General features: G+C 41.8%; 2 protein-coding genes across 4 annotated transcripts; both read left to right on the top strand.

Annotated features, from left to right (window-relative positions):
• Positions 1-29,174: 29,174 nt before the first annotated feature.
• MDM1 (Mdm1 nuclear protein) lies at positions 29,175-56,077 on the top strand. The gene is made up of 15 exons (XM_080392210.1): positions 29,175-29,309; positions 29,644-29,749; positions 32,163-32,524; positions 32,994-33,125; positions 35,170-35,325; positions 37,363-37,496; positions 39,659-39,758; positions 44,753-44,791; positions 45,153-45,328; positions 47,687-47,965; positions 49,736-49,884; positions 50,008-50,138; positions 51,110-51,368; positions 52,446-52,514; positions 54,790-56,077. Exons 1-15 carry the CDS (start codon positions 29,292-29,294, stop codon positions 54,894-54,896), a joined length of 2,217 nt encoding a protein of 738 aa, XP_080248336.1. The 5' UTR covers positions 29,175-29,291; the 3' UTR covers positions 54,897-56,077.
• A 2,642-nt stretch (positions 56,078-58,719) lies between these two features.
• On the top strand, positions 58,720-69,983 carry IL22 (interleukin 22). 3 transcript variants are annotated; one of them, XM_080392218.1, is made up of 6 exons: positions 58,720-65,134; positions 66,967-67,397; positions 68,176-68,241; positions 68,340-68,483; positions 68,703-68,768; positions 69,174-69,983. In XM_080392218.1, the coding sequence occupies exons 2-6, from the start codon at positions 67,194-67,196 to the stop codon at positions 69,285-69,287; spliced, it is 594 nt and encodes a 197-aa protein (XP_080248344.1). In that variant the 5' UTR covers positions 58,720-65,134; positions 66,967-67,193; the 3' UTR covers positions 69,288-69,983. The 3 variants fall into 3 exon arrangements, with proteins under 3 accessions (XP_080248344.1, XP_080248342.1, XP_080248343.1); XM_080392216.1 differs by having other exon boundaries at positions 58,720-67,060; positions 67,140-67,397; XM_080392217.1 differs by having other exon boundaries at positions 58,720-67,397.
• The last annotated feature ends 1,541 nt before the right edge of the window (positions 69,984-71,524 follow it).

Raw genomic sequence — 71,524 nt, 5'->3', positions numbered from 1 at the left:
CTTCAGTTTATGTATTTATGTGCTGTACTGGCCAGCCAGTGTTACAGTATGATCCCACAGTCCATTTAAAATTGGATTTGAAGAAAATGGTTAGCAAAGCGTAGTGCTTCGGGGCAAAAGCTGATTATCTGCAGGTATCAGGAAAGGACTGTGTCCCAGCTGCAGTCCCCCTCCTAACTCCAGCTGTTACACACACACAGCTGGCTGAGCACACAGGAAGATGTGCAAATACCTAATCACACAGCCAGATGATCCTGTCTTAATTGATGCCTTCTTTCCTCACCCTTGACTCTCTGTATTGTAATCAGGTCTTCATCTGCGCTACATTTAAGAGCAGCTCTGAGGTGACTGTCCAGCATTTACCTGCTTGGTCTGTCTCCACCTACCCTACTACATGGCCATGGTTGATCTCCACATGATGCCTCTCTGCCTTGAGACAGGGTTGCCTGTTAGTCCTATGGACTTGGTCTCTAGCACACCCTGAACTTCAGGTTGCTGCTGAAGCAGAAGTTTTTGAGGGCAGGAGTCACAATTACATTGTTGGTATCTCTAATGAACATTACAGACATGTACAACTATATTACGGAACATTCAACATTTAATTTTTAGGTTTGTTCTTTTCCCTCTGAACAGCACGTTCTAGCCATTATGTACGCCTATTATATATAATGCCATTCCTATGACTTCTATTATTCCTGCAGGTATGGATTACCCAGAGCAGAGGTGGGGAGGGGTCAGCAGCCTAAAGCTATAATATCTTGCCCACCAGCAGTTTGGTCTTGAGAGAAGGAGTGGCAGAGCAGCTGCGCAGCTTCCCCCTCCCCACTACATGTGTCTGACCCTGAATTCCAGCAGAGCCTTATTTATTTCAATTAGCTCATTAGACCTTTCAAGCCTTCATGCTTATGTCAACAATAAATATTTGCTGTACAGCACGTCACACTGCCTGATATTATATTCTCTGCATAAAGGAAGTCCTTGCAAAACATACCACAAAGAGCTGCTTGTGAATTTATTGTGAGAATCTTCATTCTGGCTTTACCTGATTTTTGTAGGATTAAAGTCTCAGAGTTGATGCTGCATTAGTGTGACGTTTCTGTGGAAATTATTGCATTTCATAACAATGTACTCAAGTTCTAAAGTAGAGAGACAAGCGTGAACCGAACAGAACTCTCATCAAACTTGCAGCAGATAAGAACAAGCATTGCCTTGAAATATCAGGTTCTTGTCTTTTTTATGGCGTAAGGAGAAATATTTGAGAGTTAGCAGCCATGGCACTGAGGTGATGTCCCTTGCATCGACGTAGTTAATCTGTCAGCAATTCCATCAGCAAACCTGTTTTTCAGACCTGTTAACTGCAGTCTGAAAATCAATTCCAGACTTAATCATGGACAAAGGGGTGTATTGCACTGTTCTGCATGCCGGTGATACACATCTATCATTGGGAGAATAGATTCCAAGGTCTCAGACCATGAGAAATTTTATGCTTGCAATATTTATGACAGAATATCACTGTTGTGCTACAGAGTGCAGAAAACTAGACAGAATAGGTGATTCAGATGCAAAAGAGTTTGAACCTCTGATGAAAATTCTTGGCCTTTGGCCTTATCATACAATCCAAGGCATGTAAAAATTGTGCTGGAATTTGCCTCTTGTCATATCTCATTGCTTAATTATTAAACATGTTTGGTATGGTACAGTTGCTCGGTAATAAGGTGTCATTACTTGAGCAAACAGAATTCCTTGTACTATTGTCCTCCTAGAGAGTCAGTACCTGATAAGGGCCAGGGCTGCAGTTCCTGGCTGAAGCAGGGCCATGTGGCTCTGCAGTGTGAAACAGTACAATGTTGGGGCCATGCTGACGCTCAGAGAGCAACCGAGATGCTGCATGTTCAACTCTGGTTTTTTATTTGTGAAGGAACAAATCCTGCACCCTTCTCTCCAGCTGGATGGACCATGGGGGAGAGGACAGGACTATGACCCTTTGGCACTAGCAAATGCCAGAGCCTTTGGGGCAAGTGAGTGGAGGTAAAACTGCCAGCGGTATCAGGTCAGGGCACTGAAATTACAGATGTTGCTGCATTTTTCAGCACACAGATGAGAGGCAGATGGAAGAGCACAGTTTAGAGAACATACTGCAGCAGCAGAGGAAGGACACTCCTCTCTGCCCCTGCTAGCCCAAACCCAGTTTCTCAGGATGGGCCTTAGAAAGGAGATAGATCTGTCTGAAGCATCTATGCAAAGCACTTCTGCACCTGTTGATTTTTAGGCTTTCCACTTAAATATAACCAAGGACCCCCAAACCAGCATTAGTGAGACAGATGCTAACAAAATTTTTGTCTCTGTAACATTCAACACGCAGCGCTGAGCTTAGCACCAGTGCAGCCCTCAGCAGGCACTGTCTCCTTCAGTTTTACCATCACCACTGGCTTTGCGTGACCCCACTTTTTGCTCTTCAGTTTGAATTGTTTGCCTGTTTTTCCAGATGGGGCTCATGAGGTGCCATCTTTCCACTGGTGCTTGTTGGAACGGCACCAGCTCCCAGCCGTAAATATCAGGCACAGTTCAGCATCTCCGCTTAGGCACCCAAAACCTGAGATGTGATACATCCAGGTTAATGGCTTTTCACTCCATTGGTTTTACTACCATTTTCTGCGCAAGGGCAAAGCAGTCCCTTGAGTTAGAAAGGAAGCAGAAGTGTGAGGCTCAAATACTGATGAGATACACATTCTCTGTCCACCACCTCAGCCCCACTCCCAAGAGGTCTGACTCCCCTCACATGAACGTGCAGGCCAGCACAGGGCCAGGCAGCGATACTGGCAGCAGCTCTGAAGCAGCGCAAGGAAATGCCATGAATATGTAGCGACCTCAGGTCCTTGCAGCACCTTTGCTGAGGTGCCTTCAGCTGCGGGGATAAGAAACCTGTGTGAGCCCTGCTGTGATGCAGGGAAGGGCTTGACTCGGGGAGGTGCTGGGCTCCCAGCAGCGTGACTGAGCTATTTATGAAGTGCAGAGCCTGCCTAAACAGAGAATTGTAATTGGGGCTGCCTGGGAATAGCTGTAGGGTGCTTAGTTGTAGTTTTGCTCCTCTAGATCTGCGTGCGCCTAGGCTCAGCTCGAGCCAAGGTGAGCCTGCGGAGCCAGGAGGGACGGAGCCTGGGAGGGGCATCAAAGTGTGCCGGTGCTGCTGGTATTTCCGTGGACGTGATGCTGCTAATTTACCTTCATCCACAGTTTGCGCTACACGCCAGCCTGCAAATTGTGGCAGCTGAGGAGCACACAGACCCTCCACAGCTAGTGTTACCTCCACAGTGAGTGGTTACCTGCATGGCGGGGGCTTCTGTTCCCCGTGCCTGCCTCAGACCCCTCGGGGCGGCTCCCACTCCCCGATGCCCCTCGGGGCTGCCGTCAGCTGCAGTCAGCACAGAGCCAGTCTCCCTCCCCGCTGCTTCAGCCCCCAGCACCGCAGTGCGGGCAGGGGTCTGTTCCTGGCCACCTCTGCTGCAGAGGTGGCAAATTTTGGCAGAGGGCAAGGCAGAGAGCTGGAGGGGGCTTTTATGGTCGGGGCCTTTTTTCTTTTTTGATGGGGGTACAGTTATTCCAAGGCAGTCAAAAACCTTACTTCTATGGGTCCTCTATGGTTTATATCTTGTCTCCTAGTGCACGTCATGTGCAGCAATGCTACAGCTTTATAGCCATATAATCTAGCTATATTTTCTCAAAAAAAAAAAAAAAAAAAAAAAAAAGCTGAGGCTATTAAAAAAAAAATCCTAGAAGGTAATTTCTTTTGAAGCCAACTAACTCAGCACTTGCAAACATAACTTTATAACAAGAACTCTATGCTGAACTGTGGACCATCCCATCCCACAAAGCTTTTCAATGAATTGGAAATGGTTTCTCTTTAATGTCTTGACCTCATGGCTATAAGGGGGATCTGGCAGCAGCCCCATACAAAAACCTAGGTGGGAAATGTTTAATTTCCCAAGATGTTAATCCCACAGTATACCTAAAGAGGAATCCCTTCAGACAGTGCAAGGTGAGTTTTATGAATCGTGAAACTCTGCCAAAGTAGGGGTGAAATACAAATATGTCAGTAAATAAATGTGTCCTCTCCCTCTACCATGCACAAGCTGGAAGGCAGTATGGATAAAAATAAAGATCCTATAGGAAAACGCTGATGCAAAAGCTTTGTTGAGGAGGCCCTTTAATTTTGTTGCAGAATCTCTTGTCCAAATAGTAGAGGTCTGTATAAGGCCTGGCTGTGTTTGCTGTGTACAGGAGCCCTCTGTTTGCAGGGGGAGGACAGGCTCTAATCTGTGTCGCTTGGAGTGGGAGCACACACGCTGCTGCAGTCCGCAGCCTGATACACTCTCCTGCCTCCCCGTGCAAATACATTATCTCTTGGATTCATGTGTGACCGCTCAAGATAGTCTGTCTTTACCACTTAGGTTTTCCCTGTCCCTGTCTCAGGAGGGAACTAGGAGTTTTCCCCATTGTGAATTAAATTAATGAGAAAAGAATCTAGGGAAAATTGGCTATTCTTTGGCTGATTACCTTTAGTTATCCTACCAGCCGTGTTGGGGTTCAGCATTACTGAAAGAATGAATAATAATCTAATTAATGTGCTTACTGTACTAGAATAGAATCTAAGGTTGTATTCAGCTTGTCGCAGCATGCATTTTAAAATTTTTTACTCAGCAGTAACATTAAAACAGTCAGACTTTCAGCCCTGCAAACTGTGGATAATGAATTTCTTTCATCCCAAACAATTTACTCCCCTGTGTATTAAAACACTTAACCAGATCAGTTGTATTTGTACCAATGCGTGCTCTGACATGCAGAGCAATGGAAAAAATGAGCAATCAGTGTGTAGTAAATGATTATTTTCTTGGTAAACATTTTTCCTAAAAATGACAGAAATAAAATCACATATTTCTCAGTCACAAGCGAGTGCTGTTTACACAACCAACATGAATAATGAAAACAAGTATATTCCCTCCTGCCCTTGCTCTCTTTGGATGCTATCCAGCATTGACTGAAGTCAGGGAGAGCTCTGCTGTTGACTTCTCTGGAGCGAGATGGGATCTGCTGCCTGCAGCCGGCATTCCCCACAAACGAGCACAGCTCTGCAAACGCTGTGCACATGGAGAAGTCCCACGGAGAAGGTAGAGCTCATCGCACTCAGGGTTAGAAGGATCACCCTCCGGGCCTCAAAACAAGGTCAGAGTTGGGAGGGAGGGGAAAAAAAGGTTTGAAATAAAGGTTTGCATGCTTTTTTTCCTGCCACACTAGTTTCTGAGACGTTTAGCTATATTTAGTTGTATTTTTAGGCTCCATTCCAGGAGCAGATTGAAGATCTATAAAGTTTGCGAAGTGAAAGTTAGGATTTCCGCATCATCACTTCGCTTGAAAAACTAACATTCTGAAAGAAATATCCCACCCTGCAACACTTGTTAAAAAGCTTAAAAAAATACTCCAAAAAGGCAATTTTAAGCTAGCCACACGAATCAAGTCTTAAGAATATAATTCTCTACTTTTTAAATTTGATGTGACAGCACAGAAATGATGCTGTGAGGAGCCCATCCTTTCATCTTGCGTGTTTTGGGGTTGATTTCCATGTTCTTTTGCAAACTCACGTGGGATTAGACTTTTCAGTTACAATGCATATGAACATTTTTTGAAACAACTCCCAGCAATACAATTAATCATTCCAGTAAAATGGAGTTTAGAGAAAAGCTTTCTGTGCCTCAAAGAACTGAAAAGAAGCAGGGTTTGGCCTGTGGGGGTGGGATTCACCCCGAGCAAGGGGTGACATGGACTTGAAACAGGCCCAGGTCGTCAGCCATTGACTTTAAGGGCAGCTTTGCCTGAGCAAATAAGAGCTCACACGAACTTTTCATTTGTACATCCGTAAGGGAAAAGATCTGGCTTTGGCTGCCAGCCTCTTCAGTCTTTCTGGCTCTCTGTGGTGTTTCCTCCAGATTTCAAAGCATATCAGCTCAGGCTATTCACGCAGTTGTAAAAACAACATGGATTAATGAGAGTCACTCCCCACTAAGTGACCCCTGGAAAACTTGCTCCGCAGTCACTCAACGGCAAGAATTTTTATTCCATTTTGGTTGGAGAGAGATTAAATGGTTAGACTTTTTCCCATCACCAGCATCCTCGTTGAGGAAACACGGCGGTCAATTTTTATTGCGGTTCGGCAAGGCTGTCTTCTTCAGTGCTGCACATTTCCTGCTCGGCATCTACCTCCCTCGCTTTTAAAATTCATTATGGGTAACCTGCTGTGAAAGAGAATATCGAGCCTGCGTGTCTCGACCACCCAGATCTATGCACTCCTATTGTCAGATCCATACACTTCTGCTGTAATAAAAGCGCCAGAGAGCAAGTGCTCCAAAGGAGATCACTGAATCTTAATCTTTGCCTTACACCCTGTTTAACACCATTTCTTCCGAAGCTGTGCACATACCTGTGCAGCTATATATTTTCAGTATATGTCACTGCAGAATAAATTATTCAGGATTGTTAAATTACTTATAAATGACACCAATCAATTAACACAACAGCCACCAGTCTTTGGGGCTTTTGTCAGAGTCCAGGATGATAAAGCCCTCAACTCCATATTTCCCAGTATGAAGGATTACCATAATGACAGTTTATTTTCATTGAATTTTTAATTGATGAGTAATATCTCTGGACTCGCTGTGCTAACATTAGGTCTAGGGAGAACTAATCTCTTGAAGGAAAACACGATACAAGCAGAGCTGCCCTTCACTGAGCAAAAAACCTCTTTGAACGCGGCACCAAGCAATCACACGAGTTTGCTGCTGTCAGTTGTCAGAGTGTTTCACAAGCCTTTGCGCTGAAGATTTGTGCCTTTTCCTTACACAGGGCTGCACAAGCCTTTGAGCCCAACACGCATTAGCATGCACTTCACTGCTGTCCTGTAATAAGGTGAAAAAAGTAGGGTGGCTCCGGGTCATGTGAAACAAAGCAAGCAGCAGCCTGTATTGATCCCTGGGATGAAGATGCCATGTTTCTGTTTGCAGGCTGGAATAGCCTCAGGTCTCCCTCTTCTGCACCGCTGACATTTCCAGGGTTTCTGCTGGTGCTACCAGCAAGGCCACTGGGCAGCAGGTTCTGCAACCCTCTCACAAAGGTACAAAACTTACCACTGGCTACAAAGCCACAGAGCCACGAAACTAAATATTCATTTCCCTTTCTTGACTGAAGGACAAAAACGGGGATCCTCTCCTCCTTCCCAAATACCCAGCCACCAGGCAGCCTGGGCTGGTGCTCACGGAGTGCGTAGGGTGAGCCATGCAGACAGCTACGCTCAGTACTGGCAAAGAGAAACACAGCTGATCTGGTGCTTCCCATGTTGCTGTAAGGAGCAGTAAAGCTTCACGATGATGAATAAACACTATTATCATGCATTAAACATGTGGTTTAAGGACAAAAAATAGTCTAATACTAAATTTTTCAATACAGATTGAATATGTCATTGACCCGCTTGAATGTTTTATATTTAAATCTTCCTTGTAGCCCCATGAACTAAAATCAGGCTGTTCAGAGTCCAGCTGAATTTACTTTATGAAGGCACCAAGAATAGTTTAAAAACATATGCATTGTATGCTGACATGGATTGATTCATTAAGGGTGATGGTAGAGTCTGAATTGGAAGGTGCACCGAAGATGATGATGAATTTTAATGTGGCTGGTGGCTACTGTTCAGCAGATATGAAATTGGAAATCAATGCTAGCTATTAAATACAAATGGATGCTACCTTTACATCTGAAGCAGTTTTCTATTCCCAGTCTTTCAGCGTGCCAGGGAATGCTGGCATGAAGAAAGCCCAGCCACACAGTGGTGTGCCAGTGCTGTTGTCTATTCTTTCTGTTCATACTTGGGGTACCTCTCACCCTCTGTCCAACAGCTCCACAGCAAATGCTTCCAACTCCCCCCACGCTAGATGTGGTGCTAGCAGCTGTACTTTAAGTCTATGCCTTGGTCTCTGTGTCTGGGAGTCGCGTGACTGCATCTGAATGTAAGCACGTACATATTTCTAGATCTCACGGTCAGGAAAAAAATCTTTGAAGGGTGATGAACGTGTAATGGATGTAGCGATGCCTGATCCTGCTGGCACCTGGAAGACTAGCCCAAGGCAAATGAGAGTGCAAACCCTAAAAACCAAGAGCGACTGCACTCCATGTAGAAGGTGTTGCTGGAAGAGTGTGACATTGCAGGCCACTCCATCCAGGTGCAGGAAAATGCTGTCAGGTGTCCCTTGGCTTCTAGCATGGTGCCAGGAGTGGCTGGAAGGCAAGTCTCTGCTTGCCAGAGGAGCTAGTTTCCCTGTCAATGCTGCTCCGTGTAGCCGTGGAGACATGGCGTGTCCTTGGGGGAGCAGAGAAAGCCTCGGGGAGCTCTGTGTTGTGTTTTGCCTGGGGCATCAGTTGGCCATAATCCAGCTGTGTTCCTGTATAATGCACAGGCAAGGTGTTTTCGCCTCCTAAGTGGCATCTGTTGCCATGCTTTCTACCCCCCCTCTTTTCAATACACAGATGTGGATGATGGAAAAAACTTCACTTTGTTGTTTCATAATAAAATATTAAATGGAGAGACAGAGAGCAAAGTGCCTCCTCCCCTGATAGCAAAGCAATGAAGAATGAGTATCCCAATCTCATTTAAATATTTGCTGGCTCTGTTGACACTGGAACGTAGAGCTAAGTCCCTAATTAAATGAGAAAACAATAAACTTAGCTAGTACACTATTGGTTTTCATTAATCCCCATCTAGAATGTTTTCAAACAGTGTCTGACAAAATGAACACCATATTTTGAATGTTCACCCTCTAGATCTCTCAAGCATAATCAGTGATGTTTATCATGTCCTTTATGAAAATGCTGTTTCTCTCTCCCCTTCTCCACTGCAGGAACAGAAGAAGGGAGGGAAGCTATTCCTAGGATGCAGGCGAGATGCAATAGGGATTTGTAGCACATGTGCATTGGAAACAAACAGAAATTCTCCTGTGTGAGCATGACAGTGGTATTGGTGTAATGAGCTTTTCTTGGATAAGTAAACACAATAAACGGATCTAATTCCCAGTGAAGGGTCTGGGTGATGCGCCCACCCAATGCAGTAAAGTCAGGGTGGTGGAAACAGGGCTATGGGAACCTCCAGCCCAGAGCTTGCCTTTAGCACCTGCTAACACAGCCTTTTCCATGAAGTCCACAGACAAGCCCAGTCAACACAGCTGGTCCACAGAGCTTGCATGGGGCCGTGCACGAGAGACCGGGTCTAGTTAGGTGGGACAGAAATACACCATCTCCTCTATCTTATGTTTTTCTCCGTGTCAAAACTTGCCTGACTCCTGAGAAGCATCTCCCATTATGTATTTTAGTTTTACCTTGCAGTGGCTCCTATATGATTGCAATATTTTTCTCATTTCCTTGTTGTCCTTGACCTGCGTTGGCACCAAATGCCTTGGATAATATGTGTATCTCCTTGGATAATATGTATAAATTTAGCTGGTAAGGTTGAAGTATTAAGGATTTCCAGCCATTTTAGCCAACATTTTGACACTATCAGAGGAAGATTCCTGTCTGAAGTTTATTTGAGCTGGTGAATCAAAAAGTGGGGGAGGGGTAAAGTGTTACTAAAGCATCTCCAGGAAGCATCCATTTTGTGAATGTCTGAGTCCTCCAGGATTTAACTGCAGTAAAATCAATGGTACACCAGAAGTAATGAGGTGTGCCTGAATTATCCTGAAATAGATACAATTGCTGTATAACTCCCCCAGCAGGTCCCAGTTTCCCCTGCCACAGTCAGGGTCTCACTGTTTTCCAAGAGGAAAGATGTCAGGAGCCAGTGGAATAAAGCATAATTAGCCAGGGTGCTCTTGTTCCCTGTTTTGGTTTTGAATGACATGTAGAGAACAGCATCTGAGAAGAGGAAAGGCTGGAAGATGATGGCTTGCCAGCATCCTGAGGGCACTTCACACTTGAGCAGCAGGGAAAATGAGTGTGGAAGTGTGATGCTGGGGTGCAGCAAGCAGTGGTGCAGAGGGCTTTGTTCAGCTGGGAGGTCTTGGTAGATATTAATGGTGCTCTCATTAGAACTGAGTTTTGACTTTCACTGGAGTATGGAAAAATCCCTGCTACAGGCCAAGATGAAATGCTCTGTAAATTACTGGCTTTCACCTGCTAGAGCTACAGCTCTGAGCCACAGCACTTCATGGAGTTAGAGGACAACAAGATACCTGGCCAGGGGAGCTATAAAAGCCACTGTGACTAGCAGCCTGTCCCCCTAAGGGCCTCTGCTGCTGTTCAGGATTTCTTGCTGCCTGATCTCCGCTGTCTTTCTTTCTCCTGAAGACAAACAGACCTAAGATGTGGTGAATACAAGCTGGACACCTTCCACTGCCTGAGGATGCTTGACTCCACACCTCCTTTGCAGGAGACCAGCAAGCCACCAGTTTTCAACTTACTTTATTGCACTGCCTCCTCTACTGCAGAGGTTCCCTTATACACAGAGTAACTGTCCCTTAATTAAAGGCACTCAGCTGGGGAGGCAGGACATACAGGCTGAAGGTGGGGGTTTGATGTGGGTCTTCCTAGTGCTGCAACCACTGAGCTACAGAGGCAGCCTCTGTGGCCCCTCAGTCTTGTGCAAGATTGTGGATGAAACATGTTTCTGAAAGAAAAATAATGTGATGAATTTGTATTAAGGTGTTGTGTTTTTTTTTTTTTTTTTTTTTTTTAACAAATAGATCATTTACAAGCCCAGGGAGATGTAATGGGGATACACAGTCATCTGGACTTTTACTAAAAATAATACAAGATAAATTTAGCTAATGAGTTCAGCGTGTATATGTTTTAATAGCTTTCCCCTGCTACAGTCTTATACTGGCTCCTATCGTACATCAATGCTTCTTTCAACATGTGTAAATAATACACAGAACACAATTCAAATTCCCATAGAAAGCAACTAGCATTTAGTTACAAACAGAAATAAATGCAGCAACAATTGCACAGATCTATTCAGGCAGCCTATCAAAAGTTGGGCCAAATTCAGCACCTTTTGCTCACAAAAATAATCCTTACTGGCTTCCTAATGTCACTGTGATAAACAGGGCTAGATTTTCTGAAAGAACTTTATGTTGCAATATATTTCATAGTAGCTCCTAGTGTCAAAGGCACTTTTAAAACCTTCCATGTGTCTAGCTAAAGCATAGTGGATGAACTCCCTACATTAATAGAGAACATAACCTATCAATTAGTATAAAGAGTCTCTCTCTCCATAATTACCTGCCTTAGTCATACAACATCTAACTGCAGTGCTACTAATGCAAGACTTTTAAAATAGCCTATATTCATCAACAAGGCCAAGATTTTAATGCGAGTCCCCTGTATCTACCAGTGTAGCTTACAAGAGCAGCTTGTCTAAAGTTCTCAACATTGGATAAAAATTTGAGATGAAGTTCAAATATGCTATATACCTCTGTGTGGTGAGCTGGGCCTACTCTCTGGACTTTACTTAGAGTCTGGCCGTGCCATTGCTCAAAGAAGCAGAGCACAGTGTATTACACATGGCCATGTGCAATGTTTGCTCCCTGCAGGGACCACCTCAATTTACAAGCGTCACTGAGCACCACTATGTAATGACAGTCTCCAGTCCACAAGAGTTACTGCTGATTTAAACCTAAACTTATTCTGTGGTCATGTTTTTTTTGTTGCATTTGCAAAAATGTGTGAAGAAAATAATTTTCAGGCAGGGCTTCTTGAATATTGGTGGCCAAGGTGACAAGGGTACCAATAATGGCATAGCCCTTTGCTTCTGCCTTCAGATCTAAGTGGTTGGTCTGTGAAAAATCTCCTTTCTTCTCACAGGACCGTTATTTTGTTTCAGTGTGTTCTCTATTTCTATAATGATGCCCCACTTCCTAATCTGAGAATCAGTTAAGAATGAGCTGGTAGGGGTAATGGGTGAAGGACAGATGTTTGCTGTCTGATCCTTGGCAACAGCATGGCTTCCTCCAAAGTGTTTTTACCTGGACAAAGCACTATATACAGTTTACTAGCAGAAAAGGGGCTTTCAGTGTGAAACTGTGGAACTGAAGTAGTGTATGCCTTTCTCCTTCACCTTGGTCTTATTCTGCATCTTCAGGGTTTGATCTTGTCCACAAGAAGATGGCTGCTGTGACTTCAGTGGGATTAGGTACTAGAAACATGCAGAGGGGATGATACAAGAAAGTGCTTTACAGCCAGCCTGCATGGAAAGAATTGGAAATACCAGGTGCAAGTTCAGGGAGAAGAAAGATGCAGATGTTGCATTTTCTCCACTTAGAAACAGGTATCCAAAAATCAATGTTCTTTATACATGGCTCTGAAATATGCTGCCTAAGGTGACTTGGATTCTACAGTGATGTGTGTCCTAGAAATCTGATCAATACAACATCTGCTCCAAAGGTCTACTTTAGTCAAAACAGGTATAACTCCTGACTCCTCAGAACATGGGCAGCTCCTGCAGAAAGTACACAAAGTCTTCAATCAAGTGTGCTTATTTGGAATAACATTTCAGGTAGAGTTTGCCTGTTAACCCGCTTATTGTAGTAAGTTCTGTGAAGACCACAAGTGTCTGGGAGATTTTCTGTAAGAAGTAGAAAATACATGCTCCATGCAGCAAACTTTCATAAATGTATACTATATTGTTTCATTCAAATGTATATGTTTGTTCTTTTTCTCCTCAAAACCAAACAATTTTGTAGGTATATGTAATAAATATACCGATTTAATACATCATCTTTCCTAGTACCTCTTGTTTTCTAATATGACCTTATAAAGTTTTCAAGTTGAAATACGGTGGGAAGGAGTGAGGCAGAGTTTACAGATTAACTGTTATTGTGGGCAATGGAAAATTTCCCGGGCATTCCCCAAAATATTTCCATGTTCAAAGGAATGCCTTTTATCTTGAAGCTGATATTTTACCAGAACATTTGCCATTTTATGCCGGTTTTATTCATGTTCATCCAATCACCAGCTTTCCTAGGAAACCCATGCTTAACACTTGGGGCTAGATTTGCTAGACCTGCAGAAGTGATGGAGACTGAACCTATAGGAGGGCACTCAGCTATAAAGCCTTTCTGGCCCCTTGTGTTTTGGGTGAGGTGCACCAATACAGATATTTTTATCTTCCTATGCCAGAGAAAGAAAAATATGCTAGAAATTCACATACTTGACACAAGTAGAAAAGGAATTTCAAAATTCACCACCAATCCCAACTGGAAGTATGCAAACCCTAGTTATTTTTACAGTACTGCTTCCTTTTTAAAAACCATTTACATCTGAATTCAATTAAAACAACCTGATTGGAGCAATCAGTTCAAGGGCAGGATTCCTTTACTATCAGTTGCGTTTATGAACACTGATTAGAAATGTTCTGTGTGTGCTTGGGATCTCCTTTCTGTTAAATATCTGCTTCCTTTAATTCAGACCTTTATTTCAAGGTCTTGGCACTACCAGCATACTATGCAGTGACAGTCCCACACCAGCAAACCCCAGGCCTCGGTACTGGAGGGAATGTCTGGTAAAAAGGAGATGATACCTGTTCAAAAACATGGGTTTAGATGTATTCTTTTTTGAGGGGGTGGAGAAGCAGCCTGTCCAAAAGCACCATTCAAATGCAGCATGGTGCTACCTAATACTTATTATATAATACATTATATATATATATATATATATATACTTTTATATAATACTTAATATAATAAATACCATCAGCAAGATGGTGTCATTTGAAGGGAGTTTCTGTGACTTTGAAGAGTCATTCTGCTCTTAGAAACTAAAGCAAATGTTTTTTTATAAAGGTTGCCCTTAATAAGCCTGCAAGGAAGGTATTTCTGAGGAGGGCATATCTGGGTGCAGCGCTATTATTCCTAACAAATTAGTCATATTGTGTGACCAACGTGAAACTAGGAAACTAAAGAGCCAGGGCCCTAACCTGCTGTCATGCATACTGGTGTAACTCCACTGGGCCTGATTTTCCGGCACGCTTGAGCTGAGCTGAGCTGTCTCAGAAAAGCCAGTTATAGCCCAGAGGCTGCTCTGCTGTCCTGAGAAGCGGGTGTCCCTCCCACTGGTCTGGGCAGCAGCTGGGGACCGGACAGGAGCATGGCAGGCTCGGCCACCTCCCTCCCCGCCTCTCCTCTTCGCGTGCACTGATGGGTACCAGCAGCTCAGTGCCAGCCGGCAGCTCCCCGGGGAGACGTCAGCCAGCTCAGGAGACCCCCTATTTCCCACCTCCCTTTGTACTACCAGGCTGATGTAAAGTAGGGAAGCAAATACTGAATCAGGCAGAATCGTTCCTCTTTTCTGGCACAGAAGAGCTGCAGAAGTCCATAATTTCTTATGTCTGTTGAAAAGTAAAAAATAAATCAGTATATTTTGGTAGAATTTGGAGGAAGATGCCTTTCTACTCTGTTCAAATAACACAATGGTCCGTGTCCTGATTGACTTCTGCAGTACTAACGTTCCTAAAACATATCTTTTAATTAAAATGGGCTGGAACAAGTTTCCATTCTCAATCCTGGATTGAGCCAGAGTTCACAAGTGGGTTTCTTGCGCAACTCAAATCAAAATACCGAAGATTAGATACACACACTTTGATTCAAACTGTGCTCTCAGTGAGGTTTCCAAGAAAACACTACATTTGACAAAGTGTGGAGCTCCTTCAGATTTCTTTGCAGAGAATTAAGATAAAAATCTGCTCTTGACATTTGAACCTCCCTCCAGTTTAGACCTGGAGTTTTGACTCTGATCCATGTTTAAGACTAGAATTTCATTCTATTTCTGCCATCAAAAAAAACCTCTTCTCTGCTCTTTTTAGCATATTTGCAACTTTATGCTAGAGTAAAAATGTTACTCCTGCTAACTAAAATAGCAGGAAAGTGATGTACTAAGCATCATCATCTGAGCAGTTCTCTCCCCTTCCCCCACGTGCCAGCTTATTCTCAAGTATTAAATCACATTGTGAAGGCTGGCCTACAAAAAAGCAGCAGAGGAAAGCAGCTGTAGTACGCTAGGGCCAGTTTCATCTTTACGTGTATATTCATAGCCATGGTGGATGAGGGTGAGAAAGCCACGTGGGTAGGGAAGTAATTGGAAGTAATCACAAAACAGACTTGCATAAGTGAAACGATGCATACAAGTAGTCTTCAGAGATTAAAGATATTTGGGTTGGGAGAGGAGCTTTAATTGGAATTGACCTTGTAAAACATGCTCCCTTATGTTCAGGCTTATAATCATGGGTGGGCTGGCTGATCTATTTAAAAATGCCTGGTTCACATTAACCGCCCAATTTTTAGAGACAGTTTTTAGATGCTTGGTGGTATCACAGAGAACAAATGCCTGCGTTTGAATATTGATCCAGAGCGCTAGCAGTTAATGGAAATGAGTACAGATGTTCTGTGTAGCACCTCAGACAGCACTATCATGCCATGTTTTGACATAAGAAAACACTTTCCTTCAGGAAAATAAAATACTAATAATTCAACTGCTGCTACTAGTACAACAGATTTCCAGTTGCTGATCTTTAGATATATTTTTAGAAGGAACAGATGTTAGAGAAAAAGATCTAATAAGCTGGGAGATTGTCCCAGGAAGATTTGGTCAAAATTACTTCCTTTGATTGTAACACAGATCCAAATGTAACAGGCCCATCACTAACAAACATGCCATTCTGCTCAGGAAAGTGGTGCAGAAATGTTTTTCAGCCTGGGTGGGGGCCTGTGAAGGGCTGGGCAGGAAAGGGGCAAAGCAGATTTTTATGAGGAAGTGCAAGGCTGTGCTTTTTGGTATCTAGCTGCAACGAGTGCCTCTCCCTGACTTTCTTTTGGCCTCTGAAATAGCACACAGTGACTGACTGCGAAACATCCCCGGTTCCAGTCTCTCTTTAGAAAGGCTAGAGCGTGAATACTGGATGTTTTGAATTTGCAGAGTTTTGATCGTATGTCCCTGATATGAGCTGGTAGGCTCATTTTTTTTTTATTTATTTGGCAAATACAGAGTCCCAGTAATTCACTCTCTGCCTTTGCAGGTACTGTTTCGAAAACCGGTTACAATTTTGCAGGTAAGTTTTGCTTCCTGGGCTCTTCCCCGGCATCAGCTGTGCCCCTGTAATGGCCACGTGGCCACAGCAGCCCAGTGCCTCGCAAGGGATGGTCACTGCCAAGGGGAAATACGGTGGGACCAAGCTCTGGCTCCACAGACAGGAGAAAAGGATGGTGAAACATTTTTGCCTAAGGAGAAAGCCCGCTCCAAGCAAAGACCCTCAAACAAAACTCCTGCCCCTGTGCAAGCTTCAAGCTTCAGGGCTTCTGTGGCTACCAGCATCTGTTTCTAAGTGCTGTCCGCAATAAATCTGTGTCTAAATTGCATGTAATTGACAAGCACAAGTAAACTGCAGTCCTCCTCAGGGAAGGGACATACAGTGCGAGAATTCACATACATGCTTTAGAAATGTTTGAGAATTGTCACCTGGAACTTGTGCTGATGAAAAATCAGGCTTTGGCAAAATGAAGATTTTCTCAGAAATAGTTTGCTTTCCTCCGTGTTATATAAAAAAGAACACTTCCCCCCTTTTTTAACTCATTGGCCAAAATTGAGAACTTTCTTTGTTTTATGCCAAAAATCAAGCTTCCTGTAAGGAAACTCTTTCTTACCACTGCACGCAGTTTTTGACTGGCTTCATGTGTACAGCCTCCGTCACTGTAGTGTCTGGGTGTAGCATCAGACTTCCAGGAAACCAAACCAAATTCACATTTGACACGAATGACTCAGGAACTTATATAAGAGTGATGTATTAAAACATGCTGTCTGTATAAGAAATGGGAATTTTTAAAAGTATTTTTAAAGAAATAGTCTCTGTTCTTTTGCTTCCTGAAACCTCAGGCTCCCTTAAAATCCTTTGACATGTCTCAGTTTTTTTCCAGACAATCTTCTATTGCTAACCTCCACACAAGCTTTCAAAGTGGATGCTGTCCAGAAATCCTATTACAATAAATTTACTGTATTAAAAAAATCTGAGGAGGAAATAAGATATGGTCATATTACTAAGTCTGACTGTTCACCATTGCCAGCCTTCCATCCAGGCCTTTGTTTATTGTCATCTTATCCTGCACTTAATCTCATTTAAAGCATAGGTGTTTTAGTACCAGGACCTTCCATTTTCTTGGTTTTGAGTGCCTTCTGCATATATGATAACACATCTAAAGCACATATTCTCACTCTTTAAAGTGCATTCCACATCTATAATGATGTAGAAATAAAAAATTGTTACAAAAGCTTAACCAAGAGTTGTAAGCCTAACCAGAACATACTTCTGTAGCTCTCAGTCAACTTTGTTGTAAACAGTGAGGCCAGTTTTCCTGTATTTTGAGATCAATTATCACATTTACCTAAAAATGCTGCTTAAAGCAATGGATTAGATATTAGCAAGTTTGAATAAAAAGTCAGCAGTACATCAGAGTGCATACCCCTACAAAAATCTTGAGGATCACTTGCTTTAACTGGAAGTATCTTGGGTTCTCTAATACCTGCTGGCAGAACCATCCAAAGCTTCCAGATTGACATCTCACTCAGAGGACACCATGACAGCAGCTCTCCCCGGACCTGCAGCGCAGTGTCAGCGCTGGCCTGGAGGTGAAGCAGAGCTGAGACACTTCAGTTTACAACCTTGAGGCCTAAAAGCAAGGTTGCACCGAGTGAACTGTGTGGCCATGGCCAAAGGGAATGGGACAGCAATAGCAGCCTGCTAGCCTCATTTTTATGATGTGGTCCTAGCTGTCCAAATCACTGCAGCTCCAGGTGGGGGGAGAAAAAAAAGTGTGTCCTTTAAATACTTGGCTGCAGAAATGCAGAAAAAGCTCATTAGTAGTAATGGACTTTCATTTTGCCCCAGGGGGAGAAGGCAACGCAGAGGTTCTGTTCCAAACACATCCTCCTTCCCCCGTTATCTAGAAGACTGTTGTGCAAACCAGAAAGATGTGCACTTTCAGGTCCAGTCCTGTGCTGATGGCTAGCGTGGTGGTGGTACCGTCCGTTCACTGACTGGATGGCAGCTGCTCGGCAAAGCATTAAACGTTTCAGCATTTTTTCAGACATGTTTCCTGCTGCATCAGGTTCGTGCCACCTAGTGGTGACAGTCCCATCGTGCCGGGTCCCAGTGGCAACGCGGGCTGTGGTTTTCACATCTCTCTCTTAATGAAAAACAATGAGAATATACTTTCAAATGATGAAGCACAATGCCCTACGTTATTAATCGGTACCCTGGATGCTCCGGCACGTTTTGCCTTTCACCTCCAAACAGAACATCAGCCCTTAGAAGACTGCAGATGATATCCCGGACCTTGGTGAAAAAAAATGCCAAAGGCAAGCACTAACATCTGTAAATTTGCCTGCCCACTCCAGCTGGCCTCTGCCTAGGTTTTGAAGCCAGAGGCAATGCAGTAATAAAACAGAAGAATAGAAAAGTGCTTTACTCAGGCAGTTCTCACTCATTGCCACTTCATCTGCCCAAGTCATCACACAGTTGTCAACAGTCCGTGCATTGCCTGGAAGCCCTGAAAGGTACATCTGAAAAAATAAATGTTTCTAAATAGCTTTATTTAACTCATCTTGTATTTCACTTTGATTTATGATTATTGTCTAAACTTAACCTGGAATAGATCAGCCTAACAACCAGTTGTCAGCAAACCTGCAGTAAATTTTGAATTAAAATTCCTCCATTTGTCTTTGTTCAATGATATTTTCAGCCTTGCTTTAGCAAAGTACTTTTGAAGATTTGTCATATTTTTGGTTGGACAATTTAATTCAGGGAGGGAGAAAAAAAGACTACATCTATCCACATTGCAGCACTGGAATTGTACCAGGAATGAATCTGGACCAGCAGATTTATTGACCAAAACACAACAGAAGAAATTGTTGACTTCAGTCTTTCTGCACTGAGCAAGCCACAGAACAGACCGCAGTTTTAATGACTAGATTGCAGTAGAAGATTTCTAGTATTGTGCATTAATATACGGTTTAACGGATTCAGGCCAATACTGAAAAGAAAATCAGCACTCAAGTCTTCAGAGAAACCATCATGCCATAAAATCTGCATTGTCCCCATTCAGAGACTGAAGATTCAACTTGCCCCGGTGAGGAGACAGGAAGCAATCTGAAACCCTGAGCTGCTTGACAAGTCACTCCCCATGAGCACAGAAGAATGTGGTACTTCTGCCAGTCTCTTCTGGAAACTGTTAGGAGCTGAGCTTTAAATTAATACCGGGATCCCCTATGAGTTCTTCTGACAGAAACTGTTGATAAAAGCTCCTGTCAATGTGTAACCTTTACTCCAGCACCTCAGTAGTTGGTCCTGCTCTCTGTGTGATGTGTGGCCCCTGGTCTTGTGTTCTGCCACACATCCCTCTTCCAGCAAGCCTTTCTGCCATTTGGATTAGCCAAAGTGCCCAGGAAGCAAACAAAACTTCTGAGTCTAATGGAAGTGACGCTATGCCAACAAAGGCATTTTATCAGTGCTTCTTAAATAATCCAATTCAAAACACAACGAGAAGTATGTCTGAGAGATGAGCCATGGTTCTCAATGAATGTAAAAAATGGATTAGAAAAGCATCATTTGTTGAGGATTAAGTATTTTGTAGACAGAAGAAATGCGAGAAATATGGCATCTTTAAGCGGTCTTAATACCATGCTTTCAGTGTTCAGTGAGTGTCAGGGGTGGAGCAAGTACAGATGTACAAAGATTAGGAGGAAAATCACTTGGAAGAGCTGCTGCATTAGAGTTACATTTTAAAGTTAGAAGTCTGAACAGATGCAGCACGTTGTGACAGAAACCAACTAACATCTTCTATAACAGCAAATTGTTTATTTGAGGATGGCTATGTCTGGGAGGGAGCAGAAAAAAAAATCAAACATTAACTGTCAAATAGTTTTTCTAAGCTTGAAAAGTCAACAGCTTCACAGAGACTGCCAGCATGACCCAGGCTTAATGGAGAGAAAACCAAACCCACCTATTTTCTTAAGTAAGACCAATACACCAGCTGTGCTGATGCAATCAAGCTGGATTGCCTTCTTGGATCTTGTTGCTACTGTTCAATTAACATATCTAATGATTTTCAAACTTCTTTCTGATATTATTTCTACAAAGTCTAATTTCTGCTAAGACCAGAGCGGACTGTGACTCTCCTATTTCTTTTTGATTTTCTCCCCAACAAAGAAGTAAAGTTTTTAGAAAATATGAAGACTTTCAATTGGAAAATTTAGGATTTTTTTCCTCAGGTGATTGCAAAAGAAATATTTAACTTCAAATTATTTCCATGTCTCCACCAGAGAAAATACTTTGTGGGAGATTAATGTCACACTGGAGGATACACATGGATACATAGCTAAGTATTCACTACAGTTCTGCAGTGCTTTGCCCTGGACACTTTTCTCCAAATATAAGGTGGTAGTTTTCTGCTTGCCTTGGTGGCCCCAACAGTTTTGCAAATGGGTGTTAAGCAGTCACAAATAGCCTGACTTTACCACGCTGCTGCACTGGAGACTGTGCAGTCAGGGGGGTATTTACACATTAAAAAAAAAGGAAAAAAAAAAAAAAAAAGGACCAATGGGATATTCTGAAAATGTTAACCCTACTTTTTTGTATGCACAAATCCAAACCCAAATGGAAACTTCCAGAATAAGTCAGCCAAGAGAATAAGCTTTTTCCTATGCGCTTCTATTTTTAAATTAGTATTTTAAAATCTACCTACTACTCACATGGCTTCTTTCCTGCAACTTTTACACCCTGGTGGGGATGAAGAACTGCTTTGTTCTGTTGACAGCATTTAAATTTGGTTATGCTACTAGAAGTGGTAGAAGACCTACCTGAAGTAATGTTTAAAAACATTTAAGTACCACCACTGTTGGTTTTCAATCGCTATGATACTGCTCTTTGCATTAATGCTTTCACCATCCCCATCTTCAGAACAGGATGGCTCTTCCTCCTCTTGAGGTCACCAGGAATGTTGTTCCTTATGTCAGTGGACTTTCTGGACATCACAGCTACAACTTTATCTTTTTACTGTATATTGTAACCAAGGGCTGGATTTTGACAGCTAGTTCCAGCTGATGATGGTGACACCCAACACATCTGCAGGTGGGGAGGTACCTGTTTTGATTACAAAACCCTTTGCTACCATTCCAGATTTCAGATTAAAAAACTACAAAATTTATTCAGATTTTACCTGAGACAGTCTACTTACTTGAGAAAAAGCTTTGCCAGAATTCACAACTACACACTGCTCCCATGAATGACATCAAGGCATGGCTCACATGAGCCAAGTTCAGGCTACTGAATAGAACATAAAAGGTTATAATATATAATCCTTTTTAGATCTCTTAGCAGAGATGATCAACCAATGACCCTATGTCTAGATCTGGCCTGTAAAGCAGTTAATCTGGTCTGTGGAAAGAGAAGAGATACCTTCGGCAGACCATACCTCTGAGGTTGCTCCACTGATTTCAGTGGGAGCTACTTATGAGAAGGTAATTGCAGGATTTTGTTCCAGGTACTGTCACGGAAAGAAAAACCTAATTAAATTATATCTGGAAGTCTACCACTGCAAGTCAAGTATTTTGAAATGAATCAAATATATCATATTTAATTGCATATATTTTCTAAAAGCTGTTAAGTACTGAAGGCTCTGGTTTATCTGAAATTGAAAAAGGCATCCAAGACTAAATCGATTGAAACTGGACTTTTGGGCACTAGGACTGAGCAGCTGCGATAAGGACCAGATTTCTGGCTGGGTGGCATTTTCCTTTCCAACAATATTGGGAACTTCAGATTTTGCTCCAGACTGAAAAATAATATGAGAAAGCATCGTCTGTGTGCAAAGCAGCTGTAAACGTGGGATGGTCCCACTGTGCCCATTTTGTAAAGGCCCTGAGAGCATCGCCCCACCGGGAGGCCTGGCTGCCAGGGCTTGGGGACAATGCAGGTCAGTGCAGCCAAGGAAGAGGTCCTCAGGCTGTCCCACAGGGAGGCTGCAGCTGGGAACCACCCCTGTCCTCAGGGAGCTGCTTCCAGCCAAGGCCACGGTGCTTGGTCCCTGCCTGAGCGACAGTTCCCGCTGTGATGCTGCCTGGCCTCAGCCCATCCCCATGCAGTGGCTTTCCTTCAGCTGGGAAAGTGCAGAGTCAGGATCAATCATGCAAGTCGTGCACTTGGCAAAGCCCACTTAGCAAGTCCACAAAGAGCAACATGGACCACCACCAGGCCTCTCCCCAGGACCACCAGAGTAGGACCAGGCTCTGCCTGTGGCCCCACACCTGCCTCCCCTGCAGCCCACCCAAAGACTGACACTAGCTCCAGTTGGAGATGGATGAGGCCCTCCAGGAACACCCTCAGCTTGCTCAGTTTCTCAGGTGGGCATTATCTGGATTATAATATTATTTGGATATAATTTTCTACAGAAACTCAAGATGCATGTGTCACAGTGATGTCTATCTGCCTTAGGAGGGACTTCAGTATTTTTGCCAACTGCTATTTACACAAAACTCTATTAGAATGGTGTCCCAGGGGGCTGCAGATGGGGAAGGAGGTAGGAAACAGCTGCACTGGTAAATATTAGATTTCTTTGTGCTCATATGTATGTCAGACAGAAGAAAGGCTGAGACAATTAAGAAACTTCAGTTTTAGTAAGGACATGCTGACAAGATCATTAAAATCTGGTTTGTGTGCCACTGGATCACCTACCAGTCCAAATGGATGGGGCAGGAACACATGATGGCACTTCTGGTGAATTATCCAGAGTATGCAATCTGGTGTTTGTACTGGCTTTATATTGTCTGGGGGGAACTGGTAATATCTAGTCCGGCATAAAACTGGCATGGTATGGACAGAATATACTCAAACCAATATAAACTGGAACATTTCTTTAGCACATTCAGATACATGCCTGCAGCACTTTGCACCATAAGGCTCCAGTGTTCAGTATCAGTGCCCTAAAATATTATTGTGTATTTCCTAATATAATTCCAACTGAAAAGCTGAGCTGCAGTAACCAAAGGCTTATTTATACAGATTGTTCAGAAGCTCTTGTCTTTGTGAACAGACAGAACCATGTGTCAGAACGAGGTACACAAACAGATTCCTTGCAATACCTGAATACAGCTAAGAGACGTGTATCAGCTGCTGTGTGTACCTAGTGCAGAAAAATGCCGGAAGACCAAGGTATTCAGGCTGGTGGTTAGTCCAGGGCTACAAGATCCTGTTTACTTGCAGATTTGTGTTGGCCTGTCTACTGAGGGCAGCTAGAGCAGGGCACATTCAGATGTCCTGCTTGCTGTATTTACTGGCACTCTTTGAGAGGAGACAAGTTTCTCAATTTGGCTTTCACAGGCTTTTAAAGCCAGGTACCATCACTGGCAGGGACACCAGTGGCAGCAGTGGTGGTGGCCACTGCTAGTGACAGCAGGTCCTATACCTGGCTGCAAAACATACTTACTCGAGGAGAATGCATGAATACAATTTGGGTACCCCTGCTACGCTGCTCTCATCGATGCCTTCAAATCACCTCATTAGAAGGCACTGGAGCTAGTCAAATAATTGTGTGCATCGAATCTAGTTTTCCTAGATGTGATGTAGCTGGCACAGTAATATCTAACAATTTTTGTAGTTTGTGGATAAATGTGGATAAATCTAACTGCTGGAGCATTATTGTTAATCCTGTGTGCTTGTAGGAGTCAGGATGGAAGAGGCACCGATTGAAAAAGGCTGAAGCGTCAAAGTCTGGTCTGTGTTTGGTATAGGTATATGATCAAGCTGTGAAGGCTTGCTATTTGCTGATATTTTGTTTAACAAAAGGTGGAAACAAGAAGAACAAGAACATTTGCACTGCAGTTACTGGAGGGCTAATGGACACAATGGCAGATAAAAAATTTGATATGATTCAGGATCTTGAGAACTGCTGCCACTTCATAAAAATAATTCTCTGCCTCTGTGACAGAAAACCATCACCATAAGCTGCTGTGGTGACCCAAGAAGTGCATACTACAAAGTAATATGCTACTTCTCCCATTGCCACCAGTAAGGGAGAAGGGGGGTAACAAGCTATCTGTCTGGAGCCAACTACCCCTGGTATCCACCGTGGATGAGTTCCTGATAAGGAGAGGGAATATGCAAATGCCACTAATGGCTTTTCCTGCAGCTTGTCCCCTTCCCAGCCTGTCCTCGACACTGTTCCGGCTAACTGGTACAGGGTATTTCAAGCTATTAATAATATCTCTTTCAATATTTGTACTATAAAACACAGTAGTTTTACATATTTTTTTTCAAAACATGACTCTATTGCATTATCAACTTTTTTATAGTTGATAGTTTTATAGAAAAGATACAGATACCAGCACAGATGACAGACACTGTGGCAAACTGCGCTGATAAATCATTATTACCAGAGCAAGAACAATTTTTAGATGTTCTTTTGCCACAGTATTGCCAGAGGAACTGTGTTGACCTAAATACACAAAACCTGAACTTGTTTGAACATTTTCACTCTGTCCTACAGGGCTGTTGAGACAGACTTCTGTCTGTCCACCTCCTGAAGGACATCACCAGGTGTGCCAGGGAAGCAGAGCTGCTCACATTTGTATTCCAAAAAGTAAAGGACAATCTCCTTTGGACAGTGTGGCTAATTTCCTTAATGAGCCTTCCCTTCTAAATGGCTATGAGTCAGCACCACAGAAGTGTTATTTCTTACTGATGGGTGTATATAGCACCAACAGTGTGATAACAGATTATTGTTACAGATGGCATGCAGAGAAGAGTAAGAAATGAAAAATTACAGGTTTCATTTAACAGAAAGTTCAGCATGTCTCTTACAAAACGTTTTCTTAATACATCATAGACAGTTTTGTCTGTCTAGCAGATGGCCCTCTATAGTGACTATTAGCCTCTTCGCCTCCCCTTTTGAAGTTGAACCGCATTACCTTGCCAACACAGCTGAGCCTGCCTACCCGAGCCGTGAGATACCCGAGGCCAAGATCCTGTTTCCACTGTTACGGTGTAGCTACCAACGCACAGACCATCCCGGAATTACACACATCCTGCCAACAGGAGTTACTCCCTGAGGGGTTGTCATAACAGATTATTTATGCCAGCATTGCACAATTTTGCTACTGCAGTGTGTAAATCTTATGCACCTTTAAAAACTGAAAGGACATTATTTCTACATTATGAACAGCCATGTAGACTGGTAATGAGTGAGTGTGTAGAGCTGCACCAATATCACAAAGTAACATCCTGTGCATCCTACAGAAACAGAGATCGCTATTGTTTATTGCTACAAGTTTGGTGCACGCTTCCTTGCTAAAGGATGAGCAGCTGTGGTTTTGCTGTGCTCTCCAGGCAAACATTAGATCAAAATTAGATCAAAATGACATACGCTTTCCTACTTTGCTTTTTCTTCAAATCTAAGAAACAAAGTTAGCCACTGCTGCCCTTGCATCAGCTACACACATTTGAGATACCTTGTTCTGTTTCTGAACCTGAATTCTACACTTTTTTAAAAATATCTTGTGCTTTTATAAACCAAAATAAACTCATGATTAGCAGATACTAAACCATGGTTAGAAATCTCATATTATTCTCACTTTAGAGAGGGAGCAATGCCAAGAAAGGCTAAGGGTGCTGATTTCAAAAGTGGTCCTATCTGAGACGTTTTGGAGTTTCAAGATCACCCTGAGTTGCCATGGCGGCCGGCAGCCATCAGTTATGGAAAACTGCTGTATGTGTCTGGCCTTGGGTGGATAAAAGATGAAGTTGTCAAAGGCAACAGTCACTTTTGACAGTGTTTTGCCCTAAGAGATAGTGCACAATACACAAAAAAGTGGATGGTGGGCTGAGACCTGTCTATCCACATTTCACATTCATTTTATGAACCTCTTTTATGATTAGAAAGATGAACTACATAGGCTTCTCTGCAATTCAGGATGAAATTATATCAGAGGGACAGACTAGTTGGAGATGGTAACAGTTAATGCTTTTGCCAAGATCAAGAACCACTACTGAGACGTGAAGCCAGGATACCTTTGAACCTAGACCTCTATAAGCAACAAAACACTGCCTTTCAACAACTGCTGGATCAGCTCTGTCACTTGAAAAGGGGATTGAAATGACTACTAAACCTAAAGTAGTTTTAACACTGCAGTTTCTAAATGAGTTGTAAAATAATCTGGGACAAGTTTGCACGAGAAACATTAAGAGTAAAACCATGGGACCTGAGCCAGGCCAGCTGTGCTACTGCTCCTCCTTTGCTCCCGTACTAGTAAGTGCCAGAGGCTACAGACTGGAGGTAGAAAATATGTTTCATTGCTCTCATTTGATTCCTTCAGGCTGACACATGGGGTGGAGTTGACAGGCTCCACTGCAAGCTGTATCTAGCCTTCTTTGGCTGGAGGGAAGATTGCTGATACATCATGCTTTGAATTTTGGCAGGAGGGACCATCAATGTTGAAGCAAAAGGAAAGAAGGAGACTCTAGGTTACCGACTCTTTAAAGCAGGGTTGCCTGTGATAGTTTACAAGCAGCATGAGAAACAGGTCATAAAAAGGTCCCCATTTAGTTAGATGTAATAGCTATTCACAGGCTGAATGAAATTCAAGTGCAAGGTGCTCAGGGAAAATTTAACTTAATTAAGCACTTGAAGTCAGGACTCAGGGGGGCTGAGGTCAAGAGACAGGGAAGGTCAAAGATAAGGGTCTGAATATGCAGCAAGATGTACTGAAGATAAAGGGCAAACAAACGATATGAAAAGAAAAATATATGGGTCACAAATTATCCATTTCAAATTATATACATAAAAAATTGAAAGCATTTTCATATGTGGTTTAGCAAGATAAACCACATCTGTCGATTCATTTGAAGAACAGCAACAAGAAGATCTAAATCTGGAGTAAGTATCAGCAAGGCAAAATAAAATACTTATATTTGCTGTATAGAAAATAAAGGAGGAAGATGGCCAACCTCTGAAGTGTTACAGAAATGTGAAGTGACTTGAACTCAGAACTATTTAAATGTGTTATGTAGCAACACAAGCTTTAAATGCTTTTCTTTTTAAACAATGGGATCCAATTAATAATACTGACCAGTTACTGAGGGATGCACATTCATGTCAGTCCCAACTAGTTTATTTTCCACAAAACTGGAAACAATCTTTTCCTTCTTTTCAAGACCATGATTTTGTGAATGCACTGTAACTTTTTCTACACATGGATGCATTTTTATGATTTCATTATTTATTCAGCACTCATATTAAAATATTGTTACCAGCATAAGCATTTTAGAATTCTTACATCATATTACCTGGAATAACTGTGTGTTCAGTAATCTGTATACATCGAACTTGAAGTAGCTAGTATTCATCAGCAGTGATAAAGTGCATGAGGTAAAGATCCCAGTAGCTCAGTGGTTGACATATTTAAAGCGCTTCCTCCACATATCTCTTAGCTATAAAGAGAAGAAGATTTAAAATGCAACTTAAATCAATCAGTGCATACAGAAGAATGTGAATTCCATTGCTTCAGGATAATTTATTTTGCTTTATCTTTAAAAAAAAGAGGAAAATACATTGTTAAGAAATACAATACCCTGCATTTCAGGATGGTGTTGGTGTCATGTTATGTTTCTGCTTTAAAGAATCAGACCTGTCTGAATCCAGACAGCCCCAAACCACCTTTAAACGCATTATTATAGTTTGGTTAACTGGAAGACACCCTAAAAACATACTAAAATTATGTTTGGCCTGGTTTCCATACATATCAAAGAGGAGAGATTCTTGGCAAACCTGCAATCTGTATTTTCAACAAGGAGTATGCCAGCTGGCTTTTCACATTCTGTAACAAGTTCGCACATTACTTTAGAAAATGTACTGAACAAGACCTGATTGAACATTGCGAAATAAACAATTGTAATAACAAACCAAACTATTTGGTGGACTTTGCAGTTTCAAGGGTAATCAGCAATAACAAAATTCTTGTCTTTATCTTGAAATTCATTGGTAAAGATGTGTGAAACTTGGAAACACTACCAATGCAGCACATTTCTTCCTTTCCCCCTCCACTGTTTATGCTGCAGAATAATGTTTTACTCTGCTCGCCAGCCTTTTGTTAGAGATTGGTATTCTCTCCTCCCTTGCACTGATGTAAAAAACTGTTGCTCACCTTTTATACAGGGTCTGACCAGACCTAAACTCCACTTCAGGCAGTGTGACTGGCACTGAATCATTCCTCCCATGCCTGGCAGGGTGCAGACGCAGATTTGACAAAGCCCTTGCTCACAAAGTTTACACTGCACTGGAGGCATCAGCAACCAGAGTCAGGCCCTACTGAGAAGGAAGACGAGGGTCTGCAGCCACAAGCAGAGGGATTGTAGACAGATCGCCTATACCATTTTGTTTAGTACTTCTATCTCAACCGCTTTTACCACCTTCTCAGTTCATCTTAATTTGATGCAGTCCAAGAGTCAGGATGGAATAGCAGTGGGAAGGCAGCCACAAAAGTGAGCCCGAGGGACGAGCTGCACAAGGTGGATTAGGATCTGCTGACCGCAGCGAGGTCAGGCCAGGTGATGGAGGAGGATCTGCAGCTGGCATGCCACCGCACAGGCTCCAGAAAGGCAAGGGGTCTTATTTTTCCTCTCTCTAAACGCTATTTTTGTGCCAACGTAACGCTGCCAGCGCGGGCATGTTGGTTTTTGGTGGTTTTTTTTAACCGGGCAGCCAGTATTCCCCTGGCCTTGCGCTGCATTAGCTCCGAGCACCCTGCCCGGCTGGCTGACAGGCTGCTGGGCGAACACGCCTGCCCGTCAGCCTCCTCCAGACGGGCAGCACGGGCGGCACAGCGTCCTTACCCTGCCACAGGTCGGGGAAAAGGCTTTTAACGTGGATAACGCGGCGGCCGCGCCCGGCCAACATGGCCCCCGAGGGCAGCGCTGTGAGGGCGGGCAGCGGCCGGCCCCGACCCGCAGGGCCCCGGAGGGCTTCGCTGTGAGGGCGGGCGGCGGCCGCGCCCGGCCAACATGGCCCCCGAGGGCAGCGCCGCGGGGGGATGTGGGCGGGCCGCGGCGCTCCCCGCCCCCGCTGGGCGGTCCCCGCGCAGGCGCCCGGGGAGACGGGGCGGGCCAGCCCGGCGGCTTTGCCAGGGAACGGCGGTGTTGACGGCCGCGGCACGGCAGCCCGCGCCCCGCCATGCCCGTGCGCTTCAGGGTGAGGCGGTGTGGGGCTGCCGGGCCGCGGCGGGGGCGGGCCCTGCGGTGCCCGGGCGGGCCGTGCGCTGCCCGGGCGGCCGTGTTCCGGGCCTGGGGGGCGGCGGGCCCGGCGGCGCCCCGCAGCCGGCAGGAGGAGGGGGTGCAGCCGTTCCGGGGGTGCCACCGGCGAGGCGGGAAGGGGGAGATCCTTGCCCCGAGGCGCGCTGCCCAGTACAGACGGAACGAGTTCAGTCGCGGGGGTTCGGGAGGGATCGGGCTGTGTTTGTTCCCGAAACTTTACTCAGAGATACAGACAGGCCTTTTGCGTACTTCTCGGTACTTCTCTGCTGCAGGGGCTCAGTGAATATAAGAGAAACTTCAAATGGAAAAGCCCAGACTTTTGTAGCCCTTCCCAGCAGCAGAAGTCCCTGTGGGCCGGACTGCGGTCGGATCAGTTCGGTAAGCGCAGCCCGAGCCGGCTGGGGTCGGGGTGAGCCTGGGCCCGGCGGGGGTCGGTGACCAAGGTGGCTCCTTGGTGCCTGCAGTTCGTGCGCTTCACGCAGTTAAAAGTACATTCCTGGTCATCATTTACAGGGGTCCTCAAACTACGGCCCGCGGGCCAGATGCGGCCCCCCAGGGTCCTCAGTCCGGCCCCCGGTATTTACAGACCCCCCTGCGGGGGGTTGGGGGGGGAACCAAGCAGCCGCAGATGGCTGCCTGCCACTGCATCCGCGCGCCGGCCCCCTGGTTAAACAGTTTGAGGACCCCTGATATAGGATATGTTTTTGAGTGCCGTATTCTTTCTGGCTACGCTGAAGCTTTCTTTGCATATTAGTGCTTTTAGTGTTAGTAAAACCTGAAAAAATACGTGGTTGCTGCCCAGGTGCGGCCTAAGTTGAGTCCCAAAGGTGAAGCGCAGATGCCGTGTTAACCCCATACATTACCTGTAGTGCATGGAAACAGTGAGTGAAATTCCATATTTAAGAGACTAACTTTGGGCAAAGTCTTATACAAAGTAAAATTCTTGTGAAGACTTAACAGGAACAACTAACTGAAAAAGATGAGCACTAAAGGAAAAAAACTTGTGCTGTAGTCTAGGAGTTAGGGCTTGTAGGCATTATGGCAGGAGAATGTGGGGACTGGAAGCAAAAGACAAAGGAGGTAGCATCTGGATTGAACGACCCGTAGGGAGTTGAGGCACAGGAGTAGGGTGGAGAGTGACAACAGCAGTGCTCTGAAAAGGAGCAGTAAAAAGTAGGAATTATTGTAGTGGAACAAGACAGATTAACAAGAGAGTGCAGTTCAGTGCAGCAGCACTACGCAGTCGGAGTCCAGTATATTCATTCCTACAATGTGATAACTCTTCTAAATTACAGCCTAGTAATTAAGAACTGACTACTGGGAGTAGGGCTTGTTTTTAGTTGAGTTGCTAGACATTTTAATAAATAATTTTTTCTTGCTAAACACTATGCTTTATATATATTACTGCTTTCTTCCATTACTGCAAAATACATATTTCTTTAACCTTGCTTACCCTAGCACATTGGTCTGTGTATGGGTGCCTGTATTTAAGAGTATAATGTCCTCGAATTCTGAAACACCCAAGCATCCAACCACTAACTTCTTTGTAAAATTGTAATCCATGCTTCTTTTTTAGTCAAACAAAACTGCAAATTTTACAAAACTTGCAATAAAGTCATGAGTTAGCAGTACGGCAATTTTTCCTCCTCACATTGTAGTGATGTTTTTGTCATGCTTGTTGCATCTTTGCATTCATTTTCACTCCCACCTCTTCTGGCCATTTAACGAGCTATGTCTTCAAGTGTCACTCTTGTCACCTCACAGGACTTGCAGGCTTTTATTGATGGTTCACTTAAGGTGCTTCCTGTTGAAACACATAGTTGGCAGTTTTGAGAATGACTTGGAACATCACTACAAAAAGTTAACAGCAGCAGGTGCTCTGAGTTCCTTCCTGCTGCTTTTCCAGTGTTTTTCTGCTGGAATTATTTCCTACCACCTGTATGTGTGGTTGGGCATCCAGACATTCTGTATACCTTTCACTGTAGGTGGTTCTCTCTTTCTACATTGCATTTTCATGAGGCGGAGGTTTTTCTCTCTCCTAAGAAACTGTTTCTTTCAGCCAGTTAGGGGTCTTCACTTATTTTTCTGTTGCAGTTGAGCGGTTTGCAGTTGGATTATGATTTCCTGCTCTAAATGTGCTCAGTTACTCAATGCTTTTCTTAAAATGGTGAGGTAATGTTATTTTCATGTGCATGTGCGAAGGCCAGCAGTTCTTTAAAATAACCTGATACCTAGTTTTGTTACACAGTCTTTTTACAATTTTTGAATTGTTTTTTTGTTTGTACTGTAAAAAGTCACCAGCTGAGATGTTTTTAAATCACAGTTGTATTAGATGGATAGGGATCTGGCAGTGTCCTATTGCAATCGGTGAGAACCTGTTCAACAAGTTGTGTTGTCCATGTGTAATGAGAAGTATTTGTGGCATACTCTTACTGCTGCAGATTGGTTATTCTGTTAACTGCATTCTTTTCACTGTCTGTTAATGTTGTTGTTCAGCTCCCAGAATCAAGCTGCAAAAGATTGTCCTGGGGCCATATTTGCTTTCTAAGGTTTTATCCAACATGGGCCTGGAGCGCCATGTTCCCATCCCTCTTTAGTGGAAAGAAAAGGCATTTGCAGGTAGGAAGGAAGGCAGAATTTCATAGACATGCCCATAATTCATAGGCTGTCATTGTTCAGATCCTAAAATAGTTTTTTCTAGTAATCAGTTGTATGATAAACTTCCAGTTTATTCTTGCAGTACTATGTGTTCAATAGAATGTTTTTGTTAAACCAAATGTGTCTTTTTCAGGAATTGCAAGGGAACCAAAATTCATTTCCAAGAGAAGGGTACCTTACCACAATCCACAGATTTCGAAGTTCTTTGAATGGACAGCAGATTGTGATTTGAATGACCCACTTGAAGCTGAAGCTGTTACGACTGCAGAGGGTCACACAGATGACAATAACAGTGCTGTGAATCAGGAAAAAATTGAAACACCAGAAGGACCCAGACTCCCCCCAAAAGTTCAGTCACATTCAGTAGATTGTAGAGGTGAAACAGCTTTTGCCCTTGCAGAAAACAACATGAAGAGATCACCTTCTGCAGCTCCACTAAATCAAAATGAAGCATTTTCATCTCCAAAAAAGGAATTAGAAAAAATGGGTAATGGGGTAAGGGAAGATTTGGGTTTTTTTCTGGTTGTTGTTGTTTGGTTTTTTTTTGATTGACCAGTATAAAAATTACTAATCTGATGATTCACAGTAATTTAATGCACATACACCAGCCTGTGTTGTGTAACTCTGTCTTAGTTCTGTATTTTGGTATTCTACATTGCAGCTTCGCTGTTGGGAGAACAGTACTTTTGAGACCAGATTTTAGTTCCACTTAGGTCAATAGGAATTTGCCCTTCATGTGCCATCACTACTGATTTCAGTTAAACAAGGATTTAGCCAATAGTGACAGACTTTTTGGGGTTGTTGGCTGTAATGAGAAAATGTGCTTTACATTCATGTAATTCATACAACCAAAAACTAAACCAATGGTTTAAAAGCATGCATCGAAAGATACCTGACTTGCAAAACATTCTAGGAAAGGGAACAATTGGTGTTGTTTTTTGTTTTTTATTTTTTATGTTGTCAGCTTCACAGAGTCCTTCAGAGGAAAGCAGGCATGAATATTTATTTAAATACTTTCCCCAGAAATTCTGAATATCAAAGCCAGTTTGTTTGGAAGAGCCCTCATGAAAAGTCACCAATACTTGCGGCTGAAGAGGTAACTTTAAAGAATCCAAAAAGTAAATATTTTCTTTTATATATCAGCAAAGTTGCTTGTCTTCCAGGATTTCCTTGCTTGCTCTTTTAATGGGGGAATGACAAACCTGAATGTTGTTACATGATTATTATTTTTGGTTTTCCTCCCAATACACGGAAGTATTAGACTTGTTTCCCTGTGATTCTTTGTTGTAGTCAGGTCTAATTACTTGTTCTGCTTACGCCTGGTTGTATTCTGTCCTTTCTAACAGGACTGTTTTCTTCTGTTTGCGTTAATTTACCTTAGGGACTGAGATCCTACTCAACATTACCCTCCATTTTTATCATTTTTATGTTACCTAGTATATAGCTAATCAGCAGAGGAATGTTCAGGTGTTCTGTATTGTAATAACATATCTTGGCACTGAAATCATTCAGGTTTCGCTATTTATTCTCATGGTCTTTTATGGGTTACCACAGTTTCTTACTCTCAGTCTTCATCTCTGTGCATGTACGCTTCTAAGCCCTAAAGTGCCTCTCTGTAGTGTTTTTTCTGTCATGAGGACTGCTTGTGTTTATAGGTAGAGGCTTCTGATTTTAAGATCCTCCTGTGGCATTTTAATACGTCTTACGAGTGTTAGGATTTTCTAGGATTGGAAATGCTGTTATTTCTAATTAGACCACAAGGATGTGTTTTCAGTTCATTGTTACTGGGGTCAGGACTTAGGAGAGACAGTCCATCTTTTGGTCATTCTTCAGTATAAAATGGGCACTTTGCTCTTATTTTGCCTTCTATTTCTTCACTAGGAGCATATACATTAATGGGATTGCTACAGATGGTGCACTTTCTGTTTTTACCCACAGGTAGCAGATTTGTTCTGTAATGGTTTGCAGAGGCAATAAATGTTGTTAAGTAGGATCAATCACTATCCTGTCTTTTTCTGTTGGACTTACTGTGAGATACCTGTTTCCCAGCAGTCCCTTATCCAAGAAAAACTCAGTGAAATGCATGACAATAGTATAGAAGCCAAAGGACCATCTGAGGAAGAGGGAGGTGCCAGAAAGTCACCTTATGGAAAATTTCGTAGAGAATTCCATTTGATTCTATTAGAAATCAGTTTGATAATTTCATTATTGATGCTTGTGAACATTTGTGCTATTTCAGAAGAAAGACTGTGGAATCTAAAATAGCAAACTTCTTTTCACAGCTTATACAGAATAAGAAGCCGTAAGAATAAGTCTGTAGGGACTACAAATCCTTAGATAAATAGAACTTTGCAAAAATTTAAATATATAGGAATGTTTGCAGGTTCTAAACTTAAGATGAGAATTTAGTGATAAAAATTATACATCTTAAACAACTGATACTCTTTTCATTGCTCTTGATGTGATGGAGAATATACCTGAATACTGAATAATGATAATACCTTTCCCTTGAAGAGATTCTGTGAAAGTATCCAAGGTAGGTTATAAGTCAGACCTAAACTGTCACAGCAAAGCTGGGGAAAATGTATGCTTGTGACATATGGCATGATGTTTTAATTGGGCACCCCCATGAGGAGATGATACCTGACCATGTATTGGGCAAATTCTCTACCTTGATTTGTGATACAATATTGATTCGAAAATAGTGGATGGCTCAAATTACCCAAGCCCTAAGCATCCAGTTCTAAAACACAGAACAGTTGTCTGTTACTTATGGACTGGACATGTACTGAGGACTCATGGCATATGTTTTAAAAAATATGATCCTACATACAACTCTGAAGGTGAACTGTCTTACCAAATAAACAGAACCTCTGTTAGTGAACTATAGTAAAAACAGCATTTGACCACAGGTTTAATGGTGTCTGACACGGTCACTTTTAAATGTATTTTTATCAGATTAAGTTTCTCTTCAGTTTGTCCTAGAACTTAAATTAGTCTGCATGTGCTGTATTTGTACGCATGGCCATCTCTCTGCTCATATGTGAGTGTGTTTGCATGAATTGTTTAACTGGTTTTGAAAATTTAGCCTTAAGTTAAGCAAATCACACTCTTACTTTTTTGTTTTCTTTCCCCCTAAGGTTATTTGCAACACAAGTAAATCCATGCCTCCGTCTAAATCTCCTGCAATTGCTTCTGAAACTGCATATGAGAGGAATTTCAAAGAGTCTTCTCCTGTTAAAGGTCCACAAGACAGAGATGGTTCAGAAGAGAAAGAATTTCCAGTTTGTGAACAAGTAAATATTTCCCTAAAAAAAAAAAAAAAGACATTAGTATACTTCTATAATTCTGATGGTTCTTTTCTGTAATGTGGGGGTGGGTTTATTCTGAAATTTTTTAGTTACATTTTAGAGCTGTTGCTAATGGACTGGACTCAGTAGTGGTTTAGTATAAAAGACAAAACAACACTGTACAGCTCTGTTTGCTCTTAGGGGTTTCTTTAGCGGGTTCTGTAGTTTCTGTAGTGCATTTGTTCGGTGTACAATGACATTTTAAGTGTGTTTTTCCTGTCACCTTAATTTATGAGTTTTCAAGTGGTTTGTTTTATCTTTTTTCTTTTTTCTTTTTTTTTTTTTTAAATTGAAAATCGAAATACTGGTTTTAGTCATTAGGATAGTTTCTAAAATATAAATCTTGGATTTATGCTCTCTTTGGTACCAGTGTAGTCTCTTGGTATGCAGGAGGGCTGAGTGGGAGGTCTCAAACTTTTTGGATCTCATAAATCAGACATAGTGTGAATTAAAAAAAAAATACTTTGGTGAATGGAAGATGCCACAATTGGAACTGATTTTCAGTCAGTAGTAATTTGAAGAAACATGGAGGCAGGGTTACAATTAATTTCCCTTTGCCTTGATAAGTTGCAAGGTAAGTAACTATTTAGCACAGGGCTGTAACAGGGCATTGTGTAGCCTACATGGGCTGTTACTCAGTTCAGAACATTAAAATGTCTTTTGTGAAAGTAATTTGGCTGAGGCCTTGCTGTTGGCTTGGACAAACTTAAGTGGACTTTTAGGAAACATTGCTACGGCCGCTTTACCAGATACATTTAATGAAAATGGAATTGTTTCAGACTGAGACCTTCTAAAACCAGGTGAGAGCAATTTAGACTGCATGACAGCTAACCTGTTTTGCAAGGTGGACATATGAATGTCTATGTTTGTAGCAAGTTGCCAAGTGTAGTGTTGTCTAAATTTCTGCAGGTTAGTTAACCATCCTTCAGGTAGAAGGACCACATACAAGTCTCTTCAGTACCCATTTCTGTTCCCTGATAAAACAGAAAGAGCCATTGTCATTGCCCATTGCTGAGCAAAATGCATACTTAATGTGGACTGCCTGTAGCTCAGTTTAAACCGTTGGTACTTCTGAGGCTCTTAAAGACAATTGTTGGCTTAGAGACTTGATCATTTACAACTCATAAATCTCATCTGGGAATGAGGAATTTTATGTCCCTTTTGTCTCTTTTAGCAGATGTGAAGAAAGCTTGAAAGGCATGAAGCTTTCAGGAAGCATTTCTTTGTAATACTGGAAATTCAGGTTATGTTATCCCAAGAGAGCTAACAAAATGAAGGAAGAGAAGGCATGAGAAGGGAATTTTGGTGAAAGTGTCAAAACCTTTTTGTTTCTACTGGTGTCTCTTCTGTGATTAATAATTTGAAAATGTTTTGGGGGATTTTGGTGGGCTTTTTTTTTCTTTTTATTTTTTTCTTCTTCTTGAATTTGAACATTATGTGTGAAGATCTGTACGTGAATCAGAAATTATGCTTGAGATTTCCAAGAGGATAAAATAAGCAGGAAAAAAAATATCTTTGATGTGAAAACTGAAGGAGTCAGTCTGACCCTTTATTAACCAGAATGGCAGCAAATGAAAAAGTTGCCTTTTGGTTTATTATAAATGGGTTTATATTTCTTGAGTATAAAGCTAAGAGGTTGTGGGTTTTTTTTATTACAAATTCCAGAAATATACATGTTAAATCTTACACCAGGTTAGAATGCACAGCTATCATTTTATTTCTGTGTTTTGTGTTAAATTCATTTTATAAAGCATACAAAATGGATTGTCAAACTGGCTGAATGTTGTACTCGGAACCTTAGCTTTGGCATTTCGCAAATTTATTTTCGTATTAACAAAGCAACGTAATATTCTTGTTTGTATTAAATATGCAAAACAGCTAACACTAAAAATAATCTTTTTGTGAAAACTTGATGTCAAAAGGAATATGAGGGTTTTCAGATTGTTAATTAATGTGTTATTTTTAAAATTATCTTTGCCTTAGAATAAGAGGGAAGAACCATTTCAAAAGCCAGCAGAAGATGCAGCAAAACAAGGGAAATCAGAACAGAAACATCCTAAACAAAAAAATAAGCAACATACCAATCCAAAGCCCTTCTCTGTACATGCAAGTCGTGGGTATGTATAAAACAGGAAAAATTAGCTTAGTGAATAGGTATATGGCAGCCTGATGTTTAGAATTATGGATGATGGATTTTAACAACACCATACTACAGCTAGCTGCAGGAGCAAATGCCCCCTTGCAGCACTGGGATTGAGCTTCCTGTGGGTACATCTAAAGATGGTGTTAATTTCCATCCCCTTTTTGGGGCAGTGGGAGTGGAAGCTTTATAACCACACTCGTTCAGTTGAGTCTTCTGATGCAATAATAATATTACTAATAAATTTAACGTGCATGAAATTACACTGGTGTAGTGCTGCTACTTCAGTGAGTGCTTTGGACGTTGTAGTCAGCTTTGAAACTGCTCTTCTGTGCTTGTTTGTCACACCTTAAAACTGTGGTGATTGTACTTCATGTATGTTTTTTCTAGTCTGTACCACCACCTGTCCCAGAGTAACAAAAGCAAACACATGAGGTAAAGGGGAGGAAAGAAATCTGTCCCATTTAGGGTAATCTGACAAGCACAGAAATAAAATGAAATTGTATGTTACTGAGCACTACCAAAGTATCTTTTTTCTTCTGCCACACACCTACGTTGCAGGAACTGAACTCGTTTCCATTTTCTACATATCTGAGATATACCAAGAGAAATAAAAGCCCAGAGTGGATGTAGGTTTTAAAATGCACAAATTAATCCATCTCTGCTGTCTTTGTGCTTACTGTATGTCCCAGTGATTGCTTTCATTTGCATGACTTTCTGGCAGTGTTAAGGCATTAGATTAAAGATGGGAGAGGAGACTTACCTAGGTCTGAATGCTGTTGGATATCAGGAGATAATTACAAAATGATCACCTGGAATTCTATGAAATAAAACTGCTTTTTTGGAAAAGTGAGTGGCTATAATGTAGGCAAAACCTTTAACTCTGGTTTTCATTGCTCTTTGATATAGTAGATTGTAGTCAGTTTTGCAGTGAGCAGTGTGTAAAATTCTTGATCATTTGCTATGACTTTTTTCATTTAAGGGCAAATTTCTGCCTTTACGCCTTCAGTGTGGTAGCACAAGGCAAAGTTTTCTAAAACAGTCACTGGGCAGGTAACTGGCAAAATGTGCAGGTTCTCAATATGCAGACAGGACTGTCACTTTGTATGCAAGCTGTATTACGTGACCTGCTTTTGCAGCAGAATGACTGGGATCAAGGCATGGCAGTGATGTGTTTTTTGAGCTAATCCATTAATTTTGCAATCAAAACTGAAGGAAATTGTCAGTTTCAAAGAACAGCACATATGGAAATAAATCTTGAATATAAAGGGTTTTTTTTGCCTTGGTATTTTTCTTTTTACAAGGTGCATTTTATTCTTTGACTTCAGGCTTTTATGATCTGTTTCGGAAGAAGAACTGAAAAAGAGAGATTTTTCACCCAATGCTGAATATATTAAAATAAAGTTAGTAGTGTTCTGAAGCAGGATTAAAAACAAAAACCTGTTCAGATTTAAGCTGATAAATCCACAGTTCAGTGATTAAGGACTTGAAGTATTGCTTATTGCCTGCTATAGGTTAGATGATGTTAATTTTTCTGCGTGTGGCAGTAGGGAAAAAGAATCCATCTTTTCAAGTGCTGAGGCCTTTTGAAGATCAAAGCCAGTAGGACCTACATGAATTATACTGATCATTGTTCTGGTAGTCAGGTGTTTCTAGCCCCAAGAGTTTACACACATACCCCCTCTACTCTGATATGCAGAGTGCCTCTAGAGTGAAGTTCATAGAAAGAAAGGGCTTGGATATGTTAGTGCCAAACCAGGCATTTTAACTTAAATGCACCTTCATCAGTGACTTAAACCAAGGTGCTGTGCTTTGCCTGAAGTAATTGAGACTGATGCGTGTGTTATGATCTGCTGATACGGCTGTCAGGGCAAAAGCTTCTGGCAGAAGGGTTTTGAGGAAAAACCAACAGGAGTAACTACGGGAAGAGCCACTAGCTCTGAGCCTTTTCACAGCTTTCCTAGTTGTGTTGGTATGGATGAATTGTGTTTCAAAGCATGTCTTTCACATCTCAGCCCTGGCATTTAAATGCAAATCTACTTAAGATTGTTGATATAACTCTTTTAAAGAGTATTCTGGATAGCAAGCTTTACTTTTTCAGTCTTTTTTTTTTTCCCTCCCTCATTCTTGATTTCTTAGGAAGATGAACACTGAATATAGGTCAAAATTTTTGTCTCCAGCCCAGTATTTCTACAAAGATGGAGCTTGGTATCGTATTAGGAGTAAAGTTCCCAACCAGGTGAGTATTCTTAAAAAATCTGAAACCTGAGTATGATTTGTATTTTGATTTATAGATGCAAAATCTTTGAATTGTGGTGTTTATAAGATACAGTTTTGAGACTGTAATGCTCATGACTAAGCTCCCAAACATGAGTATACAAAGACAATTAGGTCCTGACAAGTCAGTATACTATATAGCAAAAAAAAATTAGAGATGATGTGACTTAAAGAATATATTAATGCGACATCCAAAGTGAGGGAGGAGTTTTGTTTCCCTTACACAGTATGTACAAGCTTTGATTGGGCAGGGCCAGCTCGGTTGGCAGATCCTCTAGCTGTGACTAACCAGGTGGCTTTTGCTGAATGTGTGTTCTGATGTTTGAAGGTCCCACCACCCATTGCTTTCAGTGTAGTCTTTAGCGGTCTGTTGTATTGTTGGATTTTCCTGGAGACTGGTGCATGATTGAGGGTGAGATACACCCACTTGTTGCCATGCTCTTTGGCCCAGGTGTCTATGAGGTTGTTTTGGAAATGAGCCTGGTTGTCTGACTCAATTCTTTCTGGGGTACCATGTCACCTTAAGACTCACTTTTCAAGGCCCAGGATCGTGTTCCAGGCAGTGATATGGGGCACAGGGTATGTTTCTATCTATCTGATGGTTGCTTCTACCATTAGCACATGGCACGTGCCTTGATGGGTTTGTGGGAGTGTGATAATAGTTATCTGCCAGGTCTCCCCACGTTTATATTTTCGCCATTGTTCTCCATACCAGAGAGGCTTTAAACGCTTGGCTTGCTTAATTGCAGTGCATGTTTCGAATTCATGGATAACCTGTGCAGTAGTTTCCATGGTCAAGTCCACCCATCTGTGTTGCATCTTCTCTTTGATGGCCTGAGATCTGCTTGAACCACATCAATCTCGGCAGCCTGATCTATCTGCTGATTGCTTTGATGTTCTTCAGTGGCCCAGCTCTTGGGTGCATGAGCATGTGCGTGACATACCTTCACAAGGTTCTCCACCAGGGCAGTGATATCTTGCCACAATGCAACAGTCCAGATGGGTTTATCTCTGCACTGCCACTGTGTGCTGCTGAAATGTGAGTTTCCTCATCACTTGGGACCAAGCTGATGTGGAAGGTGGAACTGGAGCAAATGGCTCTAGGGTGTTGCTCTTTGAGATTTTAAAATAAAGTTCTCTGAGAACTGCAGTAGTAGTGTGGTAGCGTTCAGTTCTGTGTTTTCTCACTGGACTTAACCTAGCAAGTAATTTTATTTTTAGGCAAAAAGAGGTATGTATTGAATACATACAAAATAATGAGAAATAGGTCTTGGAGTTTAAAGTATATCGTAGCATTCACTGATTTGTAATCAAATTTTGTATATGCGTGCATGAGGTAATCAGTTCTGTGCAAACAGCCTCAAGAGGATATTAGAGGACTAAAACCAAGCAATATTTTTATTTTTGATATGTATTGATACATGCATTAGATTTACCGTAACTAAGGCTGTAGAATATTCTGAATTATTGCATTCAGCCTAAGTGGTATACAGAATGCTTCTGTAGAATATTATGTCATTTTAATGGTATGTAAGACTTTCATGTAAGATTGAATGTTGCATCAGTTACATTCAAAACAGGAGCAGTGCTCAGCTTCAAGAGCAGCTAACTGGTAGGCAAGTGAAGGGAAAGGAATGTGTTGCCTTGGAGTATGTTGTGTTTGCGGCACAGCTGCCGGGAGGAGTCACTGCAGTACAGTCGAGGGAAGGAATGAGGAGACTGCAAGTGGAGGATGGATGTTCTGTTTTACCAGGCAGGATCCTTTAGAGGTTGTGTTTCAGAGATGTTGGAAGTACGTATGTGCACCATTTAATTAGAATGTATGAGAACCAACAGATCCCACACTGCAGACTTTTCCATGGAGATTGTCTAGCTGACGGGAATTGCAGGAGACTAGAAAGAAGTCACTTGGCAGTAGACATGAAGAATTAGAAAAAGAATTATCAGGATTTTTATGGCCTTCTAAATGAAGGAGTAGCTGGAAGAACCAAACTAATTTTTATAATAACAAATATTTATTGATGACAAATGTGCTTAGATTACACATTTGTGATTACGTACATGTTTTTATGTATGCATGCTTACATTAGATCCTAGTATGAGTTCATGTAGAAGAGCCTTTTATAATTGGAATTACGTGAATTTCTCCCGTCTCTGTTAGACTTCAAACCCCATGCCTGTGAGCATGCGTGGTGGTTTAACCCCAGCACGCAGCTGAGCCCCACACAGCCAGTTGTTCACTCCCCTGCAGTGGGATAGAGGATAGAACTGGGAAGGTAAAAGTGAGAAAACTTGTGGGTTGGGATAAAGACAGTTTAATAGGTAAAGCAAAAGCCGTGTGCACGAGCAAAGCAAAACACAGAATTCACTCGCTACTTCCCATGGGCAGGCAGGCGTTCAGCCACCTCCCAGAAAGTGGGGTACCATCGTGTGTAATGGTTACTTGGGAAGACAAACACTGCAACTCCAAATGTCTCCTCCTTCTTCCTTCCCTCAGCTTTTCTTGCAGGGTGTGATGTCATATGGTATGGAATATTCCTTTGGTCAGTTGGGGTCAGTTGTCCCAGCTGTCCCCTTCCAGTGTCTTGTGCACCCCCAGCCTGCTCACTGGCAGGGCAGTTTGAGAAGCAGAAAAGGCCTTGATGCTGTGTAAGCATTGCTCAGCAGTAACTAAAATATCCCTTTGTTATGAACTCTTGTTTTCAGCACAAATCCAAAACATAGCAACATAGGAGTTACTATGAAGAAATTTAACTCTATCCCAGCCAAGACCAGTACAGCATATCAAACTAGTTTTGCTAGTAGGCAAAGAATTAACATTTAGCTTGTGTAAATGTGTTCCTGTGTAGGATTTTTTTCTATATGGCATTTTAAAATTCGCTGTTGTCTTGTTAGTATTTCCATATGTATCACTGAGGGTTATAATTCTTAAGAAGCTTCTTGTGGGTGTCGTAAAAGCAGAGAACAGGGTTAAAGCTTGGAATTTTCCAGTCTTCAAGACAGGTTGGAAGAAAAACAAGGTTAATTCTTAAAACCTCTGATAATACAAGAATAAAAATTGTGATAGACCTGATTCTTGGCCAAACTTGTTTTTCTTGTAGCATCCATCAACTTTTTTGTTTTAAGAACCACACGATAGGATCCAGCATGGCTAAAATAGCAGGACTGAATAAAGTATTTCATTCACAGTTGAGATATAAGAAAGAATCTAGCCATTTGAGAGATGTGTTAACAGCAGGATAAGTGCATTGGTTTTATTGTAAAGCAACAAAGGTACTTTGGCCATAAGTATAGGCTGCCCAACAGTCCTTTTGGTTTCTACATGACTTGATGCTGGTTCCTGTACTAATGCACAGACATGAAATGTTCTTCAAACCTGTATCTAACCTCTACATCTGGGGGGTTGTGGAGACTCACCCCTGCCAAAGGTGCCTGCAGAGCATCTCTCACTTAGTCTAAGTGATTAGATGATAAGCTCTGACTGATTCAGTCTGGTTTCCCCCTTCAGTTGCGACCACACATGGGTAACTTTGGGTCTGTAGTTCTGAGCCCAAACAGGTGAACACCGTAATAGAATCCTGGTATGACCTTAGCTGTAGCAATTATTCCTGGACTGCTACTCTACAATATATTATTTTTTTTTCAGCAGTTGAATGAAAAAATCTCTTTGAATTATGCTTTTGAAAAATTAATGCAGAAAATACATAATCACAGTAGGACTCTCCGGGGCCTGTGTCCTGCTGAGATAATACTGCCCGCTGAGTCACTGAAGGAGACAGTTGTCCTTTGTACTTCTTCACAATTTACTGGAAACATGGTATTCTTCCTCCCCCTGCAGTGTCCTGTTGCTCTGGATTTTTATTCCCTCTGTTGTGTCTATCATAATTAATTTTTCATTCTTCTTGAAGTGAATAACCCAGTAAATCACTTGCACCTCAAACTTTAAACTGTCCTCTTAAAATGAGAAGCATCTATTTTTAATGGGCTTTTCTTTGGAAGTTTTGTGGGTCAAATCGTGGGATGTTAGCTGGTGTGGGCTTAGTGGGTTTCCATCTGCTGCATCCAGTTAGTTTTAGTGGGTTTAGCAGAATTTGGCCCGCTAACTCTGTTCATTACAGGAAGAATGATGCAAAGTCTGTAATGAAAGAAGGCCAAATAAGAAAAGCTATGTAAATGTGCTAGGGGAAATGGGGAAATGTCAGTATTTGTTTCCTGCTCTTTGACAAAATACTTTTATCCTATGAACCATTTTTTAGTAAGCCAGAATTCAGACAATATCACAAAGTTATTTTGAATAACTTAAACCATAAAATTTTGTTGTTGCTTTTTCTTCCTGCACTTTAGTTGTGTTTGGGTGGAGGACACAAATGGTGTGAGTGTTTAAATAGTTTTAACCATAAAAACGATAGTGTATAATCAGCAGTATAAACTCTAAAGAGAGGGCTCATCACTTTTATTATTTTAAGACTAAACCTGACATCTGAACAGTTTTGTATCTCATTATTACAGTTACTGGTAGCCTAGAAAGAATGATTTTTTTATTATGTCTTACAGTCGCATCAAGAGTTTTCATGTTATCATTAGCTCCTTGCTAAGTTTAATATAGCTAGAGACAATTGCAGTGTTCACAGTTTTCAAACTCAGTATTACACATGCACATAGACCTGTTGACTTGAAATAATCATAAATTAGTGGTGAATGTACTTTTGAGTGCTAATGCATAGAAATCTACATCAGTTTCCTCAAGCTTGGCAAGAACTGGTGAAATACCAATGCTGATACTTGTTCTACAGCTATTAAACTGAATCTTAGGGAGGCAGCATAGAGCTATGTTGACAGATTTTTAGTATTTAATTTCTCTCTTAGGCTGTAATAAAGTTACAAGGGTGATAATAACAATACAGTGTTGAAAGACAAATAAGAAATTTAAAAATAATTCTGTATTCCTCTTTTTAGGCATCTCAAAACACCCTAAATTCCATGTGGTATATGGAGGTTGGTTGCATTTAAGTTCCTGTTTCAGTGTTCGGAGCACTTGTCTGCTGATGGAAAAATTAGAATCCAGCACTAAACTTACTCATAGTTGTTGCATAACTTTTTGTGCTAATTGAATGAATAATTGACAGTCTTGCTTTGTCTTTGTGGCTCAAACAGGCTTACTAAATACATACTTCTGTTATTTTTGCTTTTCTTATGTTGCATTTACTGCAGCATGCAGTGTTTGTGCTGTGGGTGGCCCTATTTTATGAGTAACTTGCCTTTCTTCTCTAGCTGCCATTAGCTAATGCAAATACTTTATAATAGCCTATTAGTGAACTTTAAACAGACATGCAACTCATGAAACTTTGATGTGTAGGTGAGAGAACTTCGAGAAAGAGCAAAGGCTTACAGGCAACGAGTAGAGGGAACACACTTCTCCCGATATCATCTTAATCAGATCCTGTCCGATAATAACAGTCTTTGGGATGTGTCCTCAAATTCCAGTTCAGAAGAAGGCATCAGCCACAACATCAGAGCACTAGATCTTGCTGGGTAAGGTTGTCGTTCCTGCCTATTATTCTTCAGCTTTGAAACAGAGTAAAATGCTGAATATAGACTTAGCATAGTTGTGAGATTTTGGATGTTTGACTTTATTCAAGATGGAATTGGACAGGGTGCTTGATCATCTCATCTAGGCTCCCTTTCCCCATAGAAAGTTGGACCAAATGGTCTTTCAAGGACCCTTCCAACCTAGATTTTTGTACAGTTCTACGATACGTAAATTCTGCAGAACAGATGAGGGCATTTGCCTTTTCACAGATACATCAGTTGATGTGTACTCAAATTGAAAATGAGGCAAAGTTCAGTCTTCTGGAAGAAGAGAAAGTTACTCCTTTATAATTGTCTACAAGTGCATATTTAGTGTGGCAACCTTAGTCTCATCAAGTCTGGAGGAATTTCACACTTGAGTCATACTGAAGTAATAACTCTTCTTTCCACTGGAATGATAAGGAAATATGTTTTGTGTACTCAGATGTTATTAATGTTCTTGTGCAGATTAATTAATCTTGTGGTCAAGTCTCAGACACCATTTAGTTCTGAGATGAAGACTTAGGAACTGGAATGGTGTACATCCATTTTCTCCTTTCTTTGAAGGCCATCAGAATTGGCAGATGTTAAATCCCTTGCTAGGAAAATTCAGAATTAGTATTTTAGTAAAATGTGCAGGCTGCTATTGCTGAAGCAAGGAGGAAAATGAAAGCAATTTGTCTTTTCTGAGATGTGATTTAAAAACAGTGCCCTGAGTGCCTCTCTTTGTAGTCCACTTAGACTGCATACACACAGTAGTTCTCTGTGTGTGAGAGGGATCTACCCATGTGCATGACTGTAGCTCTAATAAGGGTTAGTGGATGACGTGATGGAAAACATTATTTATTACACTACAATGTGTGATATTAAGTATGGTGTAAATTTTTTGGTTTACTGGTTTGATTGTTTTATCTGTGAAATACAGATCATAGAATCATGTAATTGTTTGGAATGAAAGGAACCTTAAAGATCACCTAGGTCATCTGCCATGGGCAGGGACACCTTCTCTACTGGACCAGGTTGCTCAAAGCTCCATCCAACCCGACCTTGAACACTTCCAGGGATGGGGCAGCCACAACTTCTCTGGGCAACCTGTTCCAGTGTCTTGCCACCCTCACAGTAAAGAATTTCTTTCTAATATCTAATCTAAGTCTATCCTCTTACATCTTAAAGCCATTACCCCTTGCCCTATCACTACATGCCCTTGTAAAGAGTCCCTCTCCAGCTTTCTTGTAACCCTCTTAGGTACTGGAAAGCTGCTGTTCCCCAGGCTCAGCAACCCCAATGCTCTCATCCTGTCTTCATAGGAGAGGTGCTTCAGCCCTCTGATCATGTTTGTAGTCCTCCTCTGGACTCACTTCATCAGATCCATGCCCTTATTATGTTGGGGGCCCCACAGCTGAACACAGTACTCCAGGTGGGGTCTCATGAGAGTAGAGTAGAGGGGCAGAGTCACCTCCCTTGACCTGCTGCTTGTGGTTCTTGTGATGCAGCCCAGGATACAGTTGGCTTTCTGGGATGCAAGTGTATGTTGCCAGCTCATGCTGAGCTTCTCATACACTAGCATCCCCCTAGTCTTTCTCCTCAGGGCTGTTCTCAATCCATTCTCTGCCCAGCCTATATTTGGGCTTGGAGTTGCCCTGACCCACATGCAGGACCTTGCATTTGGCCTGGTTGAACTTCATTAAGTTCTCACAGGCCCACCTCTCAAGCCTGTCAAGGTCCCTCTGGATGGCATCCCTTCCCTCCAGCGTGCCGACCACACCACACAGCTTGGTGTCGTTGGCAAGCTTGCTGAAGGCACACTCAATCTCAATGTCTGTGTTGTTGACAAAGATGTTAAACACCACTGGAAGATGTTAAACAGATCCTCTTACTGATCTCATTTCTGTGCACTGGGCTAATTTATGCAGATTTCTGGGAGCAGCTGAGAGTTTTAAGTTGTGCCTAAAGAGTAGTTTCAAACTGCTTGGCTTTCAGAATTGTGCCGTCAGGCAGTCCCTATGCACGGAACTAGTTATTTTTTGAGCACTTCTGATAATCTAACTTGTTTCAATTGGAAGAAGAGCCCTAATTTTACATTGCATTTTTGGAAGTGGTAATCCAGAAAGAATTTTCATAGACTAGTTTGAAAATGGGTTGTGCTTAAATGTCAGGTAAAACTTCAGTGTAAATTTAACCATTCATCATGTCTACTATACCACTTTTTCATATCTGAGCTGTACTTTTGGCAAAGGACTGAACTGGATGAATGTATTCTACATAGACACATACGTATTGTGGAAGTCAATAGTACGGAACACTGCTTTCTTTCTTACCTAGAATTTCTGAAAAAGAGACTGCACCAAGCCCCAGAACTCTGCAGCAACCTGACTCCCAAGAACAGCCACACCAGGACAGCACTGAGAAGAAGGACGTGTCAGATGCTTTAACTGTTCCTGTCAAAAGGCGTTTAGTTTGGAGTGAACAAGAAGGTACTGAAGAAAGGGAGAATCAACAATCAACAGAAAAGGAAGAAAACCAAGATGAACAGACTGCAGTCGTGGCTCAGCAGTTAGAAGAGAAGAATAAGGATGCCAGTGAAGATAAGAAAATTGAAGGGTAAAGCTGAACTTTTTTGTGGTGTATATATGTAATTTTTTCCTCTAACATCTCAACAATTTGTAGGTTAACTCATTTTTGGTTTTAAATGAGATTTATTTAAGAGAGTATAAGTTGGCGTGACATTACTTTTGTTTTTAATAGTATGGTAAGGAATGAGAAGGTTCAAGACACTGAGCTGCTTGATGAAAATGGATCTATCATTAGGAATACTGGATTTCTAACTTGCAAGATCGAAGTATGTAGAAGCATGAACAATGCTGATGGTTTTTTTTTCCCAAAACTATAAAATTTGTAGTATGGGCCTCTCAGAACAGACTGTTCATTACACAGCAGCCAAGTGTAGTGAAAATTAAAGCTTACCATTTGCTTCAAATTGAAAGTGTAGTGTTGATAGGACTGAAAGGATAGGATGCATGCTAATATTGTACTTAAGCATCTGTTTTTCTTAAATATTCATGGGAAAAGATAAAGGGCTTGGGGAAAAAAAATAACTAGCATCCAGTAGTTGCAGGTGATTATGTTACTGAGCACAGGTGAGAAGATGGTGGAGCAGTATACAGAAATAATAAGAGGTCAATTCAATATGTGCATAGTACAGTACATAGCACTGTATTTGACTGTGGAAGGACCCATCTTATATCTAATTACAGAAGTCTCTGGCATTTTACCGTGCAAATTTTGCATACTTTTTTTCAGTAGAACAATATTTTAGTTTGGTCGATATTTAAATCTGAATAACTTTGACCCTTGTCACCGTACTACCTAAGCATTTTGTATTCCTTACTGGGTTTTATCTTTGGTGTTTCAGGACAAATTAAAGGTAAGGAATTTTAATTGTCTCCTTTGGCGATAATATTCTGTATGTAAAACCCAGGCAAAGAAAAGACTGAGGTGCTAGACTCATATAGAAATTAAATTCAGGCTTTCACAACCATCATCCTGAAAACGTTTCTAAGTTTCTTTCTAATTCTAGAGATTATCTAGTTCATAGGTGTGTCTCTGAGTCTCTGATTGACATTGAAGATTTCCTTCATCCCGCAGTGTGGTCATGTGTGTGCTGAGATATGCTCTGGACTTGGCCGTGCAGAGCAGCTGAACACCTGCGCATTACCTGTGCCCGCTTGAGAGCTAGAAATGAGGCATTCTTTGCCTACATGTCCTAAGAGCTTGTCTAGCATGCACTGATAGGATCAGGTTCCTTGCACAGTGTGGATATGCAACCACCTGCTTTTGAAATGCACCTGGAGGAAGAAGACAGAAGTGGTAGTGCTGATGTGTTTAATAACCTGGGAGCTAGAGCGATTACATAAACGTGGGATACTTGGTTTCAGTTCTACTACATTGACTGAAAAGAGTCAAACTCAGATTCCCACCTCTAAGGTGGCCACCGGGTTCAAAGTTTTTCTGGTTGAGTACTCTTTCCAGCCCTCCTGTTGAGTTTCTGCTAATGTGCAGCAATACATTCAAAGTTTATTGGGACAGAGGGAGCCTGAATTTGCACATTGAGACTGTTTATGTATTTTATCCTGTTACATTAAAAAAAATAAAATACAGAAACTGTGTTTTAGAGGCTCAGGGGCTGGAATCCAGGACTCCCCATTGCAAACATATGTTTTAGCTACAGGCTGTTAGTGTTTTATGGCACTGTCTTGCCTTAGGCTTCATTGTAGGAATGTATTAGAAACTTAAATGCATGAGTGCAAGAACCTGAGTCCTTAGCTAATCTTTTAGTTATTTCTCTCTCTTTTTTTTTTTTTTTTTTTCCAGTGAGAATGCCTTAGTATTGAATTCTTCTGCAGCTGTGTCAGATTCTTCTTCTGTATCCTCGAGGACAGGCGGCAGGCTTCCTACTCCAAAGCTGAGAGCACTTGGTGGAGCTCAGAGGACTCATCATGATCTCACTACCCCAGCCGTTGGTAAAAAGACTTTTAAATGCAAAGCAGCATTTCAAGAACTAACTAAAAAAAAGGACATGTATGAATTGATTTATTAGGTTATTTAAGGTAATAAAGCATTTTTCATCTTCTCCACTACAATAGGAGGTGCAGTTCTAGTATCTCCTCCAAAATGCAAGTCTTCATCTTCACAGTGGAGAACACAAGGTTTAGGAACAGAGCCTTCTTCAGCTAAGCAAGGTGCAAGAGAAGCTTCAAAAAGAAGGTCCTTCCGGGTGAGTCAGAAAAGAGATTTACCATTATGCATTTAGGAATGTGCTTTTTAAGTAATTATGAATAATCTATTTAATAAATTGTTTTATTGAGTTGCCATTTACTATTCTAAAATTCTCAGCATCTGTGACTATAAAAGGCTGATGTCTGAATAAATAATTTTTTTTGTAATGTTAAGCAAGGAGTTGAGAATTTTGGAGTGAGCTCCAGTTTGGTTTTTTCTGCTAAATGCACAGGATCTGTTTAAAAAAAAAAAAGTAGAGAAGTTACCATCAGGAGTTGTTCATTTCCCCATTAATGTTCCTGTAGCTTGCCACTGACACAGGGCACAGCTCCAGATTCCTTGACTTGGAAGAAATTCAAGGAGAGGTTGGCTGCCTATGTACAAGATAGGTGAATGTGCCGTAATAGTTTCATTCTCCTTACTTATGTGCTTCTTTTACTTTGCAGCTTGCATAGTTACTAAAAGGAAAATAGAAACATATAGGAGTTGTTTAACTGTCTTCCTCTCAAAATTGTGATTTTTTTTTTCGTCAAGTTGCACTTAGTCTGCGTTCTACAAACACAGCTAGCATTTCACTGCGTATGTCTTCTGTACTTAAGTTCCGTAATAGGAGACACAATTGCATGAGAAGTTGGTTATGTAGGTTTAAAATACACAAACACAGTTTTTTGCTGTGAAGAAAATATGCCTTTGGTTTGACCTGACTGGATTGCTTTCAGACCGCGTTAAATACGTTATTAGGAATACATTTTCTTTAAGTTGTCTCACAAGCTTGAAATACTTATTCTTCCAGTACCTTCATGAGAAGTGTAACAGTGTAAGGCCAACATTTGGTGCATATGTAGGGATCTGTACTGGAAGGCTGTATATGAGATGTTGGGGTTTTGTGGTTGGGTTTTTTTTGTTGTTTGTTTGTTTGTTTGGGATTTTTTTCTCCTTTTTTTTCCCCCTTTTTCTATTGTGTTTTAGCCTGGTGTGGAAGTGAAAGCTGCTTCACTCCTTACCTCTCCACCTGCTGGGCTGGGAACTATGGATCCTCTGCCACTTAGGCAGCATCAGTGGTCTCCTAACAGTGTTACTGATGAGCAAGTTCCTCTTGCTGCAGCCCATCAAGAACATTCACCTACATCTCCTGTGCTGAAGACAGCCAAAAGCTGCTCTATGCCTTACTGGAGTCCCTCTCGTCGTATTCAAGGGACTCTCAAGGATCCAGAATTCCAGCATAATGGTGGGTTTTGTGTACTAACTGGCTAGAGTGCTGCAGGATGGAAATGTCTACTGTGCAGTGTTCAGGACAAGAGAGTGCTGAGCTTGCTGCCTTACAGACTCTACGAAGAATGTGTTGTGTGTAAACAAAAGCTTTCCTACTATATGTTTAGTCTTGCTGAGGAACTGTGCACAACTCTCCACTTTAGTTTCACCTTTCACTAATGTTGTATTCTAATTGTCTGTTGTCTAATTTTGCCTTACTAGTTTCAAGAAGTACTTACTCATTATGAGAGTAATTTGGTTTAGCATGGACAGTTGTAATTTTTAATCTTTAGGCTACAACTGGATGCGTTTCCAGCTGCAATTACCAACAGTGGTATGTAACTGGGGACCTTTATAGTGTCATGTTTTCTTGCAGGAGTTCTGGATTTCTGAGAGATAACTCCTTAAATGTTTCTGCAGGATATGCAAACAAAAAAGGCATATATAAAAGGTTTATTGGATATTGAAAAAAGCCATTTCTTGGCTGAGAAGGAAATTGTGCTGGGGCATTTCAAAGATTTTAAACAATGTTTAGGGTACTGGGGACATAAATTTGATAAAGAAAAGCACCCTTCACCCTGTTGTGAAAATAAAGTTTATGTGCTTAAGTCCCCCTTCCAGAAAGACTTTTTGTAGCTGCTTAAGGTCCCACAGTTCTTGGTCCTTTTACTATGAAGATTAGCTAAACTAAAGTAGCATTTACATTCTAGAATGGAACAAGTAGCTCTCAGGTTAGGTAGGATGGTGAAATCCAGAGAATTTCCTTGGAAAGAGGTTAGAATCAGTGCTGTGTTCTAGCTTTCCACCTTAAGTACAGTTCACTAAGGTAACTTGTAGCACCTACCAGAGATATGTACCTTGAGAAGAATACAGTGGAGTAAGTTTCTTTTACCTTAACTTAAAGGAGTCTTGTGGAGTTTTTGGTATGTTTGCCACTTATACGACTCACGTTTTGGAAATAGTGTTGTAACATTTTTAAGTGTGCTAAAATGAAGTATTATCCTTTGTCTATTTTGAAATGATTCAAAACTGTGCCTTTGACTTTCTGTCTTAGGGAATGTTGGCAATCCAAAAATGAGATCTTTCCAGTTACCCCTTCAGGAAAGAAACTATAATGATCAAGGTATTTCTCATCCCAAAGTATTATTGTATCATGTGTAGATTACCTAGATTAATTTTAATTCTTGCACTATTGTGAGAAGTTTCTGAATGCAGTAAGTAATACTAGTTTATGTGTTTGCATGAATAACTACTTCATTATTTCATCAAAATTGAAAATATTCATCCTAGTAATCTGAAGTGTAGATATGAAGGTGTCTTCTAGTATGAATAAATCATTAAATGTGGTTGAAAATTAAATAGACAATTGTAGCTCAATTTAGTTGCTGTAGCTTGCTCGGTTCCATACCTAAAATTGTTGCTTCCTCACACATTTTTTTAAGCCTTTCTGTTGATAGCAACAGAAGCAAACTGCAAAGTGATCACAGCCGAGGTTGCAACTGCAGTAACTTCTGTTGCAACTTTAAAAAGGTATCGAAAAATTTTAAATGAAAGATTTTACTTGTGAGACTTCAGCACCAGATATGCAGCATAGAATGATTTCTCTGGCTTTAATTTTCACACCTGTTCCTCTGCTCAGTGCATTAGTGGTGCTTATGGCATCCTGTTATTCTGATTGCTGTTTTGGCCTTTTTTTCTGTTTACCGTGAAGTTAACCTAGGGGAGCAGCCAGTGCACAGCCCACCAGTGCATCTTCTTGGCCCTTCTGTGGGCAGACAAAATATACTCAGTAGCGTGAGTCAACCAAAAGCACTGTAGCCTCATTAGCTTGATCTGCTATACATTATTTCTTTGCATGGTATATGAGGCTGAGCTTGGTGTGGTGCTGTGCTAGTTGCAATCACCTGTGTTTAGTTCAGATTACAGTATGGGCAGAGCAAGCTTGTATCTGATTGCAGTTTATTTATAGATATACCCCAGAGCAACCAAAAGCTTTTTTCTGTACGCCTTGTGCTTGTTTGCTCCTTGGTTTTAACCAAGATTCTGGCTGATTCTCTGTTTTACTCATTGCAGTTGACTGGAAAATGTGTGGGTTGTGCAGATGGCTCAGCCAAGCATCTGTGTGTCTACATAAAACATGCAAAATCCTATAGCAGTCTGCAGCTTCCCACAAGGTTGCTGCACACAGACTAAGTGCTGTAATTGCTGTTTAGTTTTTTTCCCCCTTTTTTTTCCCTTACGAGCCGAAAGATGATGTATGAGCTTTCAGAAACAGGTGCAATGTGCCAACTTACAGATATTTCATATGCCCGTATTTGTTCATGTACATACAACCTGGGAGTTATTCCAATGACATGTCTGTTTGCAGAAGTGCATTTAGCAGTTTTCTCGTACATGGGAATATAGTTATTATGCATAGTGTATGAGCCGGGTACGGGCTGTTTAGATCACTGTATTTTAAGAATTTAGAAATACTGTTGAAAAGTTAATTGAAACACTGACAAAGTACAGGTCCTCTTAGGATTGAGTTGTGGAATTTTTTGGTTGTTTTTTTGTTTTTTGGAAATTTTTTTGGTGGTGGAGGACAGGACTGGGAAGTAGTGATACCGTTCTTTTTAATCCGTTGCAGGAGAATGGGTGTAATTAAGGTCATTTTTCATAGAGAGCATCTTGACAGAGCTGTAGCAACATTTTAATAATGATGCTAAAGTATAACGTTGTGCTTTATCAGAGAAGCAGCGTCCAAGCTGCTTAATTTTAAGAGTTCTGCTGGGTGTGAAGTGGACCTTGTATTCAAAAGGAAGACCTTTCAAAAGTACATTTTTAAAGCATGCTTCTTCTTGTCTTTGTATTAAACTTCCTGTTTTCTTCGGCTTGTGACACAGTAGCCGGGTTTGGCATAGAAGGGCTCTTTTGGCAACATAGGTTCTGGTATTTTAGTCATGCGTTATTCTAAGGTTGTCTGCTTTGCTTGAAACAGTGGGTTGCTTTCATGAATACGTTACGATCAGAGTCTAGTCCATACAGACTTCAGTGGCAGAGGAGCAATTTCTGAGGTCTTCTGACACAGGAGAGTAAATGTAAAGATGACTTGGAGAATTGGGCAGTTCCCAGGTGACAGTAAGGATCTCTCTCATTCTTGAGTTTGTCAAGAGTTTGGGCATGTAGCTCTCCTAAACTTACCTCGCATCCTGGTAGCTTTCTAGTGAGATTCTTCTCCAGCATATCGGTTACCAAGTAATACAATTAAAGTGTATTGTGGTACTATTTTAGCATCTGTTGTGAAAGAGGGCATAAACATATTTGCACTTTCAAAGCCTGCCCTGAATGTCAACTGTGTTTTAATATGTATATTTAATCTTCGTATTTACTTTTTCCCTTGTTGCTTTTCATCACAGATGACAGGTTGTCTCAGATTTCTGCTCGCTCGGCAGCATCTAGCTCTCTTGCATCTCAGATACTGGAACGAGCTCAGAAGAGGAAGGATTTCTGGGGCAAGACATAATACCTCCCACCTGTTGTACAGACGCTATTCTGTAAAATTATTTATTTATTTTTTTATAGTTTGTAGTGTACATTTCAAAGAATTGTCATTGTAGATATCATGTAGCATCCTTTCACTTATGACTAATGTGGCCCAACGCTTGGGACTTGCCATCCCAATGTAAAATTTCAATATTTAAACCAGTGTTGAAAATGTAGGTCCTTTATATCTGAGAGTTATGTCTTAATTCATTATATCACAACAGCCGTGTGGGGTTTTATTTTTTTTACAGTGGCACCTCTTGAAACCGAGATAATTATTTTTTTATGCAACCTGTGTGTTACTTTTCAAGGTATTCTGCTGCAGCTGTGCAGTATGACCTGGGACAGTATTCAGGGGCAACACCATCATTCACCAAACACCTCCCTTGATTTTAACCAGCTACCTGTGCTATGTTTGTTTATGTTACTTTATGAATTGTCAGCACAACACGGTGCTGTAACAAAAGGTTACTACTTACTGGTACTTTTAACCAAAAAATTATTTCTTAATGAAGCTAGCATGGAACATACAGGAGTTTGAGAAAAGGACACTTAAGTGCTAGGGTTTGTTCACGATCCACATTTTTTTGGCCAGCATGACTGTTAGAATTCAATGTGTACAGTATTGCAGTTTGTCAGATGTACTGATGTGAACATTTGTCTTATTGTGGGCAAGATCTGTGTTTGGTGTTAATTTCAACTTCTGTAGAAAAAGCAACCTCAGCCACCTTAAACAGTGGCCTCCTCCAGCCCCACTTCAAACTCAGGGATTTAGGAGTAGTTGATCTCTGAAAGTAAATGCAGAAGAATGTTTTTTTCTTGACTTTGACATTTTAATTACCTCTCCTCCTAGTTCCCTGGTTTTGGGAGACTGACATACTGTTGTGTCAGTCACATTGTCACAGTGAAAAATGTTTGTGATTTATGCTGACAGCTTGTTTTATCTTTCCAAGTGACGCAAACAATTTAACATGAAGTAGAGGAAATAGGTAGCTAGCAGGCAGTTTGGTTCTTCTTGTGTGGCTTCAGGTTCTAATATTACTTAATTTGGAAATTTTATACAAGAAATATTTTAATTTTGTACACATTTGTTCACATTTTGATTTTGTATACAATAATGTATGTGTATTACTGAAAATAAAAAAGGTTGTTTGATTTGTTTCTGTCCAGGTTATGCCAGATAAATTCATAGAGCCTTTTATGTTGGCACTTGTCTATTTAGTTATGTTTCACCTGTTCAGCTGGAGTATCTGTAGACTTTTGAAAGACAAGGTGTTAGCTCAGAACTGATATTCAGAAAGACTAAGTTACTAAAGCTGGATACTTGGAATCATGAATGCCGTACAGGTACTTGGAATTGTGACCCAGGGCAGATGGGTGCTATGCAGGCTGGAAAGCTGCAATGCCCAAAAGCCCAGTCTGCAACAAATAAGGTGTTGATTTGAAAAGTGAGTGCTATCTGGCACTGATCATGTTAGAAATTAGCGTCTACTTCTTCCAGAAATTGTGCATTGCAGTAGCTTTCTACAAGTGGAGTTTTTTGAAACAAATCAAGGTATTTTATCTTGAGGACTTCTGGGATTATTCTGTGGCATGCACTTAATATATAAGTTATAACTGGTCAGAAAGTTTCTACTGAAAGGGAAACTGTATTTGTGTGCAACAGCCTTTATGAAAATTGCCGATTTTCTTCTGGCAATGGCTAAAAAATGGAAATATTTTTGTTTAGGAGGGAATATTGCTGCAATGTATTGTGGGTGGGTTAATTTGGGTGTCTTCTGTCTACGTTCTTCATATTCGACATGTTCTTATGGCCAGGAGCTCTCATCCCTTTGTAGTACCTGTACTGTGTCCTCTTTTTAAATCTTCTAGGTTTGCCTGGCTATCTGACAGCTCTGTCAGAGTTTGTGTGCAGGCCCGATTTTGAGGCTTTTAAGTCATAGATACTGTAACAGCATATGTGCCAGCTTTGCTTAGCACCGTGAGTATGCATCTGGGTACCTCTGAGTTTGTTAGATGTGTGCTGTATGCTACATATATATTGATTTCTGCCAGGGAGACAGTAGACGTGGTAAAAGAGGGAGACATTTTTGTTGCACAGGGGTACAAGCCCAATTTGGAGATGAGAATGGAAGCCCCTGGTGTCCCACACATCATCATGACGTTATTTTCCTATCTGAGCAAATTTTAGCTTTTCCCTGAAATGTTCTAATTGAATTTACTTTTGGACAGAAGTATTTAAAGGAAACATAGACAAAATACCTTTTTTGAGTAACGGTAGTGCAAGGCTTCTGAAGGATGCTCTCTGTATTCTTCAAGGCAGATGTAAAATTCTTTATGCCTGCTTTCTGCTATTGTTGTTTATCTAGTTCAAGAGGTTGCTTTGTTTTGTTTTTCTGAATGTTTCAGACCAACCTTCAAACATGTTTCCTGTTGTGTTTTCCAGCAAGCTGAACATGGAAAAAGGGTTCAAAAGTGCACCCTTTATTAACAATTACAAGTGCGTGCTGTTCAGGGAACGCGTATTGTTTTCTGTCAGGGAAATCTTAGAAGCCTTGAAGTGGAGAGAGCAAGTAGACAAACAAGGGGGAAGGCAGTTGCCAATAGGAGATACATCAAAGGAATAAACAGCTTTGGGAGCTTGTTGACTTAGGGTCAAGATTTGCAAAACCAGCACATTAATAATGGACCTAGTCAGTAAGTATTGAAATGAATGTCTTCAGCTGCTGTTCCCAAGTTGCGTATACCTGCTGGGGCTTTACAGCTCTCAGCCACTGTACAAGTAAATAAGGTGGCTCTTCCTCACTGACTGCTGCCAGCTGGGAAAAGGCCTGCCTTTACCCAGTGTTCCTGCCAATAAAGCATTCCCCCAGCAAACCCACAAAGAGCAGACTTGATTCCAGTCTGTAACTTCTCAAAGACTTCCCATCTTGCCAGATAATAAGCCTGTTGCCTGTCTGTGGAATGAGAAGCAAGCTCTCAGTTTCTTCTACTGAATCTTTTTTTTTTTATTGATAAAAATGGTTGGTGGCCTAGGAGTTGAAACAATGATCTCCATATTCCCAAAGCTGTGCTCACTCTAACATCCTCTCTCTGGCCCAATCAAGTGGGCTGGACTGACTTCAGCAGGAGGGATGAAGCACCTTTCTTAGTATTTAGGCAATTCCTCCAGGGAGGTTTGGATGCCCCTGGGCATGAGGAGGGGTTTTGAGGGTTTATGCAAATGCTTACAGTAGCAGCAAGATAGTATTTAGGCACTTGCATCCTTTTATGGCTCTGGTTTTTCATTTGAGAGTCTCAATTTCCAGTGCCTTTCACAAATACATTGGTTTTCTCTACTTAAAATGCTGAAATTGCCCCTGAAACTCCAGATTGAACGGTTTGAGAGGAATTGGTTGGGGCTTTCCGGGTCTGCAGGGAAGTTTGGGAGAATACTGGGGGTCGTGGATAATCCCATCTAATTAAAAAAATCCTGCTAAAATGCATTAGTTTTGCAATAAATTTGCTTTCAAATTTTAATGCCTTACTAAGGTGAGTTCTGAAACATAATGTGAAGTATATCAATGTTGTTAACCTTACAAATGCAAGCAGTCAAGTTTGTGTAGCTATCAGAGCTGGACTGCATTTAAGGAAGGTGTAGGCAACAAGGCATGTTTTTCGGACTTACAGTCTGGGTTAAGTCCTAAGGCCACCCAGTGCTCTTCCAGTGGTACTTAAGTCACTATGGGTATGTTGTTGTATAGGTTTTTTTCATCTTTTTTTCAGTGAATAGATCCATATGTCTTCTATGTTACTCAAACAGATCCCTACATACTGAGTAACAACCTCCTGAAAATAGGTTTGCCTTCACCGATGCCTTGCAGGTAGCCTGAGTTCCTCCTGGACCTACGGACCACAGCCTGAAATCTACTTTATGTTGCAGGAAGGTGAAAAGAAGCAGAGTTACCTACCAGCCACCAGCTTTCTTCTTCACTCACAAATTCTTTGATTCCGGGTACCAAGATGTTTTCCTTCTCTGACACTTGGTGTCATCATTTTCTGGCAGATAGCAGTGGAGGAAAAAGGGATTTCTAAATACTAGCTATGATACTTGACAAGTAAATTCATAGTACTTGAAGACGGGGCAGGAAGCACAGCTGCTGTGAACAATTTAGTCTGTGCGCATTTGCATAATGCCAGATTGCTTCATCACATCTGCCTGCTCCTGCAAGGCTGAGCTGGCACCTAATGTTCTGATATCAGAGCAGTTCTTACCGTCCGGTAAAATTTGTCAGCAAAGACCCCCATCACCATCTGATGCAAGTGGGAGTTCTGCTGTGTCCTCGTTGACCAAATTTTAGCATAGCCTGAAGCAAAATTGTTCCATTACCCAGATGCACACAAGTATGTGATAAAGAAAGCAAGTAATTTTCATGTGATGACACCTAAATTTACGCCCTGCTTTCAGCAGTTATTCAAACCTTTGCAGACAGGAGCCTCGGGAAGAGCGGAGAGGAAGGTGGAGCTGTGGTTAACTCTTGGGGGCCCAGTCAGTTCTTTGGCTTTGCTCTGCATTGGGACCTGGTGGGAAAGTGTTACTTGGGAGTGATCACGCTGACCACAAAAGCTGGAGAGAGAGTACTGGATGGTAGCTAACCAGAAATCTCCAGTTTCATAGAAATCCAAGTTTTGTTTTGCTTTTCGATCTATTGTGTTGAAGAAGGACATCTGGAGTTCCATGTTAAAAAAGGAAATGAGCTTCCTAAATAGTCTGACACTTGCTACAGTTCATCTGTGTCCTATGTCAGCTGGCTTTGTTAGGTGTCTGTTTCGCAGGCTGTGTACTAGAGAAGCCAGCGGAGCAACTGGGTCCTGCCTAGCAGATCTGAACTTGGCATGCCAAATGTGCTGCGTGTGGGAAGAGTCCTGAGAAACTGAACGACGGCACTCAGTGGTCCTGCAGTGTCTTGTTAGGGTGGAGGACTGAGAACTGCACAAGATTCATCTGGAGGATGGTGGTCCTTTTGGGAAGGCAAGCAAGGCCTGATGATGTTTACAGCTCACACATCTTTTGCTGGGTCAGTTTATTCCATTCATGGGACTGGAATAAAAGTATAAGAGCAAACCCACTCATTTGCTGGTATGAGCTTGCTCTTTGCAGGGGGGTTTGGTGGTACGGTTGTGGCAGCAAATCCTCTGTAGTGCAGGCAGTTCTTTAGTGGAGAAGAGAAGGTCAACTAAAGCTGCTCACTCCCCACTTTCTTCAAAGGTCTTGATAAAGTCTTCTGGTAATCATGCATCAACTTTGTAAATGTGACTGATGCACATTTATGCCAGTTTACTTTTCCTGAGGTAACTAAGGCAGTGACCTGTGCAGTTTTTGAGCAGACCTTTCATTTAAACTCTATTTATATCTGATATACACACATATTTTATATGCACACCTGTGTGTATGTATATAGATATGTATATATAAAATAGTTTTTGTTTCAAGGTGAGTTTGTTTAATACTGTCATGTGCTGGGGTGTCTCCAAAGCACTTTCTTCAAGACAAAGTAGAATAGGAATGGCTGACAGGATGCAGAAAGCCTGTACTTCGGGATTTCTTCGTTCCTAAGTCCTTTTCAGGTTGCTGGGTTAGTGTAACAGATAGATACAGGCATCTGCAGATGTACTCTGTTCTGGAGAGCTGGGTGCCCAGCTCTCATCCTGAGGTCTCTTGGTGGGGCTGGGGAAACCTGCCAAGGCTCGGTGCCCCCTGCCTTGAGTGGTTCCCTGAATTCCCAGAACAGTGCTCTCGTGAGTAAAACACTCTTCATGTATCCAGTGGGAAGCTGGCTCCAGCCTGTTTACATATTTTAGCTGACGTGACATGTGGCTAAAAACAGATAACACAGGAAAACATCATCTTGATTGCTGGACTGTAGCCATTTTTTTTGGTCTCCTTTTGGCCCCATAAATCTCATATTTTTGACAACAGTCCCACTCCGACAGGAAACTTGCTGACTGAGAGGCTCTCCTGGGAGATGGGCAGTAGCATAACCTTGGGCAGGGGAAGGGCTGTTGACTTCCTAGGGATGGATACTGGCTAGAAGACTGCTGTTAACAACATGGGAACTGTCACCTCTTTCGCTGGCAGCCCTGTTACACAGAATAACTGAGCGGCCAGGGGCTCTACCTTCAGGAGATGATGCTGAGCTCAGAACCTCAGTGGAAGTGCTGATGTATGGGCAGTGTCTGGACACAAGTACTTCACCTTAAATAATTGCTTCCCTGCAAAATGGCTTTGTTTAATTACTCAAGTTGGTATTGATTTATTACATGATAAAACTGGTAGTACTTGGTAAATGAAGGTGCATAATACCGGGGCTATTTCTTAACCTGAGTAACTGTCACTGAATTTTGGATTATAAGCCGGCTTGCAAAATTCCGTTCCCAGTTAAAGTGGTTTTCTTTGAGATACGCTATGTCAGTAATTCCACTTTGCCATGTCACTGAGTCACTGCTGTGCAACCACACCACATTAACAGGAAGCACAGAAGTTTTGGTTCGCCTGACCTGACTAGTTGCAAGACATGGTTGGATATATGTAGGTCACTAGATAAAGTGACAGAGTCCCATAGTATGTGTGTGATTTTACACTCTGAATTTAAAAATGAGCCATCTGTTGGAAGGGTTAATAGCGGTGCCTTTGGTGGCATGAGGCTGCGTGCAGCAAGAATTCTCTTTTTTCCTGTCTGTGTAATGGCTCCTATCAACGTCTTATTAAAACTTTTGTTTGTGCTTTACCGATGTTGGCAGCAGTTGTCTGCAGAGGCAGGACCACTAGACTAACATCTATTGCACTTGCATTGGCACTGGTTTTTGGGTGGGTTTTTTTTGTTTGTTTTCATATTGATCACTGAATCCTCCTGGCACTGCAATGGAAGTTACGAAATCAGTGGTCCTGGGGTAGCAGTCATAACTGTAGCAGTTGTATAGTACGATCTCAGCATGTCTCTGGGTGGCTTCCTCTTGGATCTTCACTACGTGAATGTTTCTGAGGTGAGAATAAAGTTATTGAAACCAAGGATTTTTTTTGTCCCAGCATGTAATTTAAAATTGAGACCACAATGAATTATTAGTTCCCTTCCACTTAAGATTTTTTTATGATCTTTTATGACAGATAATTTTTTATGACAGGTTTGTGATGTTTATTATATATATCATCTTATACTTAGGAGACCCAGAAATTATGTAACAGAACCAAGTGAAGGTCAGAGACAAAGATGTTTGTTGAAGTACCAGACATACAAGCAAAAGTGTTACTGTCAGAGGAAATGTGTTACTCACTGTGTAACAAAAGTGTTACTGTCAGGGAAGGTAGGTGAACTGCACATCTTCTGCAAAAAGCCTTGAGTCAGCAGTGTCTGTACTGAGATCTGACGCAAGAGTCTTTTCCAAAGTCAACTAATACTCCCAGGCTAAGCAATTTTAATACTTCTCCTTCTTCTGCTAAAAGATTCAGTGTCTTACACAGCATTAAACCTATCGTGAAAAAAAGCAAAAATGTAATGGTCAAATGCTGTATGTCCTCTCCCAATCTCTGTGTTGATATAATTTCCTCCATAGAAAATTAATCCCTTCTGCCATTCCTAATGATCGTGCCCAGAAGACACTTACCTGTGTACTAGAATGTTTCCATAATGAATGGCTGAATTACAGAAAAGCTTATGTTCCGGTTTTGTAAAGAATCAATTTCCTTTGCTAGCATTTTCATTGCTGGGCAGAAAGCTGACTCTGGAGCTTGAGCTGAACTGAAACATTTTTAAAGTCTGCTTTCATCTTTTTAGGCTTGAAAGCCTAGGCAAAAGCAGAGAAGAACTGAGGTAAAACGCAATGGACTAGCTCACAAATGAGCTGAAGCAAAATGGGGATGAGTGTGACCTGAAAGTTAAGGACGTTTCCATATGGATTGCATGTTTTAGGCATTATGTGACCTGTGGTCCATTCATACAGATGTTTAAGGGAGGAGAATTTAATTGCCAGGTAAAAGATCCAAGACAATACACAAGCTCACTTTTCGATATGCCTACTCTTGACAATGCTTCTAGCCTGGTGTCCACTCCTGCGGATATTTCTAGTAATGCAATATAATCCAAGCTGATCGGAAATGTACTAAAGAAAATTCCTGTGTGCCAGCACGCTGCTGCTGATACGGAACAGCTGAACATCAAAATACAGTATTGGTTATTCACCTGTGGCCTCATTCAAAGTAAGAAGGAAGTGTCTGTGGCTTTTGAGGCAGATGTGATGTAGAGTTCCAGTCCTCCTCAAAAAATCCTCTGCCTTCAATATGGGTCAAAAGTCATTGTCGAGAATATTCAACCACTATGGTTTCTTAATGAATTAGGGAAACCCCGTGTAATTACACTGTAAAAGTTTATCGGCAAGGTCAGTGATATGATAGACGTTTAACTCGTGGGACAGCATCGGGAAGAAAATACGATCTGTGAACAATTTCAAAATTAATTATACTTAAAAAACAATGCAGAGGATACTTTATAGAAGGTCAGAGGTCTTTGGTAGCTTTTAATTAAAATTAAAGCATAGCAGGTATGTTTTCTTGTAAGATTTTAGTATTTTAAGTACTGCTACTAGCCTTAAACATTAAAAATAACATTAAACCTAGAAAAAGCCATAAAATTAAAAAGGGAAAACTTTTTTACCTCAGTCTTCTACCACTCCCGCCCCCCACCCATCCCCCCGCTACCTGAGCTTGGAGAGGTCTTTTTGGGGGTTCATTTTTGTTTGTTTGTTTTCAAGAGCATATTGTTTTGTAAAGAAAAGTTTGGTACTATCATGTATCGTAAGACATCAGTAGTTCAGGCTCAAAGAGAAATTACAAAATTACAAAATTACCAGTTCCCGTTGCACGTGCTAGATGTTAACATGGGAAAGTAATAGTGAGAAAGGCTGCTTTTTCAGGACATGTTCTTCAGACATGCTTTTTCTACTTTATTCTTTCTCCCTAGAGTAAGACCACCGGTGATGGTTTCAGCCAGGGTACCACATTTTAAATTTAATGCAGCTTTCCTAACACTGATCTCTTCTGCCAACTCTACAGTTCAGAGCAGCCTGTCTGAGGAGAGGTGTCTAAGTAAGCACTTCCCCGAGGTTCACCTTCAGTGCTTGTTTTTCAGAAGTTTATAGTATCTTCATCTCAAAGAAGAAAAGAATTTCATCTTCAACTGTAGCAGAAAACCTCGGGATTCCTACCTCCCTCTCTAGACTTCAGCTGGGAACTGGAGTGGGATCTAGCGGTAGCACAGGTTTTTAGTCCCATCTTTCTATAGGATGCAATGCTGGATGTGTATCTCCCATCCAGGGCGTGGTGAGCTGGTCAAAAGAAGTGCTAACAGTGATAGCTGGTCACATCCTTGTTCAATGCAATCTTGTAACAGAAATAGCAGACCCTGGGAACGGGAGGCGTATCTCCACCTCCAAAGAAATTCTCTTGACACGCTATAATAATGCAGCCACGGCTGTGATGTCACTTACTCAGTGGTACATTCAGGACCAGCAGTCATCTGGTGGAAGGTGGTTGGGAAGAGGGCAGGAGTAGACTGGTGAGCACGGGAACCACACAATCTGCTAAAATTAGTTTCCAGAAAGATTTTAAATGTTCATTTTTGGCCTGGACCATACTCACAGCAAGCTAGAGGGATGGAATATGAGTTACAACTCGTAATATGTAAAATGTTACAACTCACAATTGCGAACAAAAGGTTAAGTAATGCGAAGGCTTTAGGAATGCAATCAAAAAGGATTTTGTGAAATACAACTTAATGAACTTACAACATGCATTTCAGCATTTCAGTGTTTGGAAAATGAAGGTGAATACTAGAGGCAGGGAGTAAACTGAACGATTGAACAAAGCTTTTTTAAAGCCTTAGAAGGAGGACATCATGGCACAGCCAAAAAGTAGTATGACTGAGAGAGGTGACTAACAGTATAGATGGGGGAAAGAGAGCCTTATCAAGTCTAACAACGTTTTCTTTGAAAATAGGTATTTCCCAGTGTATGGTTTCCAATACTAGAGAAGGCAGACAGAAGGGATGCTGTGATGACTGCATAAAAGAGGGCAAAAGAGAGATTCAACATCTAATTCCTCATTCCTCTGCCTGATGTTGCATAAATGTCCATCAGGCGGTCTGTGCAGCTTGGGAGCAGGGGGGCTCTTCGCAGCGGTTTGAACAGGTGAGAGTGGCATAGCACTTACCTTGGTCATGAACCCTTTCCATGGGATTGGAGCCGCAAGAAGAGGTCAGGCAAGCTGGATCCATGTCTGACAAGAGTAAGTGACCAAAGGGGTGGAGAGGTGGGATCTGCCAGAAGGGCAGAAAGACGGGGGATCTGGACCAGGTAGGGTCTGGATGCCTATTCACAGCTTTTGTTCTGGGTTTGGGACTTAACTTCTGCTGGATGAGCTGGTGGTGAAGTGCAAGAAACCTCAGTTAGAAGCAAACTTTGGTTATCAGACTGTGTTTAGCACCTAGAGAGGAGTTCACAGAAAGGCACTTTGGGGGAGGCCAATCCTTTGAAACAGCCTCTCTGAATTTCTCTCGGTTTGGTCTTCAGTGTCTGTCTTTTGGCTAAGTATAAATCAGCCTCCCATCTTCTCATTATCCTGCTCCCCACTGGCCCTATTAGCCCGGCAAATGAAAAATTTGTGGAAAAGGGTTTATAAACATGTTCTTGAATAGCTTTGTGGTACATTTGGGGTGTGAACTAGGTTGCTGATGTCCTGAGCCCAGACTTGCTTTCTGCTGTCTGTTGCAGTCAGGGTGCTGTTGGAGAATGGGCATGGGAGTGGGTACCTGAGAGAGACGTGGAAAGGGACATGTTGATGATGGCTCCAGGACAAGGGGGTGCAGCTTCAAGGGCACAGAGCTGTGCAGACCTGGTGGGGCAGATATCTGAGGGCAACTGAGGCAGGACTGAGGCATGAAGAGATGAATCTGTGCTGTGGATGCATCAGAGGAGGCTAAAGTGTAAAGCTGGTGGCTTTAACTGCTTCCTTTCAGGTGTAAGCACAAGAGCTGGGCGTTTCAGCTGACTGAAAGGGGTAAGGCTGATCTTGGCTCTTGCACCAAGGACCTCAATGAGAAGGGGTGAAGCCCAGCCCCAGGGATGCCCCTGTTCACTCTCAGAGGCAGAGCTGGAGGCTTGGTTTTCCAGGTCTGATTTCTCACATTTGTCACCTGTGTGCCTTGTGGGTGTCAGACAGCCAGGAGTTTGCATTTCTACTGGTTTTGTGTCCTCATGTATTACTGTCGACAGCTGGGCTGCAAATGACTCTTTGAAGAGAGCACAGCTTCCCTTTAGCGCCCTGCATAATCTTGCAGACTGAAGGTGCAGCACTGCCTTTATGTTAGTAGAACAGGGTTGACAAGATGGAAATCCCTTGGATATGTAAGTGCATGACCACAGCTCTGGTCATTACACCTGGTTACAGCCTGGAATATGGATAATTTTTTGGAAAATGGGAATTTGGAGATCAGGGATGTGATAAATGCAGTGTTGGTCCTACACACTTTCTGATCTCTCAGAAAGGGCAGTGATGGGCAGGTGGGCGGTGACTCCAGTGAGCCATTGTGTAGGAAAGGGTATTTGCATCGCAGGAACCATAGGCTGTCAGTGCTTCAAGTCTGGTGCAGTCTCTGACCACTTGTGCATACCAGTCAGCAGCAGCAGTGCACCAGTCTACTACCACAGAAAATGAACAAAAATTTATGTAAGTAGTATTATCTGCCATCAAATTGCCAATCCAATTAGTGTGTTACAATCAGGACAGGAGACACAAACCCATAAACTTCTTGAACATTTTTATGCAAAAAGAATTCAGGATTCCTGCCCCAGTAAAAGCCCCTGCTTTTGCCTCGTATTAAAATCTGGTTTATTTTATAAGAAACTAAAGATTATAATGGCCTTGAAGTTGTAGTTGTGGGTTTTGTAGTGGTTAAGTAGTTCTCAGAAGAGGATACTGGAAAGTAAGAGACTTGCTGATGTCATTTTTATTTTACCACCAGTACCCGAAAAAGAAAAAAAGCTGAGAAAGGTGTTGGTGGCCCTATATAAGGTGCATCTCACCTCCTGCAGAGCACATCAAGAATCACAGCAAAGGTAAGGTGTGCAGCCTTTGTGCTTTTCTCGCTGTGCCTTGCCCACTCCCTCTGATGCTAACGCTGCTCTCTCTCACCAGTGCTGAGTGCTGTACCTGCAACGTGCTGGGACGGACGATTTTGGGTTGGGGGCCATGGCATCCATGCAGACCTTGACCAAGAGCTTCTCAGGATGGGTTGTCTTCTGCTGCTGTTGCTGTCTTCCTCTTCTTCTCACCAGCCCACTGCCTCCAAAAAGGGCAGGGGTGGCTTCTACTGCCCATCATGCCTGCAGGCTCAGGAAGATCAACTTCCAGCAGCCCTACATCAGGAATCGCACCTACACCTTGGCTAAAATGGTACAGTAACCTGTGTGTCCTTCATGGTGGGATCTGAGGACCTCCTCCTTTGCCAGTACTCCGGCTTCTCACCTTCGGCATTCCTCTCTCTTTCTCATGCATTTCTCCATAAGTAAGGGAGAGCTCGGGTATGCGAAGTGTGTCTGTTGCTTTTGGGTTGCGTAGCTGGGGGAAGATGCTGCCTCTTATCCTGCTGCTCCCCTGGGGAAAGGCAGCCCCTGGCACAGCACAGTTCCTTCTCCCAGGTGGCTGCTACTAGACTGGGGCAATTGTGAAACATGAGGTTAAATTTCTGTGTTTGCCTGTCCATTTGGAGCTGGGCCTGTCCATGATTCCAGCTGTGGCCAGGCAGCTCCTCTGGCATCTTACGGTGCTCCGTTTGTGCAGGTTCCTTGGCTGCTCTCACCGTGGGTGTGTTGCCGCTGGTGGGCTCCATGGAGTGCTGCAGCACCTCCCAGCAGTGCTGCGGGCTGGCGTGAGGTCGGCCACCTGCGGCATCTGGTTGAGTCATCATAACCACTGTGACATATGACGTTTAAGAGGGGCACAGGAATTCAGACTGCTGCTTGTTTGTTTTCCAGTGATACTAACTTTGAGTCTCACCCAGTTAAGGGGAGAAACAGGAACTGTGTCCAAGCTTATCCACCTGTAGCAGGCTATCTGTGGTGTCCGTTCCCTCATTTCACCTGCACTATTACTGATGAAAAACTTAGGGTTTATTATTAATTTTTAGGTAAGGTTCCTACCCCCACCTGACATTTCCTTTTTTTCTTCTCAGGCTAGGGTCTCGGACCAGGACACGGACAACAGGCTCATTGGGCAGCAACTCTATGCTAACATCAAGGTAAGCCTTACACTGGGAGGCTGCTCTGTGCATCCTTCTGTAGCACTTGTTGATCTCTTGCCACGATTTAACATATTTAACATAATTTGCATACATAGGAAACCAACCGCTGCTATATGATGAAGACGATTACGGAGATTGTACTGAAAGATGTCCTCCTCACTGAGGCCAAGGACCAGTTCCCACACACTGAGGAGGTGGCACAGTTCTTAGCATCCCTGACCTCGGAGCTGAGCAAATGTGTGAGTAGTGTTGTGGTTCTTTCCCTCTGAGTTGTGGCTCTTGACACTGCTCCTGAATCTCAAAATGCTGCAAACAGCAGCAAAAGGCAGTGATATGAAAGGAAACCTCAGATCAAAGATATGGGACTCGAGACTGATAGAAAGGTGTGAAAAAGGAAAAAAAAAGCACATCGTTGCATACAGTTGCCAACGTAACGTCTGAATGTTCTTGTTTTTTAGGAATTCTCAGGACACAGAGAGCACATAGAAAAGAACTTGGAAGAAATGAAGAGCAAAATGAAACAGGTACATTTCCCCCCAACATTTAAAAAGAACAGTTCCTAACGCCAGTCATTTAGTTGGATTAAGGCTGACCTAATTATGAAACAAACTCTGGAAGTTACTTAGGAAGTGAAGCCTGCAGGGGTATTAAATAGGGGATTAGTGATGTTTCCACTTTCAGCACCCCTTTACTTCTGTTAACTCTCTGCACACCTTATGGAAATTTAAACCTGCAGAAGTCAGATTGCAGGTAGCTGTATATGCTAAACTAGAGCTGAACGAGCTAGTTTGTATCTTAGGGTATAATGAATCAAACAGAAGTACTTGAAAGAATGAGAGTGAGTTCTAATTTCAAGGGTTTTGACAGACCTGGTTTCAATTTTCTGAAAAATAACAAAGTGCTACAACTTACATTCTGCTCTTTTCTAGTTGGGAGAGAATGGAAAGACTAAAGCCATTGGAGAACTGGATTTGCTGTTTGACTACATAGAGAATGCCTGTACTGATGCCCCAAAGAAGGGAGGGAAAAAGATGAAAAACTGAAAGAATTTCAGATCCAGTTTGAAGACACGTCTCTAAGAAACTCTTGCTGTGACCTGAACTGATGTCCTATTGCAGACGCCCCCTGCCCTCCCCCCCCCTAGATGCAGTATATTTTTCACTTGTGCCAGAAGTAGCAAATTAAGTGGTCCCAGGCAGGACACATACTGCTGCTGCCTTTGAGAACGAAAACTCCAGGACAGTGTTTGCAGCTCCATTTCAACAGGGGACGTTAGTTATTTTCAAAGGCATGCTCCTGTCCTCCTCACCTCCATAGGCATAAGGCAATTGTTTCTGTATTTTATATGCTGAGCTTTGACACCTAGGAGCCAGCTTTGCTCCAGGTAGGCAGTGGTACTGAGCCAGGGTGTTTGGAGCCTTTTACGTGAAAATCTCTCTTGCCTATGTTGCCCCCTTCTGACCTTTACCTGAAAAGCTGGTATTTCAGACTAATTCAGAGAGAATTTTTGTCATTCATATTTATATGGTAACTTATTTTAAGGTAATAATTATACAGTAATTTTATTTATAGAGTTGATTGAAAAATATCCAAGGAAATATATTTATGAAGCTGTATCAGAGGCTTTTAAATGAACTATGAAATTAGAAAGAAAATGCTGTGTGATATTTATATGCAGATGGATTGTTTTATAAATGCTTACTCTTTAAGTTATTATAATAAATATTTTGGTCCTCAAATGTTGCCATTTACAGAGCTTTTCTCTTTTACTCAAATGCAAAGGGTCATCTATATATGTCAGCCACACGATATGCGTCATTTACATACTGTGCCTGTGGGGCTACTGGGCCAGTGGCTGTATTCTTATGTATTCTGGTATTTCTATATCCAGAAAGGCTGCAAGCTTGGTCTGGGACATGCTTCTTCACAATAAGGCTGCAATTTCAACTTGTCACAGGCCAGGGCTTAGCAGGGAACATGTGGGTCAACTTTTCTTGTGCGGGGTGGTGAGAAAAATAACATCACTCCTGAGAGTCATTGGTTTGGTTCATTGATTCTGCCTCAGTGTGCCCATAGACAAGATCCCATCCTGAACAGCTGCTGGTGAAAAGTCCCCCCTGGGTTAGATGAGATGGAGACAGTCAGGCAGCAGCTGCTACTGAAAACTCAGGGTGCTGCCTTCTTGCTGCCCCATAGGCATGCTGAGGACAAACGGTGTGGTGCTCTGCAGCATCAGGGATTTGAGAGTGCTTCAGAAAAGAAGTGCTTGGTGCCTACTCTTGACACAAGTTCCCAGACAGAGGAAAAAATCCAAGTCACTGAAGAACAGTTTATTCCATCATTACCAGTCCTTCAACAATGTCCCCTGGGCAAAGACAAAGGAGTTCCTCTAGTGCAGCCAGGGACACTGGTGGCTGGACCAAGGAAGGTTAAAGAGATGAAAAGCATACAAATAGTGAGAAAGCCAGAGGAAATATGTAATAGCAGATTCTCAGCAACTGGTGAAAACTTCTTCAGCAAGGCTTTACCATTTATTTATCAGGGCAACAGGCATCCTGTCTGGCTCTGAAAAAGCACTGCAAACATCCTCAAATAAAGGACTCAGGGCGACACTGCAGGTGAGGAGAGTGAATTTTGTAAACACAGAGTATATGGAACATACAAATGCAAAAATTCTTGCTAAAAGGTTATCTAGAAGTCACCCCGTGAATAGATACTGTAATATAAGAAAAATATTGGCAGGAAATCTACCTTGACCTGCCTTGGCATCTTCATAAATTAAATTGAAAGAGAAATTAGTTAGACCAAAAATAGTCTCAACATGTCTTACATCAGATATTGAAGTTAGATGGCATTGAAGTGAAATTAAACTATCCTGTCTCGTTCCTGAACCAGACAGTTTTTGAGACAAAAGCATCCACCCATACCTAATGTGAACAAGCTTTCTGTGAATTGAAGTTATAACACTTCCTTGTGGGAACCCACATAGTAGACTGGTGTATGATCCATCTGGGTCATGGGTGCCTGTTACCTGTCACACTAGATGCAATCAACATAGTTTACTTCACACTTTCATTTGCATCTCACAACATATGAATTACATACCTGTTCACAGTCCAGGCAGAAATGACCCAACAGTGACAGACAGCATTCATAGGGATGATGTTGTCAAGAGCTGTTAGCCAACATCATTTCTCTTATCATTTGATAATTTCTCTTATCATTGTGACAGCTGACAGCAAAGGAGGAAGGTAAGCACCAAACGGGGAGTTCATCTCAC

The sequence above is a fragment of the Falco punctatus genome (assembly GCF_963210335.1).
Source record: "Falco punctatus genome assembly, chromosome: 6".
Classification (NCBI taxonomy): domain Eukaryota; kingdom Metazoa; phylum Chordata; class Aves; order Falconiformes; family Falconidae; genus Falco; species Falco punctatus.
Note: the sequence above shows the minus strand (reverse complement) of the source record. Positions and strands in the feature narration are given on the sequence as shown.

Coding starts and splice junctions, on each gene's coding strand:
- MDM1 (XM_080392210.1), top strand. Junction 47,966..49,735: donor GAAGATAAGAAAATTGAAGG/GTAAAGCTGAAC, acceptor TTTTTTTTCCAG/TGAGAATGCCTTAGTATTGA. Junction 52,515..54,789: donor AAGAAACTATAATGATCAAG/GTATTTCTCATC, acceptor TTTTCATCACAG/ATGACAGGTTGTCTCAGATT.
- IL22 (XM_080392218.1), top strand. CDS start 67,194: ATGGCATCCATGCAGACCTTGACCAAGAGCTTCTCAGGATGGGTTGTC. Junction 67,398..68,175: donor CCTACACCTTGGCTAAAATG/GTACAGTAACCT, acceptor TTTTCTTCTCAG/GCTAGGGTCTCGGACCAGGA. Junction 68,769..69,173: donor TGAAGAGCAAAATGAAACAG/GTACATTTCCCC, acceptor GCTCTTTTCTAG/TTGGGAGAGAATGGAAAGAC.